Here is a 71,116-nt window from a genome sequence, read left to right on the forward strand (position 1 = left end):
CTTTGCGGAGCTCCCCGTTTCCAAGGCCTGGAGCTCCCAGAACCGGTTCGGCCAGAGGGGGAGCGTTTGCTACGATCCCCCTGCCAGTCTCCAAACTATCCCTTTTGTAAAGGTGTCTTTCCTGTCTTATGACTGCAGTCATTGCTTTACACCAACAGGAAAGCCCGTCTTTTTTTCTCACCGCGGCCACCCTAGCCTCAGTATGGTAGAACGTCCTCTGCTGGCACCCGGAGGGCCAGCCCTGCTGCCCAGCTGCCGAGGATGGTGATTTGGAGGGTCTATTACACTTTGTGCGTCATTCCCTGCCTGTGGTGGATTTTTATCAACAGGGACAGGAAGAAAGAATGGAGTTCCTTTGACTTTGAAAGTAACCTAAGAACCAGATCAGTGCTGGGAATAATTTCTTTTTTATTTCTCTATAATATTGTCAGAAGAGCTTAAAACATGCAATGAGAATAATCCTAATTTTATTTAGGAATGTCTCTTCATTGTGTTCATGGAGATAACGTAGAAATGCAAACACTAGACCTCAATTTTTTAAGCGAAGACCTATTTTTTAAGGATCCCCCCAACACCAATTGACAGGGAGGTTGGGAATCTGAAGTCAGGTACAGACAAGGTTGGTACAGCCTTTTAAATGCAGGGGCCCTGTGCACAGCCATTGCAGGTCTGTGGTGCTTCATGCAGACCTTCGATCTCTGTAGCGTAATACTGCGGGATCTTCTTCCTGCAGGTTTCGAGAGGTGGCAAGGGGATCTAGCCGAGGAGAAAGAAGGAAACACGACAGTGATTTAACTCCTTCCCCTACACCCACCTCGGCAGCCCAATCCGATCCATTGGTGGCTGCGCCTCGGCTTGGGTGCAGTGGGACGTGTCCCTCCCATGTTTCCGTTAATTAGGAGGAGGAAAACTGTCATCCCCTCCCGCCGGCTTCGGTTTAGTAATCAGACCCACATGAGTCACGCCGAACACGCAGCCCCCTCCCGCCTGAGTGACAACTGGCCAGTGTACTCTCAGCTGATGTCCCTTTAAAACTCGAATCCAAGGGGGTAATGATTTATCAAACTTGTATTATCAAGAAAATGTCAAACGAAGGGCACCTTGCTTTGCACTGACGCAAACCCGGCCTTTCCCAAGGAGATATAGAAAGCGCCTCTTGCTGGAGCCAAACCCAGTCTTGTCAATAGCTGGTCTCACTCGCTACTCGTTGACTCTGTTGCCCGTTTCAGACATGGTGAGTGTTTGCTTTTGTTCTTTTAAGAGGAGAGGGGGCTGCGAGGGTAGGAAGGGCAGATTCGTTTTGGATATTTCTTTGTGAAATGTTCTATATATTCTGAAAGGCAAAGGGAAGACAACCATAGGTACATTATAGTTGTAAGCATCACCTGGGGGTGGGAAAGAGGTTTCTGAGGCGCTGGAGCTAAGAGGTTGGAAGTGTCTCCTAATCCCGCTCTTCTGGGAACTGTCCTTGGTGCTGAAAAGCCAGGTGCCAATACTGAAGAGAGCCACGGAGTACTAGAGGCTACTGAGATAAGAATGCTGGCTGGAGCTGAGATACTTAATTTGGTGCAAATTAAAGAGTTCTGACCTATGCATTTGTGCAAGAAGGTTAGGTATGGCTGAGGTGAAGGTAATATGATTATTCTTACAGTATAATAGTAATTGGTGGTACTAATATTTATGAAGCCCTGAAAGATAACATGAAGAGAGAAAGTGGATAAAATATATATATATATATATATTGCTGGCAGTTATTTTCATTCTCAATTGGGAGAAAGCAAGTGAAAATTAGTGGTCCTGAGTTTCAGTTCCTAAGCCAGTATAGGGGCATGGGTATTAAACTCTTGTGAATAGCTATTCTTGGGGAGTGGGGAGGACCAAAAATCTTCTCAGGTTCTTTTGCATATCTAGGAATCTGGAAGTGAATGTAGGCTGTGTAAAATAAACCTGGTTACTGTCTTGTGTTTAAATCTGGCTTATTGTTGTTCTTGCGGGGCTGTTGTTACTGTTTGGTCATTTTCCTTATCCTTGCCTTTACTACCTGGCAGGTGTGGGTAGTTTTGGGATCGCTGGGATTCACATAACAGATTTGGGCTCAGACACTTGCAGGTGCCAGGGCATCAGCTTTTGTGGCCACAGCTTGTCTATCGCTTATTAAAAAAAAAAAAAAAAAAAAAAAAGCAGCAAATGTGCATTGTTGAATGACAAAGGAAATGGGGCGGAAAATTAAAGAATCTTTCTACAATGGTGATGGGGACCGTGGGCACCCAAAGCCATGATGTGAAATCCAAAGAAGGCGAGGAGCTCATGGCTGTAGGGCTATTTCCACCCTCCTTTTCTCCCCCCTTCCAAAAAACACTTCTGCATCTTTTTTTAGTTCACCTTCTATCAGGGAGGAGAATATTAGCTTCCTTATGTCATCTGAAGGGAGACAGATTGAGAAATACTGATTACAGTTTTTCTTGGAGAAGGGAAAAAAAAAAAAAAAATCCAGATTCCAATTTGTTCCCTGGATCTTCTGTCTGGATCTGAGTTGTGAACGTCTCTATATGTGGATACAGGTATTTTTTAAGGCTGCCGTGACTTGTTTTGCACGAACTTCACGTTGTGTTCGCAGGATTGCAGTGCTCCCAAGGAAATGAATAAACAACCAGCCAACAGCCTGGAGGCGGCGGTGCCCTCGGGCCACCACGATGGCCCGTGCGCACCCAGGACGAGCCCGGAGCAGGAGCTTCCCGCGGCCACCGCCGCGCCGCCGCCGCGTGTGCCCAGGTCCGCTTCCACCGGCGCGCAAACTTTCCATGCCCCCGACGCGCGAGCCTGCGAGGCCGAGCGGCCCGGAGGAGCGGGGGCTTGCAAACTGAGTAGCCTGCGGTCGCCGGCGGCCTCGGCGGGTCTGCGGGATTGGAGCGAGGCGCACGGTGCGCAGACCGCCCCTCCTTCAGGGGGAGCCGGGCCCGGCAACGCGCTGCCTTGTAAGATTACGGCCCTGCGGGGCCTGGAGGGGGATGCGAATGTGAGTGTGGGGAAGGGCACCCTGGAGCGGAACAATACCCCGGCCGTAGGCTGGGTGAATATGAGCCAGAGCACCGTGGTGCTGGGCACGGATGGAATCACGTCCGTGCTCCCGGGCAGCGTGGCCACCGCTGCCACCCAGGTAAGCAGGTCGGGCTGGAGCCGCGCCGCCTCCTGCTCCCCAGCCGCGGGAGAGGCGAGCCAGGCCCAAGCGGGTGCACGTGTGCTGATGGGGAGACCGGTTGGCAGTGCCAGGTGATGGATGCGGGAGGCAGCTTTGGGGCTTCGGAAACTCGCACTGCGCTGAGGGGTCGCTAGTTCGGGGCAGGAGGGCTGCCGCAACCCTGCCAGAGGGCTTGAGACCTCGGGAGCTGCCATTATCTGCTCCTTCCCAGCCTCAGTGGTAGCGGCCATCCAGGTGCAGACTCATCACGCAGTTGAGGCATTTAGATTCCTCCCCCTTTCTGCAGACAGGACTCCCCTTCTTGCTAACCACTGGATCTTTTTTTTTTTTAACTTAATTTAAAAAGGAGAAGAAAATGCAGAGAAAAACCTGGCCAGAGGGGAAGGGAGGAATGATGGTTTAGTCCTGTGGGCTTTGTACTGCAAGTTACAATAATCGTGATAACTCCTTTGATAAGTAGTTTATATGAGGCCGCTACTGAAGTTTAAGCCTCAGAGCCTATCTTTTCCAAAACCTGTACCAAATTTCGTGTATATATTTTTCTTAGAGTACTCCTCTCAATTGTATAAGCTCCAGGCCCTACAAACCTGGATTCACCTGTGCATTTGATCCTTTAGATTCAACCAGAGGCATGAAAAACCCACAAAACAAATCCCAGTCCTGAGTGGGGGAGGAGGCAGCTGTTGCTGGTGGCCCTCCTCCCATATGGGCTTTTGTCTTCTCCCACTCCCTCCAGTCTCTCCCCTCCTTCTCTGATTTCTTCCCTCCATCCTGTTTCATAGACTTCAGCTCGTCCTTTCCCACTGTGTGCCTCTCCACAGCCTCCTCTCCTCTTAGCTCAAGGGCTAAGCCTGTGTATCCAGTGGGGGGGTTCTTGAACCTGCACACCTCCCTGTGTGAGATCTAGGGTTTATGTAGCCCTTCTTCGTTACTCTAGTGTTTGTAGACTCACACACACACACACACACACACACACACACACACACACACGCTTATCCACACAGCAAGAGCTCAGCTGTTGAAATAACTAGAAATGGATGTAAGCTTAGGCTTTCCCACTCGCCCTTACTCTTGGGGTGAACCTCTGGAGGGTTTGCATTAACTGCCTGTGACAGCATGTGCCCAAGAGTGTGACCCCAGGTGGAGGCAGAAAATTTGTCTCACATGTCTTGCTTAACCTCCGCACTGCGGCAAAAGGAGCCGGAACTCCCACCCTTTCTAGCCCTGGAAGAATTGAAGGGGGAGGGAGCTGGAGATGGTATGTGTGTGAGAGGTGTGTAGCGGGGATATTAAAGATGGGCAGTGTAGATCAAGCCCTGCCCTTACCTATTTTCAGCTCTGCCCATCTTTCTGATTCTTGTCTTTCTGCCACCCACCTTGCCCCTCCTCCTCTCTCCCCTAGATCTTCTTCCCATCTTGCCAGCTGCTTCTTTATCCTCCATGGCCTGTGGAACAGTGTGGACAGGCCAGAATGCTAGAATAGGAGGTGGAGGGTAACGGAGGAGGGAGAACGTGACTGAGAAGGACCAGGGCTCAGGTCCCTGGAAGCTCTGTGTCATGTCCGGGTGTCCTGAACACTTTCTGAGTTTATTTGCAGTTTTTCCTTCTGCTTTGCAGTAAGGCATTCCAGAACTAGGGAGTGCCCAAATAGAGCATCTTAGTGTGTGCTTGGAGAGGTGAGACCCTCAAACCCATAGACTGCAGGAGCGGGAGGGTGCCTCGGAAGACTGTGATTCTGAACCCCTCAGTTTACAGATGGGGACACAGAAGCTCCAAGAGAGCCAGTGGCTTGCCTGTGGTTATCCAGCTGGGTAGGATAAAGTGTAGACCAGAACTCAAGGTTTTTGATGTCCTGTCTCTTTCCATGTCTTTATCCGTCCCCCTCTTGTTTCACCCCTAAAGCTCCCTCCTTCCCATCTCCCTTTCCCTAGAGCTGAAAGGCGCCCCTTTAATGAGCTGAGAGGCAGCTTCTGCCCGTAGGCTTTGGAGAGAGTGATGCAGGGGCTCTGGCTGGCTTCAGGAATTGCAGCTCTCTTTCTGGCCTTAGCATGGAGTCCAAAAAAAAAAAGAGAGAGAGAGAGAGAAAAGGGTGTGTTGAGGAATTTGGGGAGGTAGGGGTTATTTAGGAACCTGCTTGCTGGGGACCCTAGGCATGATATTGGGGCCTGCTTGCCAAAGGAACTCTTGGTCAGGGGTTAGGGATGGAGGGATCTGCTTGCAATCAACCTACAGGTTCAAGGTTTGGGGAAAGCTGCTTGCTGGTGTGACTTGACTGCGGGATTTGGGGAAAGAGGGGGTTCAAGAGTCTCTTGAAATGGATCTTCACATCAGAATTGGGAGCCTGCCTGCTGAAAGCGTGCAGGGTTGAGGGGTCAGGGCCCTGCCTGCCGATGCATCCTCGTGTGAAAAGTGGGGGCCTGCTTGCTGGGAAGGACCCTCAGCTTTGAGCGGGGAGGGATGGAGGGGTGGAATGGGACCTGCCTGCCGACCTACCTAGGGCTGTGATCCGACAATGTGCTTTTCCGCCCCCAGGAGGACGAGCAAGGGGATGAGAATAAGGCCCGAGGGAACTGGTCCAGCAAACTGGACTTCATCCTGTCCATGGTGGGGTACGCAGTGGGGCTGGGCAATGTCTGGAGGTTTCCCTACCTGGCCTTCCAGAACGGGGGAGGTATGGCTTTTCCGCTCTTTCCCCCAGGCTGGGCGGGCACTTGTGGGCTGGCGGGGGACACAGAGCAGGAGATACAAAATCTGGGGACTCAGGCTGAGAGAGGAGGCTCTGGGCAGGCCCTTCACACTCCAGCTCCATCCCCTATAGGCATCTGTGGGAAGCTGGAGAGCAGGAGCTACCATACCTGGTTGGTGCTAGATCCAGGAGGCTTTTATCTGGAGATGGAGCTCAGGGGAGAGATGGGTTTCCACGAGGCCCCATTGACCACTTGGGAGGCTGGGTCCTGATTCAGGTGAACACTGATGCAGGCGAGTTCAAATAAATCCTAATTTAGCCCACAAGTATTTCGGTACCTGATGCCCTCCTCGCACATGAATAGTTTTAGAGCCAGGAGCTGTGCCGTCCCGGACATCGAATTAAGTACGTGGTAAGATAGTAACCTGGAAATCTGAGCCTGCTGGGCACTTGGGTCGTGCAGAGGACAGGATGCAGGCGAGCCAGGAGGTGGGTGCAGAGCGGCGAGGGGCTGTGGTCTTGAGAATCCAGTGGAAGTGCTCACACAGATACGTCCTCTTGGGAGCAAGCAGGGCTAATTTTGACTTTAGCAAAAACGGTTTCCGTTGCATTTGTCCTCACTGGGTGGAAGGAAAACCGTTTCTAAAATGGGGTGGGTGCCAGTCACTCACGTGCCAGCTGCCAGGCCTCTAGGATCCACTGTGCCTCTCCTGTACCCACTGAGGAGGGACCCGGCACATCCAGGGTCCCCTTTGCTTGCCCTGGCCACACTGAGGCACCACAGGGTGGGGCTAAGCCAAGCCCCCTTTACAAATAGGAATTTGCGCCTCAGTTTCTCTTTCACAGCTTCTCAACTGGACCAAGGAGATAAGAAATGCGCCCCTCACCCCATCGGGTTAGGCAGCTTAAGGGTTTGGGTTTTGTTTGTTTGTTTCTTTGTTTTTCGGTCTCTGGGTGAGCTCTCCAGGTACAGGGAGGAGGGACAGGTGCAGCCACGTGATGATGAAAATGGAAAAATATGTTAACACCCCTCCCCCTGATTCCAAATTAGGACACTGTTGACAAGTATTTATGAGGAGGGCAGGGTGGTTACGATCAGGGAGGGGTGCCCTGGAAACAGAAGCAGCACGCTGGTTACACGAAGACTGCCGCCCCAGCTGTGTTTCGCTCATTCTCTGCAGGGAGTCCCCAGACCAGGGTGCTGTGATAAAGCTTCCAGTGCCAGAAAAGGGGGCGGACAGCCAGGGTGGGTGAGGGAGGGGGTTCCAGTCCAGGGAGCACGGCAGCTTTGCAGCCAGAGGCTCTGCTGGACGAGCTTTACTCGCCCTTTGCCCACGATCTGAGAAAAACAAAGTGCCCGGCTGCATGGGGAGTTGAGTCCAGCCACCAGGAGGGGAGGTAACCTCTTCCGCAAGCACTTCGGCTCCAGCTCCTTCAAGGGGATGGAGGGGAGGGGATGGAGGGCTCGCTTGCTTCCTCCCTCCCAGGAACAAAAGAGAAGGGTTGCACGATCCACATCTTTCTCTAAAACCCATTCAGGAGAGGATAAAGCCAGAGCCCCGGTTTTACTCCCCAGCAGTCCCTGGCCTTCCTCCTCTGGAGAGGCCCTGGTAGGAAAGGCCCTTCCAGGAGGAGGAACTGACAAGAGAAAGATCAGCTTTCCTTCTGTGGAGCCCAGTGTTCTGGGACTCTGTCATGAGTCCCCAAATTGGTTCTGACTGTGCAACAGCCCTCCCTGGTCTAGACCTTTTCAAAGATCATGGCTATTCCCCAAGCTCCTACCAAACAACCCCAAAGAATCCTTGAGGATGAAGAACCCCCAGGAACCCTCAGCCAGTCTCTGGAGACCTGCCAGCTCCCGGAGCCGTGGCCTGGGCGTTCTAGAGAACAGAAAGGAAGGATCAACATCATCAGAAGCCCACAGTCTAGATAAGACACCCACATAAATATTGTCAAGTACCTGGTGTTGGGAGGGGAGGTGCTGTGGGAGGGTAGAGAAGGGAGACTTCCTGGAGGAGGAGGCATTTGCACTGACTGACCTTGCAGGATGGAAGGGACTTCTCACATGGAGAAGGAAGTGGAGATCTGTGTGAAGGCTGAGGTAGGGGGGAAAGATGTCCCTACCACCCATCTGGTTGGTAGAAGGTGTACAGGTGACTCAAGTCAAGGGCCCCTGCAGTCTAGCTTAGCAGATTTGGAGAGCTGGGATGCCAATGAGATTTCACCAAAACGGAGTCCAGCAGTGAATCAGAAGTGTGGATTTGTTGAACATTGGAAGGAAGGGCTTAATTTGAGAATGTTGAAGTACTAGACTAAGAAAAAGAAAAGAATAAAGCACACTCAGCATGCAACCCTCAACGACCCATCCAATGGGGAATTGAAAAAAATTGTCTGGTTGCAGGGTACCCTGGCATTGTTTAGAGGATGGTTCCTATATGTCCCTGGGTGCTTCGGTTGAGCTGGAATATCAAAAGCTTCCTGGAGAAGGCAGGGAGCTCACTCCTGAGGGGGAGGATGGAGCCTGCCCGCTTGGGCCTCTCTGAGCTCTCACCTCCCACTCTCTCTTTCCAAGGTGCTTTCCTCATCCCTTACCTAATGATGCTGGCTCTGGCAGGGTTGCCCATCTTCTTCCTAGAGGTGTCCCTGGGCCAGTTTGCCAGCCAGGGGCCGGTGTCTGTGTGGAAGGCCATCCCAGCCCTGCAAGGTGAGTGCTTCCTGCTTCCCAGCTGCCTCAGCCCTTCCCTGCCCTCTCTGGCACCAAAGGGCCCCAGGGAGTGAGACCTGCTTCTGTGATTGGGAGAACCCACTCCTTCCTTCTCTATTTGATCAGTTTCACCACTGGGGCCCTCTGAAGAATGGCCCAAGATCATCTCTGGCATCACCCTGTTCCTGGCAGAATGTCTTGATGTCCCTGTAGACACAGAGTCTATTCCACTATTAATGTGTCCGTCTGTAAGAGGGAGCCAGCACCCACATTCCCCTCCCCTGCGCCCAACCGTTAAGGATTCCACAGGATCTGGAGGAAACGAATCCCTGAACCTTTTGCTTCCACAGGCTGTGGCATCGCAATGCTGATCATCTCCGTCCTAATAGCCATATACTACAATGTGATTATTTGCTACACTCTTTTCTACCTGTTTGCCTCCTTTGTGTCTGTGCTGCCCTGGGGCTCCTGCAACAACCCTTGGAACACGCCGGAATGCAAAGACAAAACCAAACTTTTATTAGGTAAGTTTGGATATACCTGCAGCAGGCGAATCGTTCATTCATTCATTCATTCATTCGGGGAGGATGAACTGAGCACCTATTATGTTTGCAGGCTCTATACTAGATGCTGGGGGTACAGAGATGAAAACCACCCTCAAATATGGTTAATTCTAATATTTAAGAGACTCATGGCCTAGGCTGGGTAGTCAAATTCTTGTTTGCTCATGAATAGCTTGGAGTCTTTGTTGAAAATGTAGAATTACAAGTCCATCAAGTAGTCTGACTTACTAGATTTGGCTACAGTGGTGTCCCCTGGTGACTCGTGCACATGGTACAGTCTGTAAAGCAATGAGGTCTAGAGTCTAGGAGAGTGAGGCATGTGAGCCTGGGTCCACACTTCACACGATGCTGCCCAGAGCATGAGGTAAACACATGAGATGCTTGACCTACAGACCTCTGACAGAAAGGAACATAGCGAAGTGCCTAGAAGAGGGAAGGCTGTCTGGGGAGGCGGGGAGTGTTCCTGGGGAGCACTTGTTCAGACCTGAAACACTCTGGGGCTCGGGGGCTTGGGGGAACCATCAGTTTGGTAGGTCAAGGGCAAAAGTGTGGCAGTGCGGAGGGCAGGGCAGAGTGGCTGCAAGGCTTCCGGTGTGTAAGGCGTTTTGCCCCTGGTGGTATGTGCATTTGCGTCAGGTAACTTCTCTCTGGGTCTCAGTTTTCCTCATTTGAAAAACAGAAATGCTAACAACATTCTTCATCTGCTTACCTCACGGGATTGCTGTAAGGAGAAAAGAAGTGGAGGATGTGATCCGAGTTGGAAAGCACACAGATAGAAGGTGCCAGTACCAGATGCCTTTGAAGGTGCTGATCATTTTCATGAACACCAGTTAGCACGCAGTTTCTTCTTTCCCCAGCACGTCTGTTATTCCCTTTAAGCAGTCAGAATCCTGTGTCTCTTAGTGTCGGTCCCCCAACCCAGCTCTTTTGCCTGGACAGTCTGCACGCTGCAGAACAAGGAAGTTACTTACATGCGTTGAGTGTGTAAGAGAGAAAGACGACACATCCCTAACCACCCCACCCCCTCCAGAGAGGCACATTCCTAAAGGCGGGAACTCACACTGGAGTGCTTTTACACACCCATGCGTGGATGCCCACAACACACCCAGCCTCCAACTGGCGGCCCTTTGGACGAGGTTGCAGGAGAACTGACACTGGAGAGACATGCTCATCAAATTCAAACCCAGGGCACCTGAAGCGCTCAGAATGAGGCTTTGTGGATTCCCTGGAGTGGGGACTTTCACAGACATGAATTGGAACAACTCGGAGAGATGGTGAAGTACAGGGAAGCCTGGCATGATGCAGTCCATGGGGTGCCAAAGAGCCCAACACTACTTAGCGACTGAACAGCAGCTGGTGTGGGGCCCACTCTCGGAATGACCAGGAGTGAGAGCCCCTCGAGACTCTCTGGGCTTCCGTGCCTTCATCTTTACAATCTCCATGTGGATGAACTCTAAATTTAGGAGCAGTGGTTCTCAGCCCAAACTGTTGCTCATGGGCATCACCTGGGAACTAGCAAATCAAGACATCACTTAGAGTCGAGCCCAGACCAAGTAAAGTGGACTCTCCGGGGATGAAGTCTAGTACTCTGTAAAACTGTGTGTTTACAGTTCCCCAGGCACACCCAGGAGTAGGAACCACCAGGCTGGCGCTTGCCCACAGCCCTTAATTAGTCTTCCCTTAACCACGTTTGGAATGGAGTGCCCACCTTCTTGCCCTGTGCTCCCTACCAGCTCAGAGCCACCTTTGCAAAGCCGCTGAGAGAACCCCACTCAGTAAGCTAGCTGCTCGCAGATTCACCACTGACGATCTGCTGCTGGAATGGATTCCTGAACCTGGTTGTCATTTTGGCAAAGTGCATTGTCCAGGACCTGGGGTCTGGAGTGGAGAAAAGCCTCAAGTCATCCCAGTGCCCAGACTGTCCATCCAGGATTGTGTCTGGGGCAGAAGTCACTTTCTGAAGGAGCCCCGCTTGGGGAGGGCTGTTGCCTTGATCCAGCCTCCAGGGAAGCTTCCCTGGGCACTTCCGTCAGGGCCTTCTTGGGTCATGGTGATCGGTGTCTTGCAGCTGTCCCTTGGGAGGGATGGTAGTTTAGAAACGCTGTTCCCTCTGCTAACAATATCCATTAGTATTTATGCAACCCTGTAAGCCTTAACAGTAATAGCAAGCATCACTTACTACTCATCAACCACTATGTTAAAACTCTTTAATAACTCATATTACCAATGTTAGGATGGACAACAAGCCAACATATGGGTTTAATTGTTATTTCCAGTTTATAGGTGAAAAATCTAGAGCTCAAGTTCATAAGCTAGCTCTGTGGTAGACCTAGGATTGGATACCAAGTTTGCCGGCCTCCCAAGGCCGTGGTCCTAACCGCTCCTTAGCCTACTCAGCAGCTTCATAAACGATGTCTCTGCTATTCCTAATAAGAGCCCTATGAGTCCCAAGGGGCAGATGACATGGTCACTATGTTGCAGGTGACAAAGTGGACTCAAAGCCTCAGAGGGTGGAAATATCCAGTCACATGTCTCTAGGTAGAGCCAGCACCAGGATTTGGGTCTCAGTGACCCCTGATTCTCTGCTCATCCAGGGCCCCTGAAGGCTTTATTCTGTCAGCCTCGGCAGAGTGACATCTGTCTAGGTGTTTGTAGCTGAGATTCTATGGAGTTTAAAAGAAAGCTCATTTGAACAGTAGTTTTGACTTAGTAATACCACTTCTGGGGATCTACTGTTAAAGGAAAATCAAAGACACAGGTGAGGACTATTCAAGATTGTTCATTGTAGTCACATTTATAGTCTAGGAAAACATGGGAAACAGTAACAAAAATTCAATAATTCCATGGTTCAAATAAGTTACAGTGCATTTTTAAAGACTAAAGAATGCTTCATAGTCTTTAAAAATGAATATTCATAAAACATAGGGAAATCATCAGCACATCATGTTAAATGTAAAGGCAGGATACAGATTTATAGTATAATTATGTTTTTACTAACAATAATGTGCTGGTAGAACACACACAGGAAAGAGACACACGCATATTGCCTGGTAGATTTGGAGCCATTCTTTTTTTTCTGTTTCCCTAGATCTTCTATCAGGGACATGCATTTACTTTATGGCTGGAGAATGCATATGTATATGTACATATACATTTATGTAGCGTGTGTGTGTGTTTTTACAGCAACCTGAACACATTGTCTGGCCAGGCATGTGGGTGCAGGCATTGCTGGTTTTGTGGAATTTTTTTTTCTGGCTCATAATATCCCAGGGAACGTGAAAGGCAGAGCGAAGACATTATACAGCAAAGCACCTTATGATACAAACCATAAAAATGATGCAAGCTCTGAGCAGAGAGAGAAATGAACATTTTTCATTCTATTCCCTGGAAGCATGTGGACAGGCTTAGAAGATCTTATCTCATTCTTAGCCGGTAGTTTAAAATTTTTTGTTTGTTTAAAGTGAAGGTCTCAATTTCCCCTCTCTCAATGGAACCCCTCCATCTGTTCTTTGCTGGGCTTTGTAAACTTGACCATTTTCTGTGACCAGGGACAGGCTATCCTTTTCATAAGTATTGACCCTGTGGGGTCCTAAAGTGACTTAGAAAAGGGGATGACTTGCAGAGACACAGACAACTTTGTAGCCCCATTTCTCTGCTGGACAAGATGGGAGTTCAAGGACTTCTATGCTGATCCACTGGCTAAGACTCCATGCTCCTATGCAGGGGGCACGGGTTCGATCCCTGGTCAGGGAACTAAGATTCTGCATGCTGCACAGTGTCACCAAAAAAATAAAATAAAGCGAGTCCAGACAATGATGTCCCAGGCTGCCTCCCAAATGGCCATTCTGAGAGAGGCTTGTTTTTGTTGTTCAGTCACTAAGTCGTATCCGTTTCTTTGCAACCCCATGGGCGGCAGCATGCCAGGCTTCACTGTCCTTGTTTAGGAAGTGGAAAAACTCCGTCTCCTAGTGCAGTGTTCCACAAATGACCTTCCAAGCTCATCCACTCTCTTATAACCCCATAACCATCCTACCCTGTGATAGCAGGCAGCTGGTCCCAGGAAAGCGGGATAGATTCCCTGGCCATTATGACCTTCACTTACAGCAGGAACAGCTTTATGCCATGGCCCCTGAGCTCTGCTAGGGACCACTGCCTGGGACCCCCCCTCATCACTAGATGCCAGGACCCTGGTACTGCCCTGGCTCAGTCCCCTGGTAGAGCTTGCCACACATTTCTAAGGTGTAGATTGTGAAAGAGGCTGTTTTCCTTAAGGACATTCAACCCTCTGGGTATTTGTAATGTTGAAGGGCTAATCCATGCTTGCTGAGTGAGACCAGTGACTGTTTTTTGAAATTAGGAGCTAGCTGGGTCACCTAAAATAGGAATTGCATAAATACCATTTCTATTTCTAGAATGGCTTAATTTGCATTAGAACTTTAATTCAACGATTCCTTTTCTACCTAGTCTTTGGTGTGCTCTCATTTATTCATAATTGCCCAAGTAAAGAGAATCCTTCCAACCGCTTCCAGTTCAGCGTGATCCTTATCACGGTTCTTTGTTCAGGGTTGCTGAGCCGCAGAGCTCGCTGACGGCAGGGCCCGTCGCTCCTTTGCTGGCGGACCTGAAGGCGCAGTGCGCTGGGAAGCGCGCTCCTGCCGCCCAGTGGTGAGAGGGGATATTGCAGGAGGCCGCAGTGCCGCAGGGACGCTGTGACCTTGCACTGCGGCGGCGGTGAGTGGTAATCCAGACACGCCCAGAGACGCTCTCTAGGGAAGCTGCCCACGTGTTCCTCTGTGGCAGATTTGGAAGCAAGGGATTTGGAGTTTGCCCGTGCATTAGCGATCTCTTCCAATCACAGAGGGCTGGACTTTTTGGCAGGAGGGCGAGAAATAGCTTCTGTGCTTACAGGAAAGGGACATGAGTGGTGCTTTAATTAACTTCATTCTGGTCCCCGAGGGGGAAACAAATGCTTCCTCGGTAAATAGTTGATAGTTTTGAGCTCAGAATCCCCCTGAAACTGTTATTTGATCAAGAAGATAATATTGGGTAAGAAGGTGTTTTGAGAACTCCCAAAGCGGTGCTTCTGAAACCCCAGAGACTTGGGGGGAGGCATTTTGCAATGTTCACAGACATTTTTGGTTGTCACAAGTGGGGCAGGGGAAGATAAATGTTCCTGACATGTAGTGGGCAGAGGTCAGAGATGTTGCTAATACCTTGCAATACTCAGCACAGCCTCCCCACCAAAGAGAATTTTCTGATCCCATGTGTCAGTAGTACTGCTGTTTAGAAAACCTGTGGTGTAAAGAACCAGTCAGAGGTAAGGGGTTCTTATTATTACAGCTTTAAATTTTATCCAGCTTCCTCAGATATTCTGGAGAGGTTGTGTGGGAGGCATTAGATGCCTTATGGCTGGCAAGTGGAATTGAGAGACGATGTTGAGGATCAGAGATGCTCACCCCATGAAAAGGTGTAACAATGACATTTGCATTATGGCTAGATTTTACCAGGTCCAGCTGTGTACTAGATGTTGCATGAGATGGTTTCATTCATGATCTGTCTCACTTAATTTGGGTCTCGGAACAGCCTTCAAACTAGACTCTTTATGATCAGAAAAACGGAGGCTTGGACAGATAAAGGAATTTGTCCAAGCTCTCAGAGCTAGTGGAATTCCTGAGTCCACAGTTCCCGCTTTGCTGTGCCATGGAGGACACGCATTCGGAGTCCATGCACCATGTCTAGGCTGCACGTGGTTTTTGTTTGTTTGGTCCACAGTGTTTAAAGATAATTTGGCCTTATTTCCAATATTTTAAAATGGCGAGACTTCATGTAAATATCCAGGGTTTCTGCATCTTTTATCGGAACACCTGGAAAAGCATGGCAGGATTGGCTGGTGCAATCATCGCTCAATATTCATGGGACTGGTTCCAGAGCCCTTTCAGATACCGAAGTCTGCAGGTGTTCCAGTGCAGGATATAAAATGGTGTAGGACAACAAAAACTGTATCCAGCCAACCTCCATCGACATTTCAGTCTGCAGTTGGTTGAATCCGAGGATATTAAATCTGCAGATACACAGGGAAGATCATACTCTCTGTTTCAGTTCAGTTCAGTCGCTCAGTCACGTCTGACTCTTTGCAACTCCATGAATTGCAGCACGCCAGGCCTCCCTGTCCATTACCAACTCCCGGAGTTCACTCAAACTCATGTCCATCGAGTCGGTGATGCCATCTCATCCTCTGTCGTGCTCTCTGTTTATCATAACTTTGTACCCTCCATTTTATATCTTTCTCATTTGTGTCACCAGCCTGACTCTTAAAGGTGTTTGAGTTTATGTTCCCTGTTCTCTGCTTCCAAGTAGAGTGGCTAAGAGCATGGCCTCCAAAGAGAGAGTGACCGTTTGCCTCCTGATTCTGCTGTGTGACCTTGGCAAGCAACTGCCCTTCTCTGTGCCCAGTTTCTTTATTTGCAGATGCAAGTCAAATCATCTAAGACATTTAAGACACATAAGACATTTAAAATAGTACATGGTGAAGTGCTGTGTAAGTGTTGTTGTTCTAACTGAACTGAACTGAGGGCTTCCCTGATAGCTCAGTTGGTATAGAATCTGCCTGTATTGCAGGAGACCCCTGTTTGATTCCTGGGTCGGGAAGATCCCCTGGAGAAGGGAAAGGCTACCCACTCCAGTATTCTGGCCTGGAGAATTCCATGGACCATGTAGTCCACGGGGTCACAAAGAGTCAGACGCGACTAGGCGACTTTCACTTTCACTAAGTGCTGTGAAAGAGTTGTTGTTGTTAGTGTTACTTTGGCATCTTTATACATTACATATCCTTTGGCATTAATCCTGGTGGACTCTTTATCTAAAATATCAATCAGGGGATCATAGAGATATTGTAACATGATCAGAAAGACTTCAGTTTCTTCCTATGTAAAATGAAGATGACCATAGGCACCTCCCAGGTTTTCGGAGGCTTTTATGAGAGGATAATTGGCAAAGCTTCCAGCAAGGTGCCTGACACACCGACTCATCTGGTTAGTTCCCCGACCCCACTCCAGCCTAGGTCAGGCGTTCTCAGCCTCTGCACTATTGACAAGGGGGGCTGGATAATTCTCCGTCGTGGGGGTTGTCCCGTGCATTGCTGATGATTAGCAGCATCCCTGGACTCTGCCCACTAGATGCCAGGAGCACCCTGCTCCCTGAACAGGGACAACTATGTCCTCAGACATTGCCAAGTGCCCCCTGGTGGACAAATTCATCCCCAGTTGAGAAGCCCTGTTGCAGACTCATAAGCTCATGTTAGTGTGCAGGAAGCACGTGGCATGCATATTTAGGGGACCTCTGTGTGTCGGCTGCCATGCCAGGCAGTGGGTTCAAGGTGAACTTATTAGTGAGTCTTCTGTGGCAGTAGCCCTTCAGCTTTGCTGATGTCTGATTAAAATTCATTTCCACAAGCCATTTATTCTTTGTGGAATCATAAGGATCTTGGTTTGAATCCTGCTTCTGTTTCTCGTTAGCTGTGTGATTTTGGTAGAATCACCTAATATCCCTCTTTGAGCCTTTTTCCTCATCTTAAAGATGGAGGCAGTGGTACCCACAGCCTAGGCTGCTGTGAGCCTCAGGGTAGATAACACATGTAAAGTGCTTAGCATATAGAGAGCGCTCCAGAAAGAAGCGCTGTTGTTACCAGGACCAGGCACAGCTGAAGCGGGTACCAGGGGCTCTGGGATGAGTAACACACAATTTTGGGATTCATCTGCATCCAGCTTTGCTCAGTTAATATCTTCCCAAAGTGACTGTCCAATATTTAGGAAATATTTTAGCTTTTGTCTTTAAGTTGCTGGAAAGACAAGTGTCTATTTTCTGTACAGATTTTACTGTGTTTTCATTCTGTCCTCTCCTGAACAGATTCCTGTGTGATCAATGACCATCCCAAAATACAGATCAAGAACTCGACTTTCTGTATGACCGCCTATCCCAACTTGACAATGGTTAACTTCACCAGCCAGGCCAATAAGACGTTCGTCAGTGGGAGTGAAGAGTATTTCAAGTAAGATTTTTTAAAAACACTTTCCGAGAGAAACCCAGAAAATTAGTGAATATCCAACCTGTGGACTTGAGGGATGGGCTGCCTCTCTCTGCACCCTCCTTGCCCATGGGGCCAGTGTACCAGGGCTTCCATTTTACAAGAGACGCTGGAAATCAAATACGAATTCTTATGGCTCTCATTTTAAATGTTAGCAAATCAGTTAAAGTGAAACCCTGATGTCAAATAAGATGCATGTGTCAGTGGGCCCCTTATTTGCAGCCTCTGCTTAGATAATAAGAAGTGGCCATTATATCCCCGCTGGTTTGCCCGAGTACCATGAATTCCTATTCCAAGTTTCCTCTCCTGTATGGACTCCGAGGGCACATGAGTATTCCCTGTAGAACAGAAAGGGCAGCTAGGCTGAATGAGAAAAAAAAATCCCCTCTAAAGATAACCTCGATCAGTGAGGGTGGGCCTCGATTCACCCTGAGCATTGAAATAGGAGCCTGACCCTGTGGTTGGCTGAAATCTGATCACATAATCCATGTGGTCGGGTGTATTGTACATCTCCTCCAGGGGATCTTCCCGACCCAGGAATCAAACCCATTGGCAGGCAGGTTCTTTACCTCTAGCACCACCTGGGAAGTGACGTGTATTGTAGAAAGAAAAGAAAAGAAAGTAAGTTTAGTTGCTTAGTAGTGTCCGACTCTTTGCGACCCCGTGGACTGGAGCCTACCAGGCTCCTCCGTCCGTGGGATTTTCCAGGCAAGAATACTGGAGTGGGTTGCCATCTGCTTTTGGTGGCTTTGCAAATCCTCTGGGACCATCTTAGTTTCTCAGAGGGACTGTTATCAAGAGCTTCTCTGGGCCTGTCCGACATCCCTTATTAAACCATGGAGTGGTTGAGAAGGCCAAGGGGCTGTGGAATCATTGATTAGATGGCCTACTCATTGCGGGATGGGGACCTGGGGGCTGGGGGACCTTTTCAGTGCTTGGGAAGTACGGCCCCTGAGGTTTGGGAGCCGAGGCTGGTCCCACGCTTGGTGACTTCTACTCTACCCTTGTGCCCAGGGGGCCCCAGCTAGACCAGGAGGGGTGCTGGCCCCTTGGCTTCCCCAAGCAAGTCCAGACACTTGGCTGTCAAGTCTGCAGCCCTCTAGAGCAGCGGTCCCCCATTGTTTTGGAGCCAGAGACCAGTATTGTGGGAGACAGTTTTTGCACAGGCTTTCAGGATGATTCAAGGGCATAACATTTGTCGTGCACTTCATTTCTATAGTTGGTACATCAGCCCCACCTCAGATCATCAGACATTAGATTCTGGAGGTTGGGAACCCCTGCTGCAGAGTCTGGATGCTGGCTGGCCCTTGGTTCAGGTCACAGAAAGACCCGCGCCGCCCCCGCCGCCGCCCACGGCTCTGTGACTTGCTTGTTGCAGAGTCGAGGGGATCGTCTTGTCTGTCATGGTGACTCATGGTCCCTGATGCAGCCTCCTGTCCCCAGGAATGAGGGTGCCCGTTTGCCCTCTGTCCAGGGATTCAGGGGTCGCCAGGCCGGGACTGCTTCAGGGGCCAGCAGCCACTACAGATGAGTGCCCGCTCCCTTCCATTTGCCGCTGGTCATCTGTCTTTGAATATGTTCCTTGAGTAAGGACCAGCTAGCCCTGTGTTTCCATTTCAGCCAACCTCAGCCCCAGGACGGGCCCATCACAACCTGAACTAAAATGCACAGCAGCATTTTCTATTCTTTCTGTACTGTTTTTTTAAGTTATAAAAAAATCTATTGGGATGCATTCTCATAAAAGAGTAGAACAATATAAAAGCACATACAAAATCATCCTTGGCAGTTTAGAGTTTCTGTTAGTGGTGTGTTCTTATATAAGAAATCAACCTCTGTAATGCCTGTTGGGGGAGGGGGGCTGCACCAGGACCCCCAAGGCTGTTGGATTTGTTACACTGCTCCGGGGCAGCTGCTGATGATGGTGGAGCTGATGTAGTCTTGTTCAGAGCCTGCCCAAGGCCATAATTAATTTTTTCAAGTCAAAGTATAGTTGTATTACCACCTCATGTTAATTTCAGGTGTACTACACAGCGATTCAGTTACACACACACACACACACACACATACACACACAGATATATATTCTTTTTCAGATTCTTTTCCCTTATGGGTTATTATAAAATACTGAGTTCCCTGTGCTATACAGTAAGTCATTTAGGGCCATAATTAATTAAAAGCAGAGTAAATTCAGTTGGTCTCACTGCAGACAGCTGTGGGCGGGAACCCTGATCAGCAGACCCCTCACAACCTGATCTAATCCGGCCCCTGGTGGGGAGGCTGGGGGATGCTGGGATTTTGTTCCGGGCTCCCTGGCTCTGCAGGAAGAGAAAGCCTGCAGACGGCCACCTCCCCCACCTCCTCCTTCCTTTCCCTGCTCCCCTCCCTACCCACCCTGCCCCCATCACTTCTCTCCTTTCAACTCGCAGGTACTTTGTGCTGAAGATTTCTGCAGGGATTGAGTATCCTGGTGAGATCAGGTGGCCACTAGCCTTCTGCCTCTTCCTGGCTTGGGTGATTGTGTATGCCTCCTTGGCAAAAGGAATCAAGACTTCAGGAAAAGTAAGAGTCTGGATTTACCCGAGAGGAAGCTCTGGGACACCCAGGGCAGGTTGTATGGTGGAGTAGCCGAAGGGCACTGGGAAGAGAGTCAGGGTCGTGGGTGTCATTCTCCTTCTGGCCCTGAGTAGCTGTGGGGCCTTGGGCAAGTGACTTCATGCCTGTCTGTAAAATGGGATAATAGTGCCTTTCTGCCCAGGAGGTTTTAAGGGTTAAATGAAACAGATGTTCTCAGGGCTCCTAGGGGATGGCAGGGGGCTCAGTGATGGGTTTTCTTCCTTTCCTTTCGGGCTTTCCATTCAGTAGATGGGAATCCCCGATATGCTTCAGTCACTCCTCCGAAACTCTAGAATCACTGCTCTGGCTTTCTGCATCTTGTTCTGGCTGCCAACTCAATCACTGCTCCTCCCAAGGAGCTGGAATAAGATCAAAATTGAAAGTGGATTCCTTCTCCTCGCTGCTGACCCCTCCGCATTTCATACCCTTTCTCCTGTCTGGAGCCTAACACTCTCCCACCCCATGTGCCCCCAGCAGTAAAGGGTGATGGTCCTGCCAGCGGGATATTTTTTTTGTCGAGCACATGCTTGGCCCCTCTTGCTAGGTAGTCACTTGGCTGGCCCTTTGGAGGTGGTGAAATCCCTACCCCAAGCTTAGTTCCAGGGCACAACACGCAGGGCCTGTGGGTAACCTCAGGATACACAGGACCTTGTAGTAGGGGCCCAATGTTTCCCCTCATCTTCCTGCTGCTTTAGAAAAAAAAAACCATTAAATGGTTAACCAATCGCTTTGATGACAACCAATAATATTTAATTACCTTAAGAGTCATTTGCATGTTTCAGAATGAAACCCAAACTGTCTCAAAAGCCTAAGGAATAGAATGTGATGGTGGACTCTGAGTCCATAGGTTGTGGAGTTTGACATGGTCCAGTTGTCTGGGTCAGGGCTTAGTGTGGTCACAATGAGAAGCAGCCACTTTGGAAGGATCAGGCCTCACAGGGCCGAGGGCCTGTGCCAGCTTTCACCCGCTGGGCATGCTTCCCAGCCCCCACCAAGCCCCCACGTGACACCCATCAGCGACACGGAGCGGTCTGTCTTCTCCCAGACACGTGGACAAGATTGTGAGGCCTCTGGTGCCCTCCATGTAATCTGGTTCCACGTGGGCCTGGATGGTGGATTCTGGCAGCTTGGTCAGGATCACCTGAGCCGGGTGGGGCCCTTGAATATCAGGTGGGGAGAGAGCCGGCCGGGGTTCTAGCCCCCCAGCCCTTCCCATGGTGTTTTCTGTGTAGGGACATCTCCACTTGGGCCATGAAACCTGTCTGGGCTTCACATTTGCCCTTAGCTTTGATTTATCTTTTTGTCAGTAAGTGGAAAGCAGATTTTCTTTATCTTAGCTATTTCAGGAGCTAACGGTTTTCTCATTTCCAAAGCGAAGGCAGTTGGACGGGGTGATGTCTAAGACTTGCTGGCTCTAATATGATTCTGTCAGAACACCTGCTGGCTGAGACGCAGGCACTTTTCCTCTCTGACAGTTCCCCCTCCGTAAAAGGAGAGCTGGGATCACGTGACCCCTGAGGACCCCACTGACTCTGAATGAGTATTATGAGACTGGAGCAATTGTTTTTCTAGGCCAACAAGAAAATGGGGAAAATGTTAACATACCTTGACAGTAACTTCCCATGAGTCCCAAGGGTTTCCGGGTCTCCTCACCTTCTGCGACTTGGAACTGAGCTTCGAGTGGGAATAAAGGGCCAGATAGGAGGTTGCTTAGCAAGAGTGACCACACCTTTGCTCAGCCAAAATCGAACTGGCAAGACCATCACTTATAGCTGGAAATGGAGAGAGGACAACTTCAACCATAATCAAAGGCCAGACAGGTCTCTAGCAGGATAGGCTAGAAGGTATGACTGGTGGGAGAAGAGGTGATGGTGAGGGGGATAACACCGCCTTCTTGGTGACCCAAGGAAGGATGGCCTGCTGGCTGTAGATTCAGACCAGCCTGAGTTCAAATCCCATCTTCATCAGTTTCTAGTCATGTAACTGTGGACGAGCTATTTAACCGTTGGAACCTCAGTTTCCTCATCTGTAAAATGGGAATAATGCTTCATCCCTCATAGAGCTGTTCTAAGATTAGGTGAAAGTTGCATACCTGGCATATAGGGAGCTCTTAATTAACACTAGCTCTTTTCATTTTTGTGGTATTGATGGATTGAGTGGGTACTGTGCCATACTGACATCTTGAAAGCAGTGGCTCTGGTGGGAAAAGGGGAAGAGAAAGGAAACTTTGTTGCCAGGCAGTGTACTTCTCTTGTGTTAGCGCCTTCAGTCTGCCCAGCCCCCTGCTAGGTCAGGACATTTCTTCCCATTTTACAGATGGAGAAGCTGAAGCACATCAAAGTAAGTCGCCTGAGGTCATACAGCTGCTAAGAGGCAGCCCTGGGCTTTGAACCCAGGTGTTTCCCTTTAAAGCCTAGACTCTTTCCCCTACATGTCCTCTCCCAAGGAGAGTCTGTTAGGAATATGGAAGTGCAGAATTCTAGACTCATCGTTTGCACTGGGGGGATGAAAGTCTCCCCACTATGAATCAGGACCCTTGCACTCCTGCCCTGTTCTGCCATCATCAGCTCTCATTGCCAGCTGGGCAAGTCCCAGGAGGCACTTTGTCCCTTCTTCCACATCTGCAAATTCAAGGGTTGAGGAGTATTTTCTCTTAGATCGGTCTTTGTTAATCAGTCTGATTTTTAGGGGGATGGTGTCAGAATCAGTTGTTGGCATGATGTAGACGTTAATCCTTGGGGCCAGATATCATGGACTCTCTCTCTGAAATGAGTTTTGAGTAGCTTTCAGCAAGTAAGCATTTCTTTTAGGTCTGCTAACTTATCTTTCTGCTTCATTGAGAAAGATTTCCAACTAGGGATCAGTAATTAATTTTTAAAAACGAGGAATACTGCCAGAAATAATGTGTCCTGATTTATTTTCCTGCCCTGGGCTGTGCAGATATTAATCATGAAGCTTTGTTTGGAAACACGGTTGCAGATCCTCATTATAGCAGGCTTCTTTGTGATTGAAGTTCCACCAAGACTGTCATTTCTAAGCAACAGAGATGTCCTTCTTCTCTTGCAGCAAGATAAGCTCAGGTCCTCTTCTTCAGGGTCCTAGGAGATACGGGTGGCTGGTTGCCTTCTATGAGACCTCAGTCTCCCTTTGAGCAGCTAGAATTCCAGAGTTTGGTGCGACCAGCAGGCAGCCCGAAGGTCAAATGCAGCCCATCTGACCTCTGGGGCTGCTCTGCTGGAGAGTTATGGCAAGGACACAAAGCTTGCTTAATTAGCTGGCACAGCCTTGGGAGGGAGGTGGCCTTACCACCTGTTCAGGGCTCCCATTGTGAGGACGATGCTGCCAGGTGTCAGCCAGCATGCTCGGATCAACCCGTCATTGTCACTCTGGCCAAGTATAATTCATTACTGTTCAAGTTTAATGCCTCTGACAGTCCATCCTGAAACAGGTGCGTTCTGAAGTCCACACGACACAGGAAAACTAGCTGTGATAAAACCTCCACAAACACCTGACTCACACCGGAGGCATCCCCAGGATTTAGACATGAAACTGTGCACCCTTTCAGATCACGGCAGTCCCCATCAACAAACTGAGTGCATCATTCCACACACCAGGGCCAGACCTGGTGCGGCGGACAAGTGCCTAGGGTGTGACATTTAAGGCAGTGTTCACACTCAGGTTCCCGCCCGTGCCGGGTGGGCCGGTGAGAACGAGTGCTTCCTTGAATTGTGCACCTGGGTGGTCCCTTGCCTCACCCGAGTCCCCGTCTCTCACATTTCTGATCTGGTGGCTCAAGGACTGGCATTAAAAGGAAGGAAATAGGTTTTGGAGTTAGAAAATGTCAAGTCTGGCTCTTGGGTCCAGCTGGAAGACCTTGAGTGAGATATTTAACTCTTTGAGAGAGCCTTAACCCAAGCCTCAGTTTTCTCCTCTGTAAAATGGGACTACAAAGAGCTGGTCCGTGGCGGGAGCTCCAGAAACGGTTGTGTCCGAGCCCTAGCAGTCAAGTGGGAGCAGCGTCTCAGGCGGTTAGACCGGTGCTACTCTTGGGGTCTTCTTCTGCCGGACCCCACTGTTTGCCTCATCTCCCTCGCCCCCTCCCATCCTCACCTCCCACCGGCCCCATGTGATCAGGAGGTGAGAAGGATACTCCTTAATTGTCACCCTGCCCCTGCTGTCTTGGTGGGGTGGGGAGGTCAGACTGCTCAGGGCCCCGCTGGCCCCTGTAGCGATCCTCCCCTCAGCCCCATCTGACAGGTGGGAGGACAGCCTGGGTCGTCCTGTGGGAGTGATTTTCTCCTGAGACATCAGATGCCTTTGGGTTTCCCTCTGTGTGTGGAAGGGGAAGGAGAGAAGCAAGTTTGTGGGGATAGGAGGGAGCAGGCCACCCCCTCACAGGCCCTGGTAATGCCAGTGCCTCGGGGCAAGGACGGAGGAGGGACTGTCACGGGGGCAGGGAAGAGGCCCCTGGGGGGTGGTGGAAGCTGTGTGGAGACAAGGAGACCAGCCCACGCCTGGTCTACAGACAGGAAGACTTTGTCCTTGACAAGTAATTGGGTTTAGAAAGTGAAAGTGGCTCAGTCGTGTCCGACTCTTTGCGACCCCATGGACTATACAATCCATGGAATTCTCCAGGCCAGAATACTGGAGTGGATAGCCTTTCCCTTCTCCAGGGGATCTTCCCAACCCAGGGATCGAATTGGGTTTAGAGGAAGAAATACCTCCTCTTCTTTCCTTGACCTGCAGCCTGTCCTATTCAGCTGAGGGCACCTCTGCCCATCAGCTGCTGAGGCCAGAACCTTTGGGGTCACCCTGAACTCCTCCCTGCCTGTCTCTCTCACTCCACATGAAATCGATCAGGAAGTCCTGCTGCACAGTGTATCTGGTTTCTGACCATTTGTCCCGGCTCCTCTGCAATGCCCTGGGTGGAACCACTGCTGTTCTCTGCCTAGATTGCAGCCATGACCTCCTAACTGCTCTCCCTGCAGTAAAAACTCAACGTAGCCACCGGGTGACACTTGAAATATTAGATTGTGTCATTCCTCTGCCCAATCCTCCCTGTCTTCACCCCCGTGCCTCCAGGCCCTACAAGGTATGGCCTGTCCCTGCCCGCCTCCCCTCCCCCGACCTCCTCTCCCATGGTATTCCCACCACACTGGCCGCCTGGCTGCTCCTAGAAGGTCAGCACACTGCCTTCTTAGGGTCTTTACTCCTGCGGTTCCCTCTGTCTGGAATGTTCTTCCGGATATCCAGTTGGCTCACTCTCACTTCCTTCAAGTCCTGGGCAACTTCTCAAAGAGGTCTTCCCTGTCCACCCTTTAATATGGCCATGTTCCCAGCCAACCTCCCCAGCGTGTGCCTGGAATGTATTAGATGCTCAAAAATATGTGTCCAAATGTACACATGTGTGTGTATTTATTGAAGAACTAAGTAACCGCAAGAGTTTTATCTTCATCTGAAACTGTCTCCCAAGCCGTCCTTCCAAAGCCCTTGGGTCTGGTCTCGTCCCCTGAAATCCCAGTGGCTGCCAGGCTGGAGCCTCCTGCCAGGCCCTGGGGTCTGTGCAGCCAGTGCGTGAGGAGGGGGGCTCTGTCTCCCTCCTGGGGGCAGGCCAGGGGTGCCCAGGAAGGCAGACTGTGGGTGGGCACAGAGGGGCTCTGAGCCCACAGTGCTCAGTCTGTGCCTCCTCCCAGTCATGGATGAGTGAGGCCTGGGTGGTCAGGGATGGGCGCTGAGCCTCATCCTTCCAAGTGTCGTCTGATGCGCTTTGGGATGTAACCAGCTCGTGAGCTGAGGGTTGCCGGGGTCATTAAATTCAGCACTGGTGAGTCGTGAGCAAGATGGAAGGGGCACTTCTGTTCCCAGGGCCCCAGGCCTGTTCTGCGTTGCCTGGATTGTCCCACCCTGCTCTTCTAAAGCCCCATGAGGAATATGTAGTCGTTATCACCATTTTGCCCACGTGGACACTCAGGTTCAGGGAGGTTAAGTCACTTCACCAGACGGCCCAGCTCATAAGTGGTGCAGCTGGGACTTGAGCTCAGCGAGTGCAGAGTCAGAGCTCTCCCAGCCCACTCTGCTCTCGTCTACTGGGTCCTGGTCCCAAGCCCGTCCTCCACTCCAAAGTCTGACCGACAGAGAAGGAAGGTGCTTCCTCTTTGTCCCTGTTCAACCACAGCCCCCAAATTCTGTTGGTATTATTTCCCAAATGTTTCTTCGCTCTGCTTCTTCCCTTTGTTCCGAGCCCAGGAGCCTCTGTTGGCTGGGACGCAGGGCCTCCCTGACCTGGTCCGTGTGTCCAGCACCCCTTGGCTCTTAGCCCCAGCTGTGTGCTGTGCTCCCAGTGAGTTTAGGGCCTGGGCCTCACCCCTGCCTTGCCCCCTTTCTTCCCTCGCCTTCCTACTGGGCGTCACCTCCTTCATGTTGCACTTGGCCTCTAAGATCCAGGCGGGTGTCATCTCCATGCATCTCAGAGCTCCCGGTGGGGCTCCATGCCTGCCCCGGACTTCACAGTGTCCTGTTTGGAACTGCTGAGCCATTATTCAGACGTTGGCCCTGGGTCTCCTAGGTTGAGTTCCTTCATCTTTATGCATCTAGGACTTGGCACAACTCCCAGTTGATAGTAGGCGCGTGATAAATGCCTGTTGAATTTAACTGCATTTAATGACCATCTGTCACTAATCAAGTGCTATGCTCGAGGCCCATTTAATCCTCACAGTTATTTTTTTTTAAGAAAGGTGCTATTATCCCATTTACAGATGCAGAAATTAAGATTCAGAGAACTGAATAGCTTGTCTAAAGTCTCATAGCTACTCAGTGCCAGAAGGGCAATTTCATTTGAACCTAAATATACCAAATTCTAAGATCATGCTTCTTTCATGTCACTGGGCTGCCTCAGTTAGTGAGTGTGCATAAATAAGGATGGAAAACTTAAGCTAAAGAAATTAATCTCTGATGGTGGGATTCGGGGCCTCAAGCTGAGGGTGAGCTAGGTGTTCAGGAGGAAGAGGGCATATAACATTTCTCGCTCAGTTGGTTCTCAGGGAGTTAGCCACTTCTGAATCACCCTCACAGCCTTGGACGTCCCCCTCGAGACTTTATTTCTAGTTCTCACTGACTCAGCTTTGGTCACAGTGTCTTTACCGCGTCCCCCATCCTGGAAGAGTTTAGGGGAAAATAGCCCATGAGGCGCCCGTGTCCAGATGGAGATCGCACTCTGCCTCTCTGCGGCGCCTCTGCTCACTGCTGCCCCCGCGTGGTGGTTTTTGCAGGTGGTGTACTTCACGGCCACCTTCCCGTACGTCGTGCTCGTGATCCTTCTCATCCGAGGCGTCACCCTGCCTGGAGCCGGCGCTGGGATTTGGTACTTCATCACGCCAAAGTGGGAGAAACTCACAGACGCCACGGTGGGCCTCCGATTTCATTCATCAAGCGCCTATCAGGGGAACAGCACATGGGGTTGGGTCCCACTCTGGGACTCAGTTTAGCAGAAGAGGTCAGACCTCCTCTCCCAGGGCAGCTCACTGTTAGCCTTTACAAGCTCCTGATGATTTTGAAATGTTACGGTACTCAGGAAGTTTTTAACGAGAAGTGAGCAGCAGCGGGTTTCAGATCACTGGAACAGTTGTCCTACATCTGGGGTTGCTGTGGAAGTTGAAAGGAAGAATGAAATTCCCTTAATAGCTTTGGGTTGCCTCATGCCCCTTATCTGTTGCTAATTATAGTGTGTTGGAAATGGGTTTTGCGGTTGGAAAATAAAGGCACTTAGACAAACTGCAAGCAGTTATAATTTCAAGGGCTCAGACAGATTTATAAGAGCCAGCACACACTTATACTTTCTGTTGGCATATTCAGTACAGGCATGCTGCTGCTAAGTTGCTTCAGTCGTGTCCGACTCTGTGCGACCCCAGAGATGGCAGCCCATCCCTGGGATTCTCCAGGCAAGAACACTGGAGTGGGTTGCCATTTCCTTTTCCAATGCATGAAAGTGAAAAGTGAAAGTGAAGTCGCTCAGTCCTGTCTGACTCTTAGCGACCCCATGGACTGCAGCCTACCAGGCTTCTCCATCCATGGGATTTTCAAGGCAAGACTACTGGAGTGGGGTGCCTTTGCCTTCTCCCAGTACAGGCATATCGTACTCTAAAATCTCCTAGAACTCCTTGTGAAGGGGTGATTGTTTAATAAGAAATGCATTTTCTCTCCGTAAAGAAAATTCTGCTTTTCCAGAAGATTTTAAGAAAGCATAGCTAGAATTGAGTTTGCACACAAAGAAAAACCTCCAGATAATGGCAGCTTAAACAAAAGTTTATTTTACTTGGAGGTACTACAGCAGTCTAGTGGTAGATAGTCAGACACTGGTTGGGTGGCTCCATAGTGCCCCAGGCTCCTTTCTGCCCCACCATCCTCAGTGAATAGCTGCCATTTGGCTGCCAGGGCTCCAGCCATCATGTCAGCATTAGCACAAAATAGTGAGAGAAGGGGGAGAACACCTTTCTTCTCTCTTTAAAAGAGAGAAAGCCTGGAAGTTCCATATAACACTTGATTTTTCTCATCATTGGCCAGAAACGAAGTCAGATGATCCTCTCTCAGGTGTGCCTCCCCTTGATTCTTGGAGATGGTCATTTGGCTGGATGTATGCTGCTGCTGCTAAGTCGCTTCAGTCGTGTCCGACTCTGCGACCCCGTAGACAGCAGCCCACCAGGCTCCCCCATCCCTGGGATTCTCCAGGCAAGAATACTGGAGTGGGTTGCCATTTCCTTCTCCAATGCATGAAAGTGAAAAGTGAAAGTGAAGTCGCTCAGTCGTGTTCGACTCTTCATGACCCCATGGATTGCAGCCTACCAGGCTCCTCTGTCCATGGGATTTTCCAGGCAAGAGTACTGGAGTGGGTTGCCATTGCCTTCTCCGGGCTGGATGTATGGCTGCCTTTAAATAAAACCACAGCTTTGTTACCAAGGAGCGTGAGAGAATAGAGGTTGGGGTAGGCACAGACTTTGCTAGCACATACCTTGCATATGTTAAGCACAACTTAAAAGCCAGATTTAATTTATAAAAATGATAGGAAGTCATTATCAAATCATATAAATCTCTAGCTCAAACTCTTGAGTTGCCTTCTGGAGTTTTATGAGGACGATTAAATTGCCAAGACAAACAAGAGGTGCTGTCAGGCAGGTTCCCGGGGGTGGCACTGGGAAATCCACTGTGTGGTGGCAATGGAGCATGCTTTCCTTCGAAGGTGGGGGCTACAGAATTTCACATTTTTAGTAAATTGTAATCTGTGAGAATGTCAGCTGTAAACAATTTTGCTTTTGTATCCATGAATATTTTTGCTTTTGCAAATTGTTTTTCATTTTGAGACGTTTTCTAGCTGAAGAAAGGGCTTTTCCTTTCTGTATGGTTTTATGTGGTAGGGCTTGCCAGCATGAAATGTGCACATCGCTTACTGAGTTCCTCTCCTCTGATTAGAATGGAGTTAGGGTCTCCCAGGTCAGTCACTGCCGCTTTGGTTTCCAATGCAAACGACTGCCTGTGTTTCCCATTTATGTTGGTGCCCGCGTCATCCTGGCCTGATTGCCTCCCGCCTCCCAAGCCTCAGATCCTGTGCATTGGGAGCCTCCTCTCCCCCGGACCAGCCTCCTCCAGTGACATTGAGTCTTCCCCTTTCTTGCCTCCCAGGTGTGGAAAGACGCTGCCACTCAGATTTTCTTCTCTTTATCTGCTGCATGGGGAGGCCTGATCACTCTCTCTTCTTACAACAAATTTCACAACAACTGCTACAGGTATGTGGAGGCACTTCAAGCCCCAGAGGTGGCTGGTGAGCGGGACTAGGGCCTGGGGACAGAACCTTGGGCTGAGTTATCACGTGCCTGAGGCCACAACCTCACATTTCACCTGAGATAGGGCCAGGCAGTTGTCTCTGGAGTGGAGGAAACCCCCTGCTAAGGCTGAGCTGCTGGCCCCAAGGCCTGGCCTGGCCCCCAACTTGCACCCTGATTCTGACCCTTGGGATGGATCTGAATTTCTCTGGAGGTGCTGTCCCACTGGCTGTGTCCTGGCATAGTCATTTGTGAGCTCTCTAGTCCACGGAGACAGCTGTATGGCAGTCGTTGATGAAGTATGGTCATACGCCCACTTGATAGACATTTTTCTAGTGAGCCCTATGAGAAACGCAGTGTGGTACAGTTGAAGAAGTACCGTGGTGGTGGCTGTGTTAATTAACTCGATAGTGGGAGCCCTGTTTCATGCATATGTTTATCAAATCATCACATTACATACTTTAAATATGTTAAAATATATTACAATTTTATTTGTCAGTTAAACCCAAAGTCATGCAAACTTTGAGTCCCCTCCCAGGTTTAAGAAACAGAACCAGGAGGTGTTGGGCATTGGGAAGTTACATTTCCAGACAGGATCCTCAGGTGGTCCTGGTGTAGGGTGGCACTTGGATGGGGTGATTTTAGGGGGCTCTGGAACCCTGAAGACATGAGAGAGTCCGTACAGCCCCTGGAGGAGGTGACATCTGAAAGTTAAATCTGTCTGTGACAAGCAGTAGGAAGATAAGGTTTGTTCTCTTGAAGGGCTGATTAAAAAAAAAAGGAAAGACGCTTGGAGTCAGACAGACTTGCATTTATATTATGACTTCACGATTTATTAAGACTCCAAGACATGGATAAGAAACTTCACTTCCGTGAATCTCCATTTTCTAATCTGTAAAATGCAGATTATAACATTTTGTTGAGGATAAGAGATAATGTATACAAAAGTCTCATGGTGATATTTTACACACAGTAGGAGCTCAGTAAACAGCAGTAGCCATCATTCTTATTTTTAATCATGCATGAGATCTTTCATGAACCAAGAGGAAGAGATTACATGTAAGCTGTAGCCTAGGTTGGCTGGGATGGCCTCACACAAGTGCTGTCTCTGCGGGCCAGATTTCAACAGGTGCAGGGGAGCAGGGCATGTCTGCAGGTGGGGCTGAGTGGGGCTGGGGATGACAGAGATATCGGGGGAGCAGGCTGACGGCACTGCAGCAGGGGTGGGCTCATGGGGGCGGGAAGGAATTGGGGCCTGAGAATCCGCTGAGGAGAGAGCCTTTGTGTTAGTTTCTGGGGGGCTGTTGTAACAAACAGTACAGAGTGAGTGACCTAAACAATAGAAATTAACTTCCCCACCACCTGGAGGCCGTAAGTCCAAGATCAAGACGTCACCAGGATGACGTCTTCTGAGGCCTCCCTGCTTGGCTTGCGGCCAGCCGTCTTCTCCGTGAGTCTCCCATCTGGTCTCCTGCTCACTGCGCACCCTTATCTCCTCGCTTATTGGGCCTCAGTCATATTGGATTACCCACTCCAGTGTTCTTACCTGGAGAATCCCAGGGATGGGGGAGCCTGGTGGGCTGCAGTCTGTGGGGTCGCACAAAGTCGGACACAACTGAAGTGACTTAGCAGTAGCATATTGGATTAGCGCCCACTCTCATGACTTCCTCTTACCCTAAGTACCTGTTTAAAGACCCTGTTTTCAAATACAGTCACATGCTGAAGAACTGGGGATAGTGACTTCCACATACACATTTGGGGGCTCGCAGTTCAGCCCACAACAGCTGGTATACCAGACTAAGGAGTCTGAGCTTCTTTGATCATAGCTGCTTATTGACTTATGGCCCACGAGAATCAACCTGAGCACCCTCAAAGGGGGAAGCGTGGCTCTGTGTTGTGTTAGAAATGAGGCTGTGTGGTGTGGCTGAGGGGCAGGAAGACTGGGTTCAAACTGGAACTTACTGTTGGTGAGCCCATTACCTTCCCCTGGGTCTCAGTTTCCCCATCGGTAAAAGGCCCTGATGCTGGGAAAGATTGAAGGTGGGAGGAGAAGGGGACGACAGAGGATGAGATGGTTGGATTTGAACAAGCTCTGGAAGTTGGTGAGGGACAGGGAAGCCTGGTGTGCTGCAGTCCACGGGGTCACAGAGAGTCAGACACGACTGAGTGACTGAACTGAAACCAAAGGGCTGGACGAGGCAGATGGTGTCCTGAGCCCTTGTTCCCTGTCTGGCTTTGTGCGGCCCAGGCCTCATCTGGTTCTATCCTCACAAGCTGTGAGCGAGATGGGGTCATTGCTGGCATTTAAAATAGGAGTGGAAAGAAAGTGACCTAGTCAAGGTTATACCTCTAACATGGAGAGAACCAGGACAGGAATTTGGCCCCATGGCTCCATCTAGCTGTGACCCTTCTTTTGGGTCTAGGATGGACAGGGCAGCCCGGGAATTGCAGCTGCATGGCCAGCAGAGGGCGCTGCCTCCAAGCTGCTGGCTTCTCTCCTCCCCTCCAGGCGTGCCCATCTCAGCCTGTGTGCAGGAACCCCAGGCTGTTCTAAGGTTTGGGGGCATTGGGTTGGTCCCGCTGCCTTCTCTCATATGTGGTTCCTGTCCCAGACTCTGCAAAAGGCCCCCATCCCTTCAATTTCTGCTCTGATGGACAGACTTACTCTGCTACTGCCAGGAGGGGAGACCTGCTTCTATAGCAGAGCTTTGTTCTGGTGCTTATACACTCAGCCCAAGGGAGCCTGTGGTCAGACTATTTCCTTGTGAATAAGAGAGAACAAGACCAGCCTACAGCGAGCACCTGTTTAGAAATGGGTGTAGACACAGGTGTCCGCTAACACATTCGTGTGTCCCTCCCGTCCCTTCCTCCGTACAAAGCACAGCTGATGACCTGTCCCTTCCCCCCAGGGACACGCTAATTGTCACCTGCACCAACAGCGCCACGAGCATCTTCGCCGGCTTCGTCATCTTCTCAGTCATCGGCTTCATGGCCAACGAACGCAAGGTGAACATCGAGAATGTGGCCGACCAAGGTACCGTGTGGCCGTCGCCCTGCTGTTGTGGGCCAGGTTCCACTTCACATCCTGAGCTTCTCACTTGTGCTGCTGTGCTAGGAAGCTGTCCTTCTGGGGCGGGCTGGAGAGGTGGCAGCCTCGGTCCCCCTTTGTGGAGGGGCCCAGAACAACTGAAGCGCCTGCAGAGTTAGAGCTGGTCGGTCCTTACCTAGAGGGGTGGCTATAAAAGCCCTTTCCTGCTTCCCTCTCCTCTCTCTCTTTTTTAAAAATATTTATTTGTCTGTGTCGGGTCTCAATTGTGGTATGCGGGGTCTTCATTATTCCATGCAGACTTAGTTGACCCATGGCGTGTGGGATCTTAGTTCCCCAACCAGGGATTGAACCCATGTCCCCTGCATTGCCAGGCTGATTCGTAACCTCTAGGCCACCAGGAAAGTCCCTGGTCCCTCTCCTGTTTTAGCTAAGCTCCAGCCTATGTAAGGTCTCTACCTGTTAGGCATATGTAGAGGATTCTCTAAGCCATCCAGCGCTCCTGCAGCTGATGTGGCCACAGCCTGCCGCAGGGTGGCATCCCTCGCCAAGGGCTCTGCAGGCACTGAGCTAATGCTTATTAATAAGAGAGGCCTTCTGCTGACAAAGCACAGGTCGTAAGGTCTGCCATGCTCTCAGGGCCTTCTGCTGAGTTAGCAATGCAGACCTGCGGTGTTTTCCCCGGCGGGTGGAAAGGTTGGACGGTGGTGGAGGGAGGGCTGTGGGATAAATGTTTACTCTCTGCCCAGGTGATCCATCTGTTAATGGCTAACACTTGTGTGGTCTCTTTGGCGTGTACAGAGGGCTATCATTTTTTAAGCTCATTTAATCCATATTTCTAGCACAGTCTCTTGTAGAGAGTATGTAATACTTTTACTGAACTTTGTATTTCCACCCTGCCTCATTCTACACAGGATTTGGGTGTTGAGCGGGTTTTGGTGATGAAGGGATTTCATGGTGGCATCGTCTGTCACTAGGGTCACCCTCTAATCAGGCGTTTAGGAGATGCCTCAGGGTCGGGACCGTTGCTGGGGCTGTGGCTGGGGCGGAGGGGACGGGACTGTCTGTGGGCTCTAGACCACCCAGACTGTGGGCCTGTCTTGTGGCTTCTCTGTGCAGCTGTCTTTCCTCAAGGAGCTCACTGCAGACCTCAGATAATGGCTCAGACGGCAGCGCAGGGAGAACTAAGCCTCAGCTCACCTCCTTGGTGGGCTGCCGTCTCCCTGTGGATAGGTAGTCACCACTTCAGCGGGGCTGATAGCACGCTGCGGGCCTCCAAGAGTTAAAGAACCAGCTTGTTCCTGGGGGGTGGGGGGTAGTTATCTCTCCCTGGAGAGAGTGTTGAACCCCCAGGGATTTTGGTCCTGCAGCAGTGCACTAAATTAAAGGTCCCAGAGCTGAGCCAATGCCCTTCCCTGGTTGGAGAGTTTAAAATTCCTGGGGAGGAGGGAGGTGGCAGGGGTGGGGGATTCGGGGGTGGGGAGAGAAGTGAAGGCTTTGTCTCCAGGGTGCCTGTGACACCCAGCTGCCCGTATTTCCTGCCAGCAGGGTGCCTGGAGCAGCTGGGTCCTACCCCACTTTCTGGCAGGTCTGAGGTGTTTCGTTATTCTTGAGACATTACTGAGCTGTGAACCGGTGAACCAGTTGAACCAGTGGCTGAGTGGTCAGAGATAGTGATTCCTGAGACATGGCCATGTTAATTTATTCTTTAAAGCGCTTTCCTACCCCAGGAAAGGGATATGGGGCACAAGTTGCTAAAACCCAAATTAAATTTTTATTTTCCTGTACGTACAAAGCATCAAACAAATGGTCCAGGTTTCCTCTAGAATTTGCCCTTTCTAGATTTTTTTCATTTCCTCTGATTCTGACAGGGAGAGGAGCTCTTCTCATGGATTCTAACATGTTGTGTTCATACGGTGGACCCGTGAACAACGCAGATCTCAGATACGGGGGGTTAGGGGTGCCGAACCTCCGAGCAGTCAAAAGTCCAAGTTATAATTTATTAATCAGCCCTTTGTAGGTACAGCTCCTCTGAATCTGAGATTGCTTTGCATTCATGGATTCGCCCAACTGTGGACTGTCTTGTATTGTATTTATTACTGAGAAAAATCCACGTGTGAATGGAGCCTCGCAGTTCAAACCTGTGTTGCTAAAGGAGCAGGTACTTGGTAGTTTCTCATCGTCACCAGCAGACCCATCAGAAGTGGGTGTCATCCCCCACTGGGGAGAGGCAGGGGCCCTTGGAGTCTTCTCCCAGACCCACGGGCAGCTAACCCTGCTCATTTGAACTCACATACTTTATCGTATGTGATTTGCAGGCTTGTCTGATTCCCCTGGTATAATGAGGGCCCTGCAGAATACAGGACAGAGATTTGGGGTCAGGCCTGCATTAGGTGCCAGCACCATGCCCTCCTCGATAGGCGACATTGGCACGTGAACGTTCAGTTCATTTGTGCTGATCTGGCATTAGTGACTGTGCTTTGATATTCAGTCCAAAGCTGGTTCGCTTTAATAACCTAACACTAGTACATTTTATTTAGAGCTCCCTTTTAAGAGAGCCTCAAAGTCACTCGGAGAAGGCGATGGCACCCCACTCCAGTACTCTTGCCTGGAAAATCCCATGGACGGAGGAGCCTGGTAGGCTGTAGTCCATGAGGTCGCTGAGGGTCGGACATGACTGAGCGACTTCACTTTCACTTTTCACTTTCATGCATTGGAGAAGGAAATGGCAACCCACTCCAGTGTTCTTGCCTGGAGAATCCCAGGGACAGAGGAGCCTGGTGGGCTTCCGTCTGTGGGGTCGCACAGAGTCAGACACGACTGAGGCGACTTAGCAGCAGCAGCAGCAAAGTCACTACCTCAAATCTTGGCTGTATCAGACTGAGGGTGACTGAGGGTGGATTGGTATGAGACCAGGCCATCTTCTGCTCTTACGATGGGCACAGGGAAGGGGGCATGGTCTTCTCAGGCATCAACTTCAAAAAAGCAGCTTCCTGGGAAGTCAGCCTGTTAGAGGCATCTCCCAGCCATCTTCACGGCTACTTGGGGAGTGCTGACTCACTGTCAGAATCCTACCCGGAGCCCTACCAAGATGCTGACCCCCCTGCAACAGGACTGGATTAGACACAGCAGGGGAACACACAGTGCATGTAGATTTCCGGGGCCGGTGTGGTAACTCCCAGGTAACCAGGCCACTGGGAAGTGCCGCCCTGGCTCCCTCGCCCCCTCATAGTACAGAGACCCTGCTGATCGAGATGAAGGGACCGTCCCACCATCTGTCTGTCCCTGGAAGCCAGTGCTTCCAAAGGCGCAGGGCTCAGCGCTGCCTCCTCTGAGAACGCATGCATGGGTGGTAGGAAACCAGCAGAGTGAGCACTCCCCGTGGGCTGCAGGCCACGCTGGCTCCAGAGCCCCTGGTTCTGTCTGCAGCAGCTCTCTAGGACCAAGGAGGCTGTCACTGTAGGTCTCTGGGGCCCTGGCCGAGTCGCTGGCCTGCCGAGCCCCTTTGGGCCCCTTTCACGGGAAGAGCCCTGAGTGGAGGGCTCAGAATAGTGCCTGGCTGTGGAGAGAACTCAGTAAGCACAGACCATTATTCTGAGCCCTTCACTAGTATCAGTACACTTAACGTTACAGAGATTCCCTGAGGGTGAGTGAAGAGAAAGTCGCTCAGTTGCATCCGACTCTGCGACCCCCATGGACCATACAGTCCATGGAATTCTCCAGGCCAGAATACTGGAGTGGGTAGCCGTTCCCTTCTCCCAGGGATCTTCCCAACCCAGGGATCGAACCCAGGTCTCCCACATTGCAGGTGGATTCTTTATCAGCTGAGCCACAAGGGAAGCCCTATCCCTGAGGGTAGGCACTATTATTTATCCCCATTGTATGGATAAGGAAACTGAGGTATGTCCAGAGTCTTACCCAAGTTTTATCTAAAGTCCTGCAGCTAGAAAGAGGCAGAGTGAGTCTCCTGGTCCCCGGGGCAGGGGAGCCTGCCCTCCGGCTCCTGGGCTTTGCTGAAAGTGGCAGGACTCAGCCTCTGTCAGACACATTGGCCTCACCCAGGGAAAACTCCGCCGTGGCTCAGGCAGTCCCACTTCCCGGACTCTGCAAAATATTATAAACATGTATTTAAAAAATCCGCTTGCTAGCCATCTTGGATAAACGGAGTTTTCTGAACATGATGCCTTTACCCTGTGTACTGTAGGGAGGCCACCGAAATAGAAACAGGCCAGATATTTGGAAATCCTTCTCCACCCTGAAAAAGCAGTAATGTCCAAATGGCCGGAATCCTGTTAAAGCAATCAGCCGAGGTCCTCCTGGCCATTTTAAGACCTTCTTGTCCACTTTATGAGCCTAAACTGAACTGGCTTCCTTGGTGTTCAGGGCACTGAACTGGCTTCCTCGGTGTGCTGCATTTGGGACCAATTTTGAACTGTAGTTTAATATTGAGTTTTCTTTTATGGTTCACTCAGGGAGTCTTCAGAGGCTGTTTCTACCGTCTGTTCAATAAATGTATCAGGTGAGGGTATCTTAGGCATTCCAGGCTTTATATTTTAAATACCCAAAGCCCTAGGCAACATTAGGAGCTAACAACCTGATAAATTCCAGTTTAAAAAAGGGCTGTTATGATTGAGTTATAAAAACTCCAGGTGCTGCGATTTCTGGCTTCTAGACGTGCCCTGGCTGTGGATTACCCCAACATTCCCTGGTCTCTGCCCATTATCATGTAGGTTTCTACTTACAGGGAAATTCACAACTGCTGCGTCTTTTACCATCTTCCCAGTGAGGCCACGAGGCAGGTAGGAATGGCTGGTAGGGTTTTATGTTAGCAGAGAAAAACGCAGCTCAGACATCCTCTATCAAGACCACACACGATATTCTTGGGAAGACCCAGATCAGAGCTGCTAATTTCCATGTTTCTTGTCTGCTCCTAAGAAGAGCTAATATTCTGAGAGTGTTGATGACGTGTGAGGCACTGGCCTCAGTGCTTTCCCTGCACTTCCTCGTTTGTTCGTCATGACTATCCTATTATGAAGAACTGTTGTTATCCCCATTTTACAGATAGGCAAGATTGAGGCTTATAGAAATAAATTAACTTCTCTAGGGCTGCACAGTTAGCAAGTCATGGAGTCTGAATTTGGGCCCTGAACTGTCTAGGCATTAGAGACCAAACCCTCTCAACTCTTGTGTTTCCCTCATCCCCACCTAATTACCTGTGGACTGATACAGCCCCATGTTTACCAAGCCTTTGTGGGGCAAGATCCGATAAGCATTAGACGATTCACCTTTTGTGTAAATGGCTTTGCCTGGAGGAGTGACTAAGAAGAAGGGTAGCAAAAGGGGGAAATGATGTCGTTCTGGGAATGTTTAACCCTGATAGCAGGGTTTCTGGATCTCATCACGCTTGACCTTTGGGTTGGATAAATCTTTGCTGTGGGGGCTGTGCATTGAAGGATGTTTAGCAGCATCTGGCCTCTCTATACACCAGACCCCAGTAATCATCCTCCAAGACACCCTGGTTATGAGAATCAAAAATCCTGGTTATGAGAATAAAAATGTTTCTAGACATTGCCATATATGCTCTGGGAAGCAAAATCTCCACTGTTCTAGAGGATAATAGTACATCCTTCCTCAACCCATTAATATAGACACGGAGGTTTTTGTGTTTATTTGCATGGGGCACAGCCTGGCCGTAGTGTTGGGCTGGCCCTGAGTCTCTGCTTTGCCACTGTTTCTGAGCCTCTCCTATGAGTTTCCTGAGATGTGTACCTAATTCCTCCGGTCCTTCCCTTCAATTAGTTTGAGGTCTAAATGGGGAAACGGATGAAGAGGAGTAAAAATATAGGACGCAGAAGGAGCAGCTTGTCTTGTAAACGACTCAGGACTGCCACGGACCCTGTGGGCTTCTGGGAAGAGGGGTCTTGGAGCTGGGCCTGCCTGCGGTCATCTGTCTTGCTCTTTCCAGGGCCAGGTATTGCATTCGTGGTTTACCCAGAGGCCTTAACCAGGCTGCCCCTGTCTCCCTTCTGGGCCATCATCTTCTTCCTGATGCTCCTCACTCTTGGACTTGACACTATGGTGAGTGTGCCCCTTTGACCTCTGCTCCAGTCCTCCTTCTGAAGACCCCTCTCCTGGGGGCGCTCTAATCCAGCCCGGGGCGGGGTTTGGGTGTAGTATTATCTCAGCGTTTCCTGAAGCGATGTGTAGGGATGGTGAGGCACCTGGTCAAAGCTCGGGACAGCCTTGCATTTGTGGGTGACTTAGGTGAGGGTGCACAGGACCTGTTCTCTCTCCCTCTTTCCTTTTTTCCGTGCAAGTTGTACTTATGTTCTTCCTGCTTTGGTGTCCTTTTGCCAAAGCAAGTTCTGTGGGGCCGGATAGGGGAGAATAATGCGAAGTCAATTTTAGGGAAATTGCTGCGGGGCTGAGACTACTACAAATCATGCCGACAGGTGCTCAGAGTTTAGTAGTTGGGTGCAAGGAGGGCTTTTTCCTCAAGTGTAAGATCAAATGTGCTGTAAACGGGAGGAGAGGAATTTACATCTCATGAATACAAAGTGACGCTTAACGTGTCCTAGCGGATGGCTGTGAGTGCAGTCTCTGGGGGCTGGAGACATAGCTCTCAGGTTCACATCCTGCTTAGATTCCCCTTGCTGACCTTGTGGGTTGGACCCCAGCAAGATCCTTTAGACTCATCAAGGGAAAGCAACCCCAAAGACCAGTCCTCATACAAACACCACTTTGCCTGGTGGGAGACACAGAGGACTCTTTTGAGCCTGTGGGGCTGGGCAGTGTCGCAGGCGTCCCTTCTCTGGCATCATTCCAGTTTGCCACCATCGAGACCATTGTGACCTCCATCTCGGACGAGTTCCCCAAGTACCTGCGCACTCACAAACCGGTCTTTACTCTGGGCTGCTGTGTTTGTTTCTTCATCATGGGCTTCCCAATGATCACTCAGGTAAGACGCCTGCTGGGCACAGGCTTTGGATGGGGGCAGGTTGTGGGTGGGGCTGATGGCTTTTCCGTCTCTTTACTCTTAACTCTCAGACCTTAGAATAACAGCCAAACCACTGCCATTTCCAAGTAGATGGCACCAGTCCATTACAGATTCTGACCGCAGAGGGAAATATGTCACCTTGGCTACTAATGATACTTCTAGCATATTCATAATTGAGACGTAGCCTTCTTGAGCCAACGAGACAGGTGTGTCCTACTTGAAGAAAATGAAATACATGGAAATCCAACTTGACTAACCAGAGACATTTCCACTTGATTACTTGTAATATACAATATCTATAGTCGTTGGAGTTTCTTCTGGTCCTGAGTGTCTGGTAAAATGAGTATTTGCTCACCTGATGTGTGTGTATATTGCTTTTGCTGTCTCTCTGACCTTGAGCAAGTCACCACTTTGGGTATTAGTTTCTTCATTGTAAAATGATGGATTGAAAGGAGATGGTCTCTAAACCTCATGTAAGAGTGAGGTAAAGATGCAGGGGGATGTTTGAAGACTGCCCATTGACAGATGTGTGAGGACTGCCCATTGACACCTGAAGGTCTTATGGAGATCAGTCACATGCAGGTATGTGGGTAGAAATGGCCATCTGTTGCTTAAAGCAAAAATGATGCAGTTTGGCTACTTTCCCATTTACATCTTCGAATGTTTGACCTCTGCCTTTTAAGAGTCAGATGTTAAATCACTTTTCTGGGCTTGTGTTGTTGATGAGCTTGGGAGTCTCTCAAGGGACTGCTTTGTTAACACAGCAAGGCCTCTGGCTTACTTGACCAGAGTTAAGTTGCTCCTCTCCAGGGGAGAGGGGATCCTTCAACTCCTGTTGGCACATGACCCTGCTCAGGCTGGAAGGACTGGCTGCTGGAAGTGGGTCACAGCCTGGATCCAGGCCCACTGACGTTGCTCGTCTCTCTTCCCTGCCAGGGTGGAATTTACATGTTTCAGCTTGTGGACACATACGCCGCCTCCTATGCCCTCGTCATCATCGCCATTTTTGAGCTCGTGGGGATCTCCTATGTGTACGGTAAGGGAACCACTGAGACGGATGCTGAGGCCAAACAGTGTCACTGAGGCGTCCATGGCTAGCAGGTTTCTCCTATTTAAGAAGACAAGGCAAGGGCTTCATTGCAGCTGTTTAGGAAACAGAGCTGCACCTTTATTTCCAAACTTGCCTCAATCACTTGGATCTAAAAGATGACCGATGGTGAAACTTTGTTACCAGAAACTGCTAGGACTGGGACATGCGCTTGACAAGTGAATGTTTAATGCCTGTGGATGGTGGCCAGACTAGGGGGGAAGAGGGAGACTGCTTTGCTCCTGTGAAAGTATTTCAGGGTCTTGGTAGCTGTAGTCTTCAAGCAGCTTGAGGTGAGGAGTAGCTTCACTGGTGGTCTCCTGATACTATAGTGAGAAAAGAGAACCTCACAGAGCCTTGTGTGTGTGTGTGTGTGTGTGTGTGTGTGTGTGTGTGTTAGTTGCTCAGTTGTGTCCGACTCTTTGCAATCCCGTGGACTGTAGCCCATCAGGCTCCTCTCTCCATAGAATTTTCCTGGTAAGAATACTAGAGTGGATTGCCATTTCCTTCTCCAGGGGATCTTCTTGACCCAGGGACTGAACCCGGGTCTCCTGAGTTACAGGTAGATTCTTTACCGTCTGAACCACCAGGAAAGCCCCATCATAGGTCCTTAGGAGACTTTATTAGCGTCATGGGAGCCTGTGATGCAAGATCTCAACCCCAGATTTTCCCAGGAAGAAACTTCCAATTCCCTTATAAATTAACCCTTCCTATCAATGGCACCCACTCTAGTACTCTTGCCTGGAAAATCCCATGGACAGAGGAGCCTGGTAGGCTGCAGTCCATGGGGTCTCTAAGAGTCGGACACAACTGAGCGACTTCACTTTCACCTTTCACTTTCATGCATTGGAGAAGGAAATGGCAACCCACTCCAGTGCTCTAGCCTGGAGAATCCCAGGGACAACAGAGCCCGGTGGGCTGCCGTCTATGGGGTCACACAGAGTCAGACACGACTGAAGCGACTTAGCAGCAGCAGCAGCAGCAGCATCACCATAGCAATGAGCATCCTATAATCAGTGGGGCCATTCTCAAGAAGAATAGGAAAAATCAGCAGATGCCATCTTTGCCCTTCCTGGAGAGGTGTTTGTGCTTGGCTGGGGGGTGGGGTTGAGTCTCATGGGGTGACCTCTTGAGCCCCTCCTGTGTACCACCAGTCAGCACAAGCCAGTCCTATGGGGTTCAAGGCGGTGCTGACGTCCTTGTGCCTCACAGGGAGATCCCTAATATAGATAAGGCCTCTATAGTAAATACCAGGAGGTATTTACTATAGAGGAAAAATGCCAAGTCAGAAGACCCATCTGTATTTCAAAACCAAAACGAGATGGTGAAAGGAAAGGCAGGGTATCACTTGGATGCAGGGATGTGCTTAAGAGCCTTTTGCCTTTAATGTAATGGTTAACCTCTTGCCCATCAGGGCTTCAGCAGCTTCTTGCTTTACTGAAAAATACATTAAAATGGAGGGCGATGGGCAGTCAAGATATAAAAAGGAAACCTTTCAAGTAAAAACTGGGTGCCCTAGAAACAGGAAAATACTGCAGTCATTGTTGGGCATTGGCAGAAGAAGAATTTATCTCAGCTGGAGCTTACATCCCCACTGCAGAGAGAGTTTAGCTTCTGGCCAGAGAAGCGGGCAGGCATGCCAGCTGTCCTGATGGCATCAGAGGCCAAACTGCCAGCACTTTGGGCTGATGCGACAGCCTCAGGCCTGCAGTGACGCTGTGATTGAAGACTCGAATTTAGGCTAAGGCTTCAAAGAGCTTCCTACCTGAGCAGAGAGTGGCTGAAACCCGGCCAGTCTGCCACAGTGAATCCTAACTTTTTGCCCAGATACCAAAGGCGTTACTGTGGAGAGGCCTCTGGGGCTCTCTTTTGGAAACTCGAGCCCTTGTGGGTCCACACATAAGCTGAAGTCGCCAGATGGTCTGTTGGCAAAGTCAGGGAGGCACTTCATTGTGGCACCGGTCCACGTGTAGGTAGCCATCTCGTTGATCTCCTCCGCTGTCTGTAGCCTCCCTGATATTGCCCACAAAAGGCACATTTGCATGATTGTTTCCAATAAAACAGGGTTGTTCAGTGTGGTTTACAAGCATCCGTTAAAACAGAAACCTTTGAATATTTCTGTTTTTAGGACTTAAATATCTCTCTCCCAGCCCTCATATAAATCTGCCGGTAGATTTTTTGGTTCCGAAGGAAAAAGTAAATCCTGAGTGCTTTTTTCCCTAGGGGAATCACCCAGACAATTAGTTGGGCTCTAGAAGGCTGGTGCTGAGCCAGCTCCCAGGACTAGGTGGACTCTGTGCTAAGCTCAGGTTGAACTTGACTCCTGTATTGTCACATGTGGGTGTGATCCTCTGATTTGGACCTGGAGGGACTTCTAAGAAGGGAATCTTAGAAGAAATATTTGAAGCTAGCATCATTGTCAGAAGTGAAAGGAAAAGCTTGCACAAACATATAATGTATGCTCCAGATGACAGTAGATTCTTGATTGAGATGATGAGCCCCCAAACAAATGCAGGTTAGTGTGAGGAAGTTCAACATGAAGCCATGAAGAAAGGAAATGAACCTGACTGATTTGGTCCCCTTCCATCCTGGCTGCTGAATCTGAAAAAGAAGCAGACAAATTGCAGAGATTTGTATTTTCTTCTCGGTTCTAATGATCTCTAGAGTCTAGATTCTAGAGGTTGCCATTCAAACATTTAAAATACATTGGGTACAACTTTCAAGTTTTATCTTTAGAACAAAAGAGCTGATTGAGGCTCTCAAAGCAATGCTCTTCAAAGGCCAATATCCGGATTTGTGGTAGCTAGAAAAGTGCAACTCCCCAAGTTTGGTGTAGGAACAATCTCTTTAACAGACTTTTACCTAAAAGAGTCGCTTTGTAAAAGTGATTTGTACTCTGCTGAGAGCCAATACAGGGAGTTCCTTGATGAAGAAACCATGGCATTAACCTGCTGCCACAGAGCCCTCGTGCCTGGTAATCTGCTTGGCTCTCCACTGTGCGTTTCCCGCAAATCACAGTGTGCTCTGTCGTCTTGATCTGTTTCCTTCCACATCGGTCAGTGACCTGTTTTACATCCCACGCGCACTCTGTCTTTCTCTCCGTGCTTGTGAGGGATGTTAGTTCCAGCAGGCAATGACTCCTACCTGGCTGGGAGCCCTAAGGCTGCCCAGAGATAAAGGAGGGCCAGACTGACCAGAAAAGGACTTGAGAAGATGGCATTTCAGAAGAAAAAGGACGTAAATGAAAACAAGGACTGAGGCTTAATGTTGAGCTTACTGCTAACCAAGGCAGGGAAAATCTAAGCCCACACAAAGGATTTTGGCTCCAAAGGATGCAGCCGAAACATCACATTAACTGTAAGAGAATAATTGGAGGTACACACAGGGCCGGAGACCTAATTTGTGAGACCGAGGGCAAAATGAAAATCTGGAACCCCATGTTAAAAATTGTTCAAGATGGCAACAGGAGACCGTTAATCCAGAGGTGTCAGAGCGTTAATCCAGGGGTCACCCTTCTCAGCACCAGGCCACACCACAGGGACAGCAGTCCCTGGAAGACCATACTCAGACCAGAGGCAAGGGTGTGGTTCATGAAGACAAAGGCCACAAAGCTGCGCGGGCAAAAGTGACTGGTTGGTGAGGCGGGTCCTTGACTAACAGTTCAGGATTGGTTGGTTACATGGAGCTTGTGGTAGCCCCTTTCTGGGCACCAGGTCTGCGTGTCTGAGTCTAAAACAGTAGCTATGAGTTCACCGCTGTTTTTATTTCCTGCTGTTTTTCTGCTAGCTCAGGGAGAAGCTGTTGCTCTGATCCCTTTGCAGCTCTCTTACCCTTCCAGGTTCAAGGTCATGCAGCAGGCAGATCTCTATGCACAAGCTCCTGGCTCCAAGATCAGTTCCTCTAGCGTTAGCCTTGATGAGGGACTTGGACAAGTGGGAAGGATAGAGCAGGCAGAGGAAACCATAGGAACAAAGGCCTAGCCACTGACTCAGTAAGGGACTTTGGTGGGGGCTTGGGCGTGAGTCAGGGTGCGGGTGGGCTGCGCTGGGTGGGGACCAGAATGGATAGGGGATGGAGGGATTGGAGAGCCTGACTCAGGGATGAGCAAGAGGCAGGAGGCTTGCCTGGCAGCTCCCACTGGTGCCCTTGGGCAGCATCTGCCGGGCCACGCTGGCAGATCAGGCTGATCCATCACAGGACCTGAAGTGGAGCCTGTTGGAGCAGGCGTCCAAAGCCGTCACAGGAAGGGAGGAAGCTGACTTTCCAGGGCTTGTGCTAACTCTGGAACCAAGTCATCTCGCTCAGTTCCGGGGCTGCTCCTGGGCATCGAACTGCCTCCTGCTGAAACTGGGCACCCACCGTCCACCCACTCCTGCAGTCTGGACCCAGCTCTCCGTCCCCTCTGGGGGAACCTGAGCACGTCTCCTCCCACCCCTAGGAGGCTGTCTCTGTGCGTCTTCCTCAGTCTAACCTTGACCACATCAGTTTCCCTAGGCAAGCTGCACACCACTACCTCCTTGGAGAATGGTTTAATGGAGAAGAAGGGTCTGCTAACAGGGTTGATACCGAAAACAGAAGATTTTAGAGTCTTTTCTGTTTTGAAGAACTGAGTCCCACTTTTAGGATTTCACGTGGGTTTCTGAGGTCCTTATCTTTTTTTTAAAATTATTTTTAATTGGAGGATAATTGCTGTACAATGTTGCATTGGTTTCTGCCATACAGCAACGTGAGTCAGCCATAGGGATACATGTGTCCCCACCCCCACCCACCCCTCCAGGCTGTCACAGGGCACCAGGCTGAGCTCGCTGGTCACACAGTGAACCCCGACTGTTTCACACGTGGCGATGCGTGCGTTTCACCGCTAGGCTCTCCATTCGTCCCACCCCTTCTTCTCACATCTGTTCTCTATGTCTGCGTCTCTATTCTGCCCTGCAAATAGGGTCACCTGAGGTCCTCATCTTTAACTCTCATCTCTTTTTTGGTTCTAACCCTCACTTACGTCCAGAGGGTCTAGCGTCCAGAGGCCAGTCATTGAAGGAGTTGATGACGGGAAACGAGACACAAGCAAACCCGACGATGGTCAGAGAGCTGCTCCAAGTGTGCAGTTCTTGCCTGCGGTGGCCCATTATTTGGGGCTGCCAGTCGGAACTGCCGACTGTGAAGGGGCTCAGACTCAGGGCCCTTTCACGTCTCTTCAGCATGGCAACCCCCCAGTTCTGAGACAGCCTCACTTCTGGTGAGCTCAGGAAACAATACAAGAAACTGCTTCCTCCTCAAAAATTCTCTGTGGCTTTTCTTTTCAAAGAGTGGATGCTGGTTGTTTGGGGCCCCGAGAAAAACTCTTGTCTGCTTTTTACTTTACATAGTTATGTTGATCAGTGACCAAGAAGACCACAATCCTTTGAGTTTCAACAAAGTGGGTGATAGCCATGTGGAAGGCACATTGCTTCTTGCCTGCCCTTATCATCTTCCATGGAGCAGAGATAAATTGACTCATGGAAGAGTATCCTTGGGAGTGAGTGCAAGTCCCTCAGTTGTGTCTGACTCTTTGTGACCCCATGGACTATACAGTCCATGGAATTTTCCAGGCCAGAATACTGGAGTGGGTAGCCATTCCATTATACAGGGGATCTTCCCAACCCAGGGATCAAACCCAGGTCTCCCGCATTGTGGGTGGATTCTTTACCAGCTGAGCCACCAGGGAAGCCCATCCTTGGGAGGGTGGGGGATAAAAAGCAACATACAGTGAGTCTCCTTTGAAATCCCAAGGCTTTCATAAGACACTGTGCTTATTGATCATGATTGTAGTTGGGTTTGCCAGACTTGGTTGCTGAACCCATGAACCCACCTGCGAAAACAGCCACACAGGTGACTGTGTCCGATTGTGGCAGCGTGGAGATGCCTGGGTTAGGCTGGGATGGAGCTTCCTAGCTGGCCCCGTGGGGTGACATCTCACGTTGAACTTCACTGCAGAGAGTGTTTGCCATCTATTTAAACATTCCACTTGCCTTCATCTTCCCAGCAGTGAGTCACCTGTCTGCTGGTTTCCTACATAATAGGGGTCATGTTGACAGCAAGAGGGGGCCATCCCAGCCAATGACACGCGAGTGAGGGGCGCTCCTGCAGTCCCCTGCCCCATCTCACCCCCTGCCACTGCACCTCATGTTCCATCTCTGTTTATCTCTTTGCAGGCTTGCAAAGGTTCTGTGAAGACATCGAGATGATGATTGGATTCCAGCCAAACATTTTCTGGAAAGTCTGCTGGGCCTTTGTGACTCCGACCATTTTAACTGTAAGGACTGCATGCTTTATCGTGCCAGCAGCCCCTTGCATGCATATGTGATGCTTCATGTTGAACAAGACGTGTGCCTACATACAGATGAGCCTGGGGAGCTGGTAGGATGGATATTATTCCTGTCTTTCAGCTGAGGGAACTGAAACTCAAAGAGGTGAAGCACTCTGCCCAAAGGTGCGAGGCTGATGGAGGGTGGAGGGCAGAGCTAGGACTCATGCTTGGTTTGGAGCATCCCTCGGGAACATTTCCCACTGTATCAGTCTGTCTCGTGTGATCACAGTTCCCACGTGCTAACCACGGTCCACTCTTTGTGCACACTGCTTTTTATGTGCCATCTCATCTCTCCCCTACAGGAGTTCTGTGGGGTTAGTATTATAATTATCTCCATTTTACAGAGGAGGAAGCTGTTACCCAGAGCTTATGCGACTTGCCTAGGATTGTAGAATTATGAATTGTAATAACAGTCTAGGTTTCAACCCAGGCAGTCTGTCTCTAGAACTTTTAAACACTGCTCAACACAGCCACTAGACAACTAATATGTATAGCAGAAGTTAGACTTTTATTGTTCATTTTTATTGCTTTTGAGGACTATCTTATCATCCTCAAGTGTGATGATGACATTTTAAGATCATCTGACATTCATCTTCTTAAAGATCAGAGCCCTTCCTATACCAGTAAATCTGCATAGGGACTCACATGCACGTCCTGTCAGCTGCTCCTTTATTGTGGCTTAGCTTCTGGCTTTGCCTCCACCCACTCTCTAAGCACAGTAATTGACAAGAGACCTTGTCTTTCTTCCTCCCTGGCTTGTGGTCAAAGGCTGCAGGAAGCTGGCTGAAGTTCCTGCTGATCCCAGAAGGTGGCACTAGAAACCAGATTAAGACCCTTGTTTCGCTGCTCCGTAACAGCTTTTTTAAAGCAACATGACAGTAAAACAGTAAAGAAAACAGATATTTTCCTTAAAAAAAAAACCAAAAAACAAAAAACACCCCCAAAACTGGCACAAAATGAGTTTTAATCAAAACATCTCCATTTCTTTCGGAAAAAGAAGTTTAGACAGAAAAAACATTCAGTATTTCCCTCCCTCGGCATTGACAAGAGACATTATTTAGAAGCCACATCTGTGTGCACATCTGTATCTGATATCACCTATCAGAGGCTGCAATTTGTCTGAGAAGTCCCACCAGACCGGGGACATGAGAGTTGAAAAGGATTAAGATAGATTTTTCAGTTTCTTGAATTCAGGACCGACGTTTTAGCCACCTACCGAGGAAAACAGGAGACGCCCCCGCCCCCGCCCCCGCCCCCCTCTGCTGTGTCTGCCTCTGCTGTTTTCCCTATCTCTGCTGAGCTTCGCCAGATCCTCCTGTTACTACTACACACGTTTTATTCTTGGGTGAAATCAAAGTTAGAATCTGTCCCAGATTCTTTCGACCTTTGCTTCTTGTCTTAGAACAGATTAAGCTTCAAAGAACCTTACTCTAGTCTGCAGAAACGTATCACATAGTGATAATCAACACGAGGACTTGTGGGGCTCTAGCATCAGGCAGCCTCTTTAGGAACATTGTCTTTTAAGCTCCCGACCTCCCTGCTTGCTGGGTGATTCTTTCCTCACTTTACAGATGCCTGTGCTGAGGCTTGGAGAGGCTGAGGAGCTTGCCTGAGGCCACAGAGCTTGCAGGGGGCAGAATAAGAATTGAATCCAAAGCTAACTAGGCTTCAAGATAATACCTGTCTAACACACTTGTAATATATTTCTGAAAGCCTAGTTGGTTTCATCTCCAAGTGGAGTTTGGCCAATTCTGGATTATAATCATCCCAATCTTTAGGAGCAGAATTTCAGAGAAAAGGGATAATGGGGACTGGCTGTGTTTTTTGAGAAAGTGCCTCAACTGGGCTGTGCTTTACTCAGTTTCCATTATAAAACTCTCCACAGAAGCCTGTGGCAAGGTCCCAGAAAATACTTTCCGCCAAATCCTCCTTCTGTGTTTGGGAGCTAGAGACAAGAAGAAGTGGTCAGTTCCATCATTGGCATCACCTTCTGCTGCCATCAGCTGAATGTCAGGTGGACCTGGCTCCATGGCTAAATTATCTTTCTCATGGCCAGGTTCATCTGAGAGCAGGGTTTTATCAAAGCTGATTTGGCAGGGTGAAATCGATGGCAAGAACAAGTTTACACAGATAAATTTGATATGATACCCGTGTAACAGGAAATGGTATCAGAGGAGCAAGCCTAACACTTCCTCTTTGGCCATTTGCCCTTCTGTAACACGGTTATCTTGTAGGAGACTAGACTGAGCTGAGATTATGGGTTTCAATGACTTCAAAACCCCTGAAATAAAATTGATCATTTTTATATGTGCCTTCATGAATTTATAGAGCTATAAATATTCTGCATGCAATTATTGTATACATAGGCAGAACATGTTACTGACTTAGGCACACATAAGCAGAGGTATTGCTATTTATATAGTAAATGAAATGGAGCAACTTACCATAATTACATTAAGCCCTATTTCCAACAGACTTGTTAATAAAGCTTATAACTCTAGGGGCAAATGTTCTAAAGGGGGCCTAGAGTAGATATATCTCTTATAGGAGCAGTATCTTCAACCATTGTCTTCAGGCTCTTGCTGCTTTGAATCCATATATTGAATTACTGTTGCATTGGAATAATCACTTGCCCCAGCAGCCCGGGCTTTGCAGCAATCATAAAGATGCCTTACATTTGTATAATGCTTCCCACTTTTCCAGAATACTTCCATGTATTATCTTTCCTGACGTAATTCCCCCCAATCATTTTCAGGCAATTCTTTTACTGCTTAAGATAGAACAAGAGAGGTGAGGAGGAGTGAGGAAGTAGGCGGGTGCATTGTTCTAGGTGGAGGCTGCCGAAGGTGGGTTGAAAACAGGGGAGCACTCCATTTCCTGAGGGCAGTGCTTCCTCCCCCAACACAGCCATGAGGACCCCTCTTCTGTCTTTCCTGGTGCCTCATTTTCCCAACATATCTGTTCCTTTGCAGCTACTCTAACCGTTTTCAGAGGTTTCTCATCACTGTTGTCTGCCAAAGTGCGTGGTGAGGGGGCATCAAGGGCTGAAAATGCATCATGACCTCCCTTAAAAGTGAAGGGGGCGGTCCTTCCCTGGTGGTCCAGTGGCTAAGACTCCATGCTCCCAATGAAGGGGGCCGGGGTTTGATCCCTGGCCCGGGAACTGGATCCCATATGCTGCAACTCAGAGTTCACTTGCTGCAACTAAAGATCTCACGAGACACAGCTAGGACCCAGCTCAGCCAGATAAACAAACATTTTTTGAAAAAACCAACAACAAAAAAGGGAGAGGGGTCCCCTGAGTAAATAGCAGACTGTTGTTTCCAGAAAACCGCTGTGTTGTCCACCCGGTGTAAAATGGATCTGTTTTATAGCAAAGAAGTCTGAGACACAGGGGTCCCTCGGCTAGTTAGTGGTAGAGCTGAGATTAGCCCGTCCCCAGCTCGCCGTTTGGTGACAAGGCCCATCCACCTTACGTCATTTGAGGGGGGCGGGGCCGCCCCTCTTTGTCCCACCGCTGATTATAGCACCAAACTTCCTGCTCAGCCACTGCTCGCGGACCACTTAGCCAGCTGTAGAGGCAGCTCCTGGAGATGGCCCTTTCCCCATTCAAGGTGAAAGCAGAGTAGATTCAATTAGTTTTTCACATTAACCTAGCGGATTTTCCCCTTATAACTCAGGCTTGATTATCAGTTATAGAAAGCAGAGACAGCTCCTTAAAAACACCCACCATCCTTTCTCCCACCTCCACCCCTCAGTCACCCTGGTGTACATCCTTTAAATTCATCCTCTCAGCCCCTCTGAGTGTATAGACACCCACATGCATCGCTGAATTTTTAATTTTTGTACTTGTGATGGCAAGTACAGCTTCAGCACCTCAGTGTGTGTCAGTTCATCTCTGAAATCCAGTTCTTTTGCTTGGAAAATGTAGTAATAATACTTCCTTTACAGGATCATCATGGGGGGAAAATGAGATAATAGCAGTCAGCTCATGGCAGGGGTCTGACACGTGACTGTTGAGGGCTTACTCACATCCCCACTGTAACATGTGCGTTTCTCTTTGCTTCCCAGTTTATCCTTTGCTTCAGCTTCTACCAGTGGGAGCCCATGACCTATGGCTCTTACCGCTACCCTAACTGGTCCATGGTGCTCGGATGGCTCATGCTTGCCTGCTCCGTTATCTGGATCCCGATTATGTTTGTGATAAAAATGCATCTGGCTCCTGGCAGATTTATTGAGGTAATTGTATCAGCTCCTACACCTGCAGTTCCCTCCCAGGGGAGAAGCTCTGAGAGCTCTGTGCTTTAAAAAAACAAAACAAAACAAAACAGAAGATTTGGTAAACTTACTCTAGCGGGAGACTGGGTGATTAAGTGGTTACAGTTGCTGTCGTTTCTATTAAACCTGTTTTTATTATGTGTTATTCCTCGAATGGAGGGGCTCCGCCAATCTGCAGGCCGAGCTGTTATTGTGTTCTTCCGCAGAGCAGTGACGGCTCCGAAGAATAAGTGATCAGGTTGTCTTCTCTCTCCGTGAGCTCCCTCCTCCTCTCCCCTCACCCAGAGTTTAAATCCCAGTGTTTGGTTGTTAACCACACAGCAGATCGCCCCTTTCCTGATGTTTCTGTCTGTCGGAGGCACCTCCCCCTCCAAACACCTATTACCAGTTACATTTAAAATCACTAGGCTTAGCTGAGGGATCCAAGCTGATTAACGTGTCACGAAGAATGTAACATCCCCGTAGAACGTAATGAAAGGTCCAGGGCACGGCTGGTATGAGGTGATGCCTATCTTACTTAGTCCCTTGCTGGACCCATTTCCCATTCCTCATGCAAAAAACTCCCTACCTCACTCCAGAGAGGATGGTAGGGGGACAGCCACTTGCTGAGCCACCGGTGAAGTGTGGTCAGGCTTTTGTTATTCCTGAGAAATCAAGTGCTCAGACGTGCTAGGAAGCGATCAGTGCTGCCTTGTCTTGGAGGTCCAGCGGGCTGCTGGTTCAGACCAGATCAGTGCTACTCAGGGCCTGGCCCAGGGACCAGCGCCAACCTGGGGGCTTGAAAGTAAAAGTGCAGGTGTTAGTCCCTCAGTCACGTCTGACTCTTTGTGACGCCATGGACTGTATGGAGGCTCCTCTGTCCGTGGAATTCTCCATGCAAGATTACTGGAGTGGGTTGCCATTCCCTTCTTCAGCCGATCTTCCCGTCCCAGGGATTGAACTCAGGTCTCCCATGTTGCAGGCAGATTCTTTACCATCTGAGCTACCAGGGAAGCCTGGGAGCTTCCTGGAAATGCAAATAATCAGGCTCCAACTTTGCTTCGCTGAACCAGAATCTTGGGGATGTGGGACTCTGGTGGCCATAGTTTAACAAGCCCCCAGGTGATTCTGGTGCGAATTCAAGCCTGAGAGGCACTGGATGAGAACGAGGTGAAGAAACACATGTGCAGATGCGGGTAGTGAGGAACAGCTGCGTGGGGCTTGCTCTCCATCAGCCAGATTGAGGAAGAGAGCGCCCTGGAGCATCTCACATGGGTTCGGAAGGGGAACAGCAGATGGGAAGAGAGCACATGAGTGAATGGGCTACATGAATGGGCAGGCGATGAGGAGGTAGCCTTTGTTTTTCTTGGACTAAAGATGGAGTCAGAGTTGGCAGAGGGAGATGCAGGAGTCTTCTTACTGAAGCAGTGGTCCAGGTTCCATCCTCAGGCAATTCTGCCTGTTGTCTCCTTAAGGTGCATTGACACGGTCCCCTCCCCGCCAAGGATGGCTTGCTCTAGCCTTAGACGGACGCCCACTCCCTGACCCAGTAACCTCCTTCCTTCTGAACAGAAGCTGCGTTAGCCTCTGCTACTCTTGTCTTAGGCTGAAATCCTCTAAATTGATGAGTCGGCAATATAAATTTATTATGGTTAATTTGGGATACAAAGGTTGCAAACTGATGATTACGGGGGAGATTAAACTAACAGCTATAAGAAGCAGCTTCTTTTTAATAGGTAATAAACATATCATTGTTCCCTCTGATGTAGTCAGAAATCTGCCTTCTTTTTCCTTATTCTAGAAAATGTTCCGGTCAAATTATGTTTTACCTGAAACGTCAGTTGAAGGATAAGAGACATTCCCATTGTTTTTAGCTCGCCTGCAAGAACCCACACTTTTGAACCAAGTCAGAAGTGTATATTTTTGTCAACAGATAATTAAAATCTTTGCTCACTCTTGGCAGTGTATCTTTGGGGTTGAGGTTTTTTTTTTCCTGGCCATTTATATACTTTTGGGAAATATGCTAAATAAAATCCAATTATTTTGATGTAACAGCTCACTGTTGAGACTAGAACAAAGTAATTGAGTACATGTGCTTTGCAGACTGTGTTTGGCAGTAGAGAGAGAAGCTTGTGGATGCTCTCCATTTGGAGGGGAAAAATGTATAATTAGAATCTGGGCTCTTTATCTTCTATTAATCTTGTGCACAGCAAACCCTGAGCAACTGTAATATTGCTTGCAGGGTAATGTGAATAATTTCAGGTGAACTAAACTAAGTTTCCTCTGTAACGCATTCCTGGCCTTGTTCATTAATGGGGCTGGTCTTCCTAACTGCTTCTCCTGGTTGAGGACCTCTTGGTTCCAGGAGGTGTTCTGGCAAACGTGGTCGCATGCAGTTTGCGGATGAGTGAGTGGTGTCTGGGGAAAAGGGTGCTTTGCTTCTGTGACTCTGTGTGTCTTTGGCTTCTTTGCAGAGGCTGAAGTTGGTGTGCTCGCCGCAGCCGGACTGGGGTCCCTTCTTAGCTCAGCACCGTGGGGAGCGTTACAAGAACATGATCGACCCCTTGGGGACCTCTTCGCTGGGACTCAAACTGCCAGTGAAGGATCTGGAACTAGGCACCCAGTGCTAGTCTGATGGCATGGGATGGCCCAGACTTGATTCTCTTTCTCCTTTCTGCCTTTCCCGGATGCTTTCCCCAGCTGTTTTCCCATTTTTCGTCTTCCTTCTCCCCACGTCTTGGTTCATACCCGTGCATGAGAGCGATGACTTAGAAAAGTAGGACATAGTGTTGCATGCTGCAGCCAAGAGCTGGACGGAGCTTGGTTTGCCCGTGTCCACGCTGTCAGCTTCCAGTGGGGTTTACCTCACAGGCTCGAATCCACGAGGGGAGCGCCTCCCAGTGAAGTCACACGTAGGTGTTTGTGAGTTGGTCAGTAGAGAAGCATCCCCTGTGATTGTCACCAGTGGGGCCAGTCAGGCTGATGCAGGATAACCAGACGGTTGGTTTGCACTCATCTGAGCCATGTCGTGGTTTCGTTCAGACCCACAAAGTTCAGGACAGGGTGTCTTTGGAGGGTTGGCAGTGGTCAGAAAATGTTTGCAAGTAAGAAGAGGCTAGTGGATTCAGACACCGCCAAGGTGATGAAGTTCCCATTTCCATTGACTGGGGCTCTGTTTCCATCATTTGGACCAACTATCTCACGTACGCCAAGGACTCACATGCTTTCTTTCTGCAAGCTGAGAACCTCAATGAAGAGTCGGCTCTATTCCCTCAGGTGGTTTTTTTTTTAATGACCATGGTTGTGAATTCTTTGGGTCCTTTCCTCTACCTCTGCTTCATATTATTTGTGCCCGATATCATACGTTCATACCAGAGTGCCCTTCTGGTTTCTCCATAAGTCGAGCACCATGGTCCAGTGGCACCGTCCCGTATGTCTTCTCTTCCAGACGTCTTTCTACGAGCTGTAGTTACTTTGTCTCTCAGCCTCTGGGAAACTGAGACTTGCCCTGGTTCTGTCTATGTGTTATATATATCAGACACAAACTCTCGAAAGACAGATAATATCTCAGTTTTTACTCTTCACTTTTTCACGCACAGTCAATGCCAATTGTAGCCATTGAATCAAAGAAGTAGAGAGTTGAAGAGAAAGCAACCATAATACTCACTGCACTTTTTAGGTCACTGCAGGTACAGAAGTTTCTGATACATGCAGGTTAGGTAAGTAGCAAGTGAGCCAATTAGAGCTATTGATTTTAAGACTACACTTAGCTGATACCATTTGAAGAGTTCCCAATTCACAGTACTCATAATCACACTCTAATGAGAGCGGATCATATGTCTACAGAGATTGGTGAAGCTGTAGCCTCTATTATCTTCTTGTATCCTGAACATGCATATATGAGATTTTTAAAATGTGGTAAGTGTTCATATAGTGTGTACTTGTAATGGTGTTTTCTGTCCTTATAAATATCGTATGAATCACTGTAGAGATGGTGAGTATAGTGCAGTATAGTCTTTTTTTCCCCCCCTTCTAGTAATAATATCTAAACTTTAAATTGTTTCCTTAGGGGATACCATTGCAATCATTTTCTTATTTGTTTGTCTTCATATTACAGGGTCTCAGGCAAAGTTTTCAGTTCAAATCTTGTATATTGATGTGACATTTTCATCTTTTCAACAGTAACAAAACCCAACAACAGACCTTAAAGTAATACTTTTTAAAAAATAATTTCATTTGTTAAAGAAAAAAAAAACTCAGCTCATCTTACTGAGCTCTTTCTTTTCTGGGGCAGATATCATTGTCATTTGCCATGTGAACTTCAGGTTTTGAAGAGTAGTCTGTGGAAACTTTCAAAAAAGGAAATGCAGATGGGTTTCGAACTCTAGGTTTTTCATCGCTTCTGTTTTCAAGGCGTGTTTGTTCTTCCTCCTCCTGTTCCCTTTTTCTGCTTACTTACCTCCCAAAGCTAGAACTTACTGGAATCCATCACAGAGACTAAACCCTAAGCTTCCCTTAGACTTAGCTTTAGGAAACTGAGCCGTGACCTTCCTGTCCCAGTGTTTCCATAGCGACCTGTCCAGCGTTAACATTGGTTTCCTTGAGAAAGCCATATTGAAAAGAAGTCCCGAGGGCTCTAGCAGATCCTGCATGGTGGTACCGAAAATTAGCCTCTCCCCTTGGTATCCGACGGGGTGGGAGAGGAAGGGAGGACTAGTTTTGGTTTGGAAAGGATCTGCAGCCTTTCCAATTTGAACATTGAAGAAAATCACTGAAATCAATTAGCATCCTCCCATGGGAACGATGGGTTTGCAAAAGGATGCATGGTTTCTGGCTTTCCTCTCTTGCCTCTTGGCTAAAGTTTGAGTCGGATGCTGGATGCCAACCCAATTTCTGTTAATTATTGCTGTTGTGATTGAAGAGGGGGTGAGGTAAACTCATGGATGCTGCCAGATTTGTTTTGTACACACCGCAAGTTCGATTCATTGTGACAATGCGGACAGCCTCATTAACTAGTGCGTTTTGCACTTGGGGCAGGGCAAATTCATTACAATTTGTCCAGTTAAGACCCAGGGGCTGTTCCCTGAGTAATTGGGTTTTTGTGTGCGTGTCTATCTGTGTTTTTAACTGTTTTCCTACCGTGTCCAAGTTTCATGTACAGTGTCCTTAAAGGTGGAAGGTTCTAAGCTTACCTGGGAATGGTTACCTTGTGAGTTTAGTTTTGTCTCTTTCTACAGTTGTGTTTAACTTTCGAGGCTTTCCTTGCCAGAGCCGTGTTCGGTATCTGAGTTGTCTCCGCTCATGGCCAGTCTGCTCCTGCGGTACCTCCCCTGGATTGGCTGGGACGCTGAAATGCATATGACCAGGTGGATGTTTCCATGCTATTGAAATGCACCATCAAGCGGATGGAAGAAAATGAATGAATACAAATGAAATGAACAGCATTGTCATAAAGCGCCACTTGAGAGTTCCCCTTCAAATGGAGGCAAAAACTGAGTTGCTGAGGAAAGGCTTGTTTTGGCTCACTGTGCAGAATGGTGGGGTGTTTTCTACTTGTGAAATTGTTTCCTAATACCAACAAATGCCAGAAACCCATTCCGAGAAAAAAAAAAAGCCATATGTTAAAAACAGTAACCCTGTAATATCCTTAAAGGAGAAAAATATGTGTATGTCTTAACAATTGGTGTTGTGACTTCTTATGCATTTATTTGTCTTGTGTATTAGTAACTTTTAATCTCCTTAAGGCTGTGTGTTTGTCATGTACAAATGTGTTCAGTCTGGTCTCTCTTCTCTTTCTCTCTCATATTTATTTATTGCATGAAATCTGTGGTCAATGCAAAATCTCGATGACCTCAACGTCTTTGAAATTTCCACTGTGTCTTTAATAGGTCAGAAATGGAGTCAACTTGTATTTCAGTGAGCGGCACTTTAAAAGGACATTGACCACAATGACCTGGAAATGGATAAGACTTGGGTTGTCTTTGCTAAGGTTGCACTGGAGTTGAGTTTTCCTTTAAGTTCTAATTCTGTTATCTCTATGTGCCTCATGCTTCTGATACACTTGACCTGTCAGCATGGTTTTCCCATGCCTAAAACTAAGATTTTTTTCTTTTCTCTTTGTTCCCTTGGCCATTGGTCATCATTCTTTTCACCAGAGACTTGCACAATAACTATTGCTTCATGTAAGTGTGATGGCAAGATCCTGCTGCTGCTACCTGGATTTGGGTCTGTGACACACTTCTGCAGGCTGGGTGGTAGGTCCTCTTGCAGAGAAAACAGGCCAAGGCCAGCGAATGAGTGTCACCTCTGTTTCCTCTTGGGTATTGTGTAGGAAACCTCCAGGCTGGGAGCACAGGTTTGGATGATCGAATCTTAATGGTGATTTCTCTGCAAAGTGGTCTGAGGATTTGCAAAAGTAAAGCTATCGTTCCTGGATTTTGCTTCAACTGTACAGAAAGGCCAAGTGATTTTGAATTGTGGTCTCTGCTTTGGTCACCTCTGAGCAGCCTGCAGCCAAAGAGAAAGTGTTCTCAGATTGGGTATTCATCACCCTCAAGAGGGAGCAGTGGCTTGATTTGCCTGCCATGGCTTAAATACATCTTCAGGTAACCATTTGCCTTACAGGTGTATTTTATTGTTAGGATGATAGTTAGTAACTGACTAGGAACTGTTTTGTGTCTCATTTTTTGGGTCTTTTTTTTGCACTTTATATGGGCCTATCATGGGGTAGGTTTATTCTTTAACTGCGTACTTGGCTATTATCCTTAATGCAGGCATCTTATGTTGTCCTGTCGCCTATGAATAAAGATATGTTCCCTAATCAGGTCCTTATATTTTTTCATTAACTGTACATGAAGAAAATATATTACATTATAAATGATGCATCATATATATATATATCTTATAGAGTACATATTATATACTGTGCATTATTCATTTAAGAAGTCATTATTCTTGAGGCCCTACCTCAAATTTTGTATTTATGTGTACAAATGCAATTTATGGTATTATATATTTGCCTATTATATACTGATATAAATTAGAATTTATCCGAATAATGTATGAATTGACAAACCCCTAAATAAATGTCAGTGTTTAAAAATCTAATTGCTACAGAATTGTGTCTTTTTCAAACCCGCTCCCACATTCTTTCTTTCGTAACAAATGGCCTTCAGGTATTCCCAGGATTGATCTGTTTTGTTGGGAGAAACCTGGAACAGAAATGGAAAACTGCCCTCCTGGGAAAATGAGATATTGCACTGCTGCAGAAACAAATATCAATTAAATTGTTATATTCGGAGCCATCAGAATACACTATTGTTTGCTGAATTATTAATCACCCCTCCTGGGAAAGGAGAGAGAGGGAGGGAGAGAGGATCTGAGTGAATCTGAACAGAAGGACTGGGCAAGTTAAATCCTTGGGTATATTTTAATGACCACTTTGTCAGTCTTCAATTCAACTTTATTTCAATTCCGCAAACATTTGCGTCGCTCCTCCACTGAGTTAGACCCCAGGCTACACTGAATAAAAAATGAAACAGTCCCGGGGCTCATGGAACACAGAGCTAAGTAAAAAGACTACACATATTAAACCAGCACACAAGCAGATCAATACATGTCATTCCTCTCCTTTAAGTGTGTGGAGCCCCCATGTTCCCTGCCCCCCGCTCCCCCCCTGGGCAAAGAGGGGCCCTGAGTTCTGGGGTCGTGTGTAGAGACTGGCAGCTGTGCGTTCCTGTCGGATCCTGTTAACCCAGAAGCTTGACCCTGTCTTCCTCAATGAACCCAAACATGCTCTACCTCCAACTTCAGCTGCCATTTCGGGCTGGCTATGGGGGTAAGCCACACCACTCTTAGTGGGAAAAGAGATGCTCTTGGAAGCTGATGCTGCAAACTGCAAGCCAAGAGCATCGGGGTCCATCCTGTGCTAATGAGACTGCCACACAGCCACTCAGGCTTGTCTGTAACCCTGCACTTCAGCACGCAGACCGAGCAGCAAATAACAAACTCAATAAAGACCTCATCTTGAAAGAAGAACTCTCCATGGCATCAGAATTTGGTGCCGGCTCATCATCCTTGGTTTCCTTCCTGAGATCCCTTTGCTCAGCTGTGTTTTAGTTTTGGGGGGAAAATTCTCAAGCCTCTATGAAAGCAGTGGGTGTAGAATATTGTCTCTCATGTCCACATCACTCAGTTTCAACCATTAACCGACTCATGTCCCTTTTTTTTTTTTTTTAATGTATCCCTCTCCCCACTCTGAATTGAAACTATTTCTGTGGAGTGTTTCAAAGTAGAGCTTAGACACCATGAGCTTTCACTTGGGAAGGCTCCATTGTGTTTATATGCCCCAATATTATTTATTTGTTAAAAAATTCTGACTTCTGGGTGCGCGTTGCAGCCGTCAGCCTCTCTCTAGTTGCAGTGTGTGTGCTTCTCTGGCTGTGGCATGCAGGCTTAGTTGGCATGAGGCACATAGGATCTTAGTTCCCCAACCAGGGGTCAAACCTGCATCTCCTGCATTGCAAGGCAGATTCTTAACCACTGGGCCACCAGGAAAGTCCCTAATTTTTATTGGAGTATAGTTGATTTACAATACTGTGTTAGTTTCATGTTTACAGCAAAATGATTCAGTTGTGTGTGTGTGTGTGTATCTATATTCTTTTTCAGATTATTTTCCTTTATTATTGTTGTTCAGTCATTAAATCGTGTCTGACTCTTTGTAACCCCATGAACTGCAGCACACCAGGCTTCCCCAGTCCTTCACCATCTTCCTGAGTTTGCTCAAGCTCATGTCCACTGAGTCAGTGATGTCATCCAACCATCTCATCCTCTGTCACCCCCTTCTCCTCTTGCCCTCAATTTCTCCCAACATCAGGGACTTTTCCAATGAGTTGGCAATTCACATCAGGTGGCCAGAGTATTGGAGCTTCAGCATCAGTCCTTCCAATGAATATTCAGGGTTGACTTCCTTTAGGATTGATTGGTTTGATCTCCTTGCAGTCCAAGGGACTCTCAAGAGTCTTATCCAGTATCACAGTTTGAAAGAATCAATGCTTTGGCACTCAGCCTTCTTGATTGTCCAACTCTCACATCAGTACATGACTACTGGAAAAAGCATAGCATTGACTAAACAGACCTTTGTTGGCAAAGTGATGTCTCTACTTTTTAATGTGCCATCTAGGTGTGTCATAGCTTTTCTTCCACAGAGCAAGTGTCCTTTAATTTCATGGCTGCAGTCACTGTCTGTGGTGATTTTGGAGCCCAAGAAAATAAAATCTGTCACCGTTTCCACTTTTCCCATACCTATTTGCCATGAAGTGATGGGGCTGGATGCCATGATCTTGGTTTTTGAATATTGAGTTTTAATCCAGCTTTTTCATTCTCCTCTTTCATCCTCATCAAGAGGCTCTTTTTCCTCTTTGCTTTCTACCATTAGAGTGGTGTCATCTGCATATCTGAGGTTATTGACATTTCTCCCAGCAATCTTGATTCCAGCTTGTGAGTCATCCAGCCTGGCATTTCACACGATGTACTCTACTTATAAGTTAGATAAGCAGAGTGATAATAAGCAGCCTTGTTGTACTCTTTTCCCAATTTTGAACCAGTCCGTTGTTCTATGTTCAGTTCTAATTTTTGCTTCTGATCCTGCATATAGGTTTCTCAGGAAACAGGTAAGGTGGTCTGGTATTCCCATCTCTTACAGAATTTTCACTGCTGCTGCTGGCTGCCCTGGGGTCAATCTCCTGCCTACCTGGCCTTCCACTGGCAGAGCTCTGGCCCATGCCTTTCCTGCCCTGTGGCTCCTCAAAGTTATTGTCCAGGCCTGGTGAGCCTGGTCACCTTGACAGCCTCAACAAGCATTTTCCATTATAGTTTATTACAAAATAATTGAATATAGTTCCCTGTTGCTATATAATGGGTCCTTGTTGGTTATCTGTTTTATATATGGGTGTGTGTATATAACTCTTTAGTCTTTCCCTAAGTGGGGATGGTGATGAAATATGGGAGGCTTAGCACTCACATATCTACAGCAGGTTGATCTTCTCTGGGCTGTTAACAAGGGTACACGGATCTATTCAAAATGAGCTAATGGTGTTCACTCTGATACCTCCCCTGCCTCCCCTTGCTTCCTGCATCCAATCTTTCATCTTGTTTCATCTGTTTGGCAACGATTCCCCCATGACTTTGTGGCTGTTTTCCTGCTGATCTCACTCCTGCCGCTTTGATTGTTCTCTGCTTTTGTTCCTGTCTCCTTCCTTAGTCTCCCCAGATGTGTCTCCTGGAACTACAGATTCAGAATCTCACGGTTGTGTGGAGGTCCAAGGTCATTTATTCCAGCATCTCAGATGCATAGATTCTTCTCTGATAGTCTGTTTTGTGGGAACTGGGTTTTCGAGGCGATACATGTAGGGTGGGTAGTCACTGTCTAAAACAAATTGACCATAGGAGTCTTAAATAGAGAACACCTCCAGTGCCTTTAAAATAGCTCAACTTGACAAAAATTGGATTTACATATCCTACTGCATTAAACTGAGACTGTGTGTGGTTTGGGTCACTCTTTTCTTTCCTTTAATGCAATCTGTAATTCTATGAGAATTTTCATATTGTAAGTGATTTAACCTGACCCTGTTCCTCTTTCAAGGAAGCTTCTCCAGATGCCTTAGAATGAGGAGAAAATAATATCTGGAATATAATATGGATTGCATTGAAACAGAATCACACTTTGACGATCTATTGATCCATTCACTCATATATTTATTTTTACACTCTACTCAATGTCTTAATATTGTTAAGACATTGATATCTTTCCAGTACCTAATAGTTTGTGACACATAGTAGATACTCAATAAATACATTTTTAATCAAGTGAGCAAATATTGAGTGTTGGTTCTCTACGAGGAACAAAGCTCAGTGTTATGTGTAAGAAAAACGTGAGTAAGAGTTGGATTGTGCCTCCAGGTCACTCAGTGTGATATATACATGTTGCTGTAATACCCAGTGGGAAGAACCACAGGGTATAGGACAAGAACACACGGAGGGGATGTGGAAGAAGAAATGCCTTCTGTCTGAGCAGATTAGGCCGGATTTCAGGAAACAGGGACATGGGGAGAGTTTTGACCATGAGAAAAATATCAGCGTAACCAAAAGCAGGGTCTGGCTGCTTGCCACTCAGATGCCAATAAAGAGGCCAGGTTGATGGAAAGGAAAATTTGCTTTATTCTGGATGCTGGCAACTGGCTGGGGGGTGGATACCTGTCTGAAGGCCAACTCCTCTCCAATGACAATCCATGGGCTAGAGCTTTTATAGGCTGAGGAAGGGGACTACATGCAGAAATAGCATAGTCACTCTTGACGGTCATCTTGAAATTGGTCATTAGTGGTCTGACCAACATCCTCTTGATTGCATAGTTCATCTTCAGTTCCAGGGTCAATTTGTTCCCATATCCTCGAGACCAATTCTTGGAATTGTGGCAGCTTATGTCATGGCTATAGTTTGGTTATCGTGTAGTTAACTTCTCCACCTGGTGGGGGTTTCAGTATCTATAAGACAGCTCACAGGAGATAGCTCAGAATATTATCTATAGCCCTTGAGAAGGAACTAAAGGCCCTTGACTTTGCTTAATGATTAAACTATTATTATTTGGTCTCCTTTGACTGTTTACCTTTGTTTCTGCATCTTCTCACTTCTCTGACTAAACTTATTCTTTAGCTAAAGTTTCTCCATAGGCTAAAGGCAGGCAGAGGATATGGTGGGACAAGAAGCAGAGGGTCCTGCTTTGTTTTGTTAGGATGAGCTTTGGAGGTAGACAAGATGAAGTGAGTGATGGTATGGGGATAAGACAGATCATGTCAATAAAAATGGGGGGAGAAGGTGGAAAGTGTCAGAAATGCTTGTGGGAAGTAAGGACTAAGGCTGAAGAAGGAGTTTAGGACTTGACAGTCAGGTGCTTTCAATGGCAACATGAAGAGTTCAGAAGCTACCAAGGAAGGTTATTGATCATGGAGAGAGATTTCCTGGCAAAGGCAGCTATGATGCCAGAGACAAAGCACTGTCCTGGGTTCGAGCGCCAGCTCTATGTCTTATTACCACAGTCTCGGTTTTCTCAATTTCTGGTGCAATTGGAACAGTTATACCCATGTCACATAATTACGATGCACATTCAGCTAAAATTTGTATGTGAGAATTTAACACCTAAGATAGCTGTTGGATATTGGCTGTTCGAGTCAGAGCTGTGCATTCGGAATATTGGCCTGGTCGCTGTGTCAAGGATGGATGGAACTGGGGAGAGAGGTGGGGCAAGAACACTGGTTTGATTGTGCAAGAAACCAAACTTTTCGAAGTGTTAGAAGGAATAGTGAACCACTAGGTTGTAAATCTAGGAATATACCCAACAGTAGCAGGCACTCTCCTTTCTGACCCATGTGACTGGGGCCATCGGGGTTTATGTTTAAAAATTTGAGCAATCAGCATGGCGATGACACCAGTCAGTAGGGATGGAGGCTGGAGCATGGTCCTGGAGACTCTTGCTCTGCCAGATACTGCCATGTTAGCTTCTGGATCTTGGCAAAGTCTGAGTCCAGAGGGGGTGCTGGGACAGGCGGGGCCTTGAGCTGGGACTCGGGGTTCTCAGGGCAGCCTGGATATTCTTCTTCCATTACTTGGTTCCTCTGCTGTCTCCTCTCAGGAAGGGGAGGCTAAGGGACTCTGTGGCTACTTATGAGAGATGCTCATTTACACCACTTGCCTCTGGACTGTTTGCCATGTCCATTCCACGCTGGTGCTGGGGAGAGGTACACAAGAGAACCCTGGGCACGACCTTCCAAGGGTGTGTGAATTTGATCCTTCTTGACTGTGGGTTTTGAGATAAGCCATACTGAAAAAATCTCTGCTGCAAAGGGGAGAGCACAGCCAAATGTAGGCTCGTGGCAGTCTCAATGTGCTGGATCTCTTTTCCTGCATTCTTATGAGTGCTTCTACACACCCTGTGTTTTGGTGTGAGGGTAAAAAGTATGAGGAACTTGTACCAGACCGGTATTGATATTTTGCAAAGTTGGTACAGTGTAAGGGAGTGTGGTGACTGAACTTCTCTGATTTCCTGTTCTTAAAGAAGAACGTTTCTGACTTTAGCTAGGCTTGTTGTCATCTGACCAAAATGTGACATTCCCTAGTTTTCAGGAATGGTAGATAAGATAGACTGCCTATTGGTTCCACTTTTTTACCCTGTCCCAAATCACACCCGGGCTATGTCTTCATCGCGGGCAGATTATACTCATCCTTGACTTTATTAGCATGTAAGCAGAAGTGATAGTGCATCTGTTTTGAATCTAGACTCTAGAAGACCTGACCTATTTCCCTGTCTTCATTTGAACCTCTTCCTGCCATGAGAAGAACAGGTCCTGCTAGCCCAGTGGTTCAAGGAAGATGAGAGGCATGTGGGACAGAGTCATTCAGCTGGCACACAGACCCGCTGTGAGAAGTAGGGTCAACCCAGCCCCTGTAGCTTGAAGCAGCCATGCCTGAGTGAGGCTGGGTGACTGAATCCTCGCCAGCCTGTAGATGCGTGTGACAGCATGCTTAGTGTTGGGTGCTACTGAAACTCTGTGGTTGTTTATGCTACAATAGCTAGAAGAAACACAGGGAGCGGCCAGGCAACCAGATTCCACCCAAGTTTAAGTGGAAGTGGCACGTGGAGCTCCTAGGCCCCTTCTCTTCATTCTCTATGTTTGCTTTCTGGAATGTGGAACAAATGGCTGGAGTACCAGCAGCCGTGTTGAACTGTGAGGACAAAAACAATGTTCTAGGAAGGATGAAACAGAAATCTGAGAAGAGCCCGGCTCCTGTGGACTTCATAAAGCCACTAAATTAAACCTCACTCAACTCTGGAATGTGTATTTTTTAACCTGAGAGGGTCTTAAGTCTTATATAAGGTATCATCTGGGAGTTTTTCCTGTTATGTGAAGGCAGACAGAATCCTTACTGATACAGGTTGTAAAATGAACTAGGATGGCTGGAAGGAGACCCAGGGAACCACTGGGAGATGTGGCAGAGTTTAATGATACTCGGTTGCTGAGGAGAACTTTTGAGGCCTGTGACTCTGGAAAGTGGTCTAAAAGCAGGGGGAATGAGCATTTTTGTTTCATGTAGATGAGGAGATCCAGTCTGAAGAACTCATGTGAAAGGTTGTTGCCTAAGGTAACTAGAGCAGGCTATCCCTGTTCAAGAATACCTGTCCCGTTATGCCATCGCATGGCCTGAATTTCCTCCAGGAGATGGTCATGGCTTTGGGTCACCAGACCCGCTCAAGGATGCGCCATCCTCCCTAACTCAGCGTAAGTACAAAAGGACCCCTTCCTCCTCCTTTTTCTGTGGAGCGATGGTAGGAGTGTTGCACACAGGGCTCTTCTACCAGGAATAAAGGATCACTTTGAGGCCTGGAAAACAAAGCTGGGTGAGCACTTTGTGGGCAGCCCAGGGCCACAGGACAATTGAAGGAGCCTTTATGGAGGGAAGTTTGAGAGAGTTTCAAGGGGGTCGTTTTCCCCCCACCCTTTTGGTTTCCATGTGAGGGATTTTCCTTTGATTCTCCTGGACCTTTCCTGTACTCCCTGCTCGCTCCACTTTTCATAGACGAGGCAGACAGCCATCGGTCCTCATTTCTCAGTGAGTCCTCTTTCACTTTCTCCACCCCGATCGGTGGGAGCAGATGGCTGCGCCAGGATCCAGGCTGGAGGCAGGGAAGATGGCCAGTCCATTTTGGCTTTCGTGGGAGGCTATGCTCTCCCAACACTGTCATGTTGATAAAGATGATGCTTGGCCTCTTGCTAACTCATTTATTTCTCAGTTGGTCAGAACTCATGAAGGAAATAGGGTTGCTATGTACTGGTTTCCCACAAGACCTCAACAAGGAGACTGAATCCATAGGCTTTATCCTAGGAAAAGTGGTGTAGCTTAGCAGTTGTTCAGTTGCTCAGCTATGTCTGATTCTTTTGTGACCTCATGGACTGTAGCCCTCTAGGCTTCTTTGTCCCTGGGATTTCCCAGATAAGAACTGGAGTGGGTTGCCATTTCCTTCTCCAGGGGATCTTCTCAACCCCGGGATCAAACCCATTTCTCCTGCTTGGCAGGCAGATTCTTTACCACTGAGCCACCAGGGAAATCCAGCTTAACAGTTAAGTATACAGATTCTGCAGTCCAGCACCCTGGGTTTGAAACTTGACTTAGGCACTCATTTGACAAATTGCTCAGTTTTCATATCTGTAAACTAAGTGTAATAATCCCACATACTTCACTGGGTTGCTTTGAGGAATTAATCCATAGAAAGCACTTAGTGTGGTAACCCATACCTCATTATACTTGAAAAATGAGCCATTATCATTCTGGTTGGGGTTGAGGTGAGGCCCGCGTCTAGCCCCTGCTTGAGAATGGGTTTCTGCTTTCCCCTGATCTATAGGAATGGCCAAAATGTGCTTATGTAACACGTAACCTGGATATGTGAACACCTTGGTTCTTATCATCAGAAACTCAAAACTCATCTAAGATAATTGATGCTATGGATTAGGAGGATTTCATCCAAAAAATTATGGAACAATTTTGTCTATGATGTCTACATATAGATTTTTCTGTCTTCCTTCAGATTGACACCTCACTTTGTCCTAAAAAGTCTTTGAAGCTGCAAGACAGAAGGACAGTAGTTAACTTCACAAGACACGGGTCTCTCTTATCTGGATGTCATTGAAACTGATGGTAGTGACTGGAGTAGAGAATGCATATTTTGTGTGTGTGTTGTGTGTAGAATTCTTATATTCATATAGAAACAGAGGCCCATGCATGGATATATTCATTCATCCCCTCTTTGCAATTGCATGTGGATTTCAGGAAATGAAAATACCCACCCAGGTCCAGGCGTGCATAGTTCGAGAGAGTCTGGCACTTGCTGGGTTGGTGAAGGACACTTGGGAGTTTTCGCACTTCTCTGGACTCTGCCACATGATTGGCACTTGGGTTAGTTTCCTAGGGCTGTTAACAAAGCGCTGTAAACCTGAAGGCTTCAAACAACAGATATTTAGTCTCTCACAGTTCTGGAGGTTAGAATCTGAAGTCAAGGTGTTGGCAGGGCCAGGCTCTCCCTGGAGCCTCCAGGAGAGGATCCGTGTCTGCTTCTTCTGGCTTCTGGTGGCCCCAGGCGTTCTATGGCTTAGAGCACTTCAGTGTCTGCCTGTCACATGCTTACATTTGTTATGTCTCTGTCTTCACGTGACAGACATTTTCCCCCTCTTACAAGGACATCAGTCACAAGGAATGAGGACCCACTAATGACCTCATCTTCACCTGATGATATCAGCAAAGACTCAGTTTCCAAAAAAGGTCACATTCATAAGCACTGGGAGTTAGGCTTTAGCATGTGTTTTTTTGTGGGGGTGGGATGGGGTGGGGCATGGGGGTGGGGGACACAAGCCAATCCATAACTATCCTCCATTCTCTTCAGTTTTATCAGGAAATGTGTCATGAGTCCCTAAATGTGAAGGTAGTTGGAAGGCTGTTTGGACACAGGAGAGTGCCCTGGGGTGAGGGACTGGAGGGCACTAAATGAGATGGAGAGTTTCTCAGCCTTGGATGCTAAGAAGGAGTCTTCCTCTTTCTTCCTCTGTGAAATTCACTTCTCTGCATAGAGTTAGCTGTGGAGCAGCTCTGGGGGCCAGTGGGACAAGGCAGTCTGTTGCCTTGGTGATGGCCAATGAGAAGTGTCAGTTCTCCATGCTGCTTCCTGGGACAACATCCATTGATTCATCCAACAAACGTTTATTGAGCTCCTAAAATATGCCAGGTCTGTCCTAGGTGGAGAGACACAGTGGTGAACAAGAAAGACAAAAAGCCTACTCTTGTGGCATTCTCTGCGGGGGGAGACAGAATAAATGTCAACAAATCAATCGATATTTCAGATAGTAATAAGCACTATAAAAAAATTAAGCAGGGTTAGGAGACAGAGAGCCATGGGCATGACGTGAGAAGCTTCTGTAGGCAGGGTCTCCCCAAGGAGTTGACACTTGAACAGAGGCTGAAGTCATATGAAAAGTGAACCACACTAAAATTTATGGAAAGGATGTTCCAGGCAGAGGGGGCAGCAAGTGCAGAGACCATGAGGAAGGAGGGTGTGAACTTGGAATGTTTAAGGAATAGCAAGATTCTGGGGTGAGCAAGGAGGTCAGGGGGAGAGAGCTGGGAAGCTGGGCAGAGGCCTTGTGAGATGTTTGGATTTATTCAAATTATGATAGAAAAGAGCAAGGGAACTTTTGAGCAAGGGAATGTGATCTGATTCATGTCTTGAAAAGCCGACTATGCCTGCTAAGGGATGGCTGAATTATAAGGGGCAAGAGAGGAGGTAGAGAGAACAATTGGAAGTCGAGGGCAATAGCCAAGGAAAGGGGAAGTCATGGATTCGATGGAGGCAGGAGGAGTGAGGGGTGGTGAGGTGCGGTTGTTTGGGATTTTTCTTTATGTCTAAGGGAAAGCAGGGGTTTTCCAGGTGGCCCTAGAGGTAAAGAACCCACCTGCAAATGCAGGAGGTATAAGAGAAGAGGGTTAAATCTCTGGATCAGGAAGATCCCCTGGAGGAAAGCATGGCAACCCGCTCCAGTATTCTTGCCTGGAGAATCCCATGGACAGAGGAGCCTGGTGGGCTACAGTCCATGGGGTTGCAAAGAGACACAATTGAAGCGACTTAGCGTGAATGCAAGAGAAGGGAAGTCAAGGGTGACCCTGGGTTATTTGGTTGGAATGCCTGATGAAGATTGGTGCCATCTCCTTAGAAGGCAGCAAGCAGGGAGTTTGAGAGGTGTGTGTGTGTTAGTTGCTCAGTCATGTCTGATTCTTTGTGACCCCATGGACTGTAGCCCGCCAGGCTCCTCCATCCATGAAATTCTCCAGGCAAGAATACTGGAGTGGGTTGCCATTACCTTCTCCAGGGGATCTTCCCAACCCAGGGATCGAATCCCAGTCTCCTGCATTGCAGGCGGATTCTTTACCGTCTGAGCCACCAGGGAACACAGTTTGGGAGTGAGGGGGAGTTAAAAGTCCTCACTTGGAACACATTGCAATTTTTTAATGATCACTAAAGAAGTTTTACAAAATAGCTTTTTAAAAATATGTATTTATTTGGCTTTGTTGGGTCTTAGTTGTGGTGCTTGGGTTTAGTTGCCCTGCAGCATGTGGGCTCTTAGTTCCCGGACCAGGGATGGAACCTATGTCCCCAGCACTGGAAGGCAGATTCTCAATCACTGAACCACTAGGGAAGTCCTTAAAGTCATCTCTGCTGCTGCTGTTCACAATATATTAAAAGCCATTGACTTGTACACTTTGGGTGAAGTGTATAGTATGTGAATTGTATTTTGAGATGTGAATTGAGATACAATTCACATACTATACACTTCACCCAAAGTGTACAAGTCAATGGCTTTTAATATATTGTGAATATTTGTTTTTCATCATCATCATAATCAATTTTAGGGCATTTTCATTACCCACCCCCCCCCCAAATAAGTCCTTCATTCCTTAGCTGGCACCTGCTAATCTTTCCTTTGGCTTCCCCCTGCCTTAAGCAACTGCTAATCTACTTTCTGTCTCTATAGATTTGGACATTTTACATAAAAGGAATAATATGACATGTGGTTCTTTGGGACTGACTCTTTTCACTTAGCATAGTATTTTCAAGATTTATCCCTGTTGCAGCATGTATTAGTACTTCATTTCTTGTTATTGCTGAATAATATTCCATTATATAAATATCCTGCCTTTTACTTGTCCATTCATCAGCTGATGGGCATTTGGGCTGTTTCTACTTTTTGGCTATTACGAGTAATGCTGCTGTGAACATTTGTGTAGAACTAAGTGTGTGGCCATATGTTTGCAGTTCTTGTGTCTGTACCCAGGGGTAGAATTGCTGAATCATATGGTAACTTTATGTTTGACTGTTTGAAGAACCATTTTACATTCTCACCAACCAGTATATGAAGGTTCTAATTTCTCCGCTTCCTTGTCAACATTTACTATCTGGCTTTTTGGTTTTAGCCATCCTCGTGGGTGTGAAGTGATATCTCATTGTAGTTTTGATCTGCATTTCCCAGATGGCTAATGATGCTGAGCATCTTTTCATGTGTTTCCTGGCTGCTTGTTTTTCTTCTTTGGAGAAATGTCTATTCAGATCCTTTGCACATGTTAAAATTGGGTCATTTGTCTTTACTATTGAGTATAATAATTTTTAGTAAGTGCGAGTAGTTTAAATCAGGAATCTTGTGCGTATGTGCTCAGTCATGTCTGACTGTTTGCCGCTCCGGACTATAACCTGCCAGGCTCCCCTGGCCATTGGATTTCCCAGGCAAGAATACTGGAGTGGGTTTCCATTTCCTACTCCAGGGGATCTTCCTGACCCAGGGATTGAACCCATGTCTCCTGTATCTCCTGCACTGGTTGGTGGGTTCTTTACCACTGTGCCAAATAAGTGGGAAGCCCAAATAAGACATAGGACTTGCAGATTTGTTCTCCGTTCTGTAGGCTATCTTTTCTCTCCCCATGATGTCCTTTGAAACACAAATGTTTTCAGTTTTGATGATGTGGCCATATTGCATTTAAGGCACCTGATGAGTAGTGAGTATGTATGCCCTGAGTCTGAAGGAGAGGTGAGGACTGGAAATACACCAGGTGAGAATCATCCATGTATAGATAGTA

At 48.2% G+C, this 71,116-nt stretch overlaps 1 protein-coding gene across 1 annotated transcript; it reads left to right on the forward strand.

Moving 5' to 3' along the window:
* The first annotated feature begins 725 nt into the window (after window positions 1-725).
* SLC6A5 (solute carrier family 6 member 5) lies at window positions 726-58,494 on the forward strand. The gene is made up of 16 exons (XM_027532360.1): window positions 726-1,234; window positions 2,618-3,157; window positions 5,732-5,870; window positions 8,458-8,589; window positions 8,940-9,113; window positions 17,058-17,199; window positions 19,662-19,794; window positions 27,117-27,251; window positions 29,521-29,624; window positions 32,570-32,694; window positions 38,672-38,784; window positions 39,533-39,664; window positions 40,640-40,739; window positions 46,982-47,082; window positions 51,208-51,375; window positions 53,868-58,494. Exons 1-16 carry the CDS (start codon window positions 1,232-1,234, stop codon window positions 54,021-54,023), a joined length of 2,397 nt encoding a protein of 798 aa, XP_027388161.1. The 5' UTR covers window positions 726-1,231; the 3' UTR covers window positions 54,024-58,494.
* Window positions 58,495-71,116: the final 12,622 nt, after the last annotated feature.

Source organism: Bos indicus x Bos taurus, chromosome 29, assembly GCF_003369695.1.
Source record: "Bos indicus x Bos taurus breed Angus x Brahman F1 hybrid chromosome 29, Bos_hybrid_MaternalHap_v2.0, whole genome shotgun sequence".
NCBI lineage: Eukaryota > Metazoa > Chordata > Mammalia > Artiodactyla > Bovidae > Bos > Bos indicus x Bos taurus.

Bases quoted from the DNA above. Each gene is read 5' to 3' on its own strand.
- SLC6A5 (XM_027532360.1), top strand. The intron at 9,114-17,057 runs GTAAGTTTGGAT...TCTCCTGAACAG, and splicing joins CAAAACCAAACTTTTATTAG to ATTCCTGTGTGATCAATGAC. The intron at 29,625-32,569 runs GTATGTGGAGGC...CCTTCCCCCCAG, and splicing joins TTTCACAACAACTGCTACAG to GGACACGCTAATTGTCACCT.